Genomic DNA, 72,089 nt, shown 5'->3' with positions numbered 1-72,089 from the left:
CTGATAGACCGTAATAGAGTTATTGTCATGGAGCAGTCCGAGAATGGCAGTGTCATCAGAGTATTTAAAGTATGTGATGTTAGTGGGTGAGGGGCTAATACAGTCATTTGTGTACAGAGTGTAGAGGAAGGGGCTGAGGACACAGCCTTGAGGGGCCCCTGTGTTGGTGATGGCAGTTGATGAAAATGATGTACCTACTTTAACTGTTTGTGGTCTATTGCTCAGGAAGCTGTGAGTCCAGTGTATGAGAAGTGGGGGGATGTTGAGCTGATGCAGTTTCTTGATCATATGATGGCGTTGGATCGTGTTAAAGGCAGAACTAAAGTCAACAAAAAGAATAGTGGCAAAATTGTCCGAGGATGAATCCAGGTGTTGGAGAAGGGAGTGAAGGAGTCCATAATTACAACTCGTCGCGCTGCGACGTGTTGTGAGCTTGTAGATCGGCTATTTTCAGCATGCAACCAAGTGTAAAATTACATATGCTGGATCTCTTGTCCACTAGTCCTTTCCTAACATTTTAGTGTAGTTTTTATTTGTTGACGAAATTGTCCGTATATTTAGTCTTAGTAGTCATCATAGCTTAGTTTTCATTTAGTTTCCATTTAGGTTTCCTCCGTGAAAAAAGGTAGTCGGCGGAAAAAAGTCGTCATGGTTTCAGTCTACGAAATCAACACTGCTCCAAAGTGACTGACCTTTCCTTTCAGCGTCACAGTGTCCAGCCACACTCCACACTCCTCCTGGGAGGACTGGCAGGCTTTTCCTGAGGCCTTGGACGCCTTCTTCATGTTGTTCACCGTGCTGGGAACTGGACAGAAGAATCCATGATCAGACAACACACTTACACACACGCTGTCTTTACAGTTAGGTGCTTATTATGTGACTTTGTAGGTATTCATTATCAAAAGTCCTTCAATTGTCGTCCTGTGGGACGGGTGGCTCTGTTCTTGCTTCTTGTTGACGATGGAATATTTTTCGTGACATTATGACAAGCGATCGCGCTATTTTAAAGGCACACGTTCGTGATTCTCCAAAGGCTAGTGAAAAACACCGGCTGGGAGCGATGTTTCTTATCGATTACTTTGGTGATAAATGTGATCTTTAACTCTTGAGAGCGTAAACAATTAACCAAATGGACCTGTACGCTACGCTCGCAACAGTTAAGCTTCTCTCCCTGGTAGGGCATTCCACATTTTAGTGGCATAGGAGGAATTTAACACACGCCGCATCACAGTATTACGTTATACTGTAGGCCTACATTATACCCCCAGAAGAGAGAAGACTAGAATATATTCTCACATCACACCGACACCGTTGATATTATCCATTATGTTACCCAGCCTTATTAGTTAGGAAACTTCGTGAAATGTGTGGCAAAAACAATATTGCTTCACAAATGTGTTCATGAAGGTGTCTGTCTTAGGGGATTCACACTATGGTCCCGGGTGCGCACTCGGGACCACTTGGCAGATGTTGTGGTAGTGTGAATGATGCGTACCGTTCCAGGGAACGGATCGCCCAACCGTCCCCGGGACCGCATGGGGGGTGGGTCTCTGGACCGTTACAGTGTATTCAGATACGGATCGTTCCAATGTGAATGCATGCGTACCTAAAGAAGGAAGTGGACTGTTTTTTTTAAAGAACGTGACATAATCTCTAGTCGACGAGCCAAGCCTCAACAAAAAAAACACAGCCGCTGCACGACACGTAACACCAGCGCATTTCTCAACGCCGCCCGTCTCCTGTTGAATCTGCGTATACGCGCAGCACCGCAGTACACGCTGATCTTATTCTGCGGACTACACGTGGCTCTTGGGCTTTGATTGGCACAGTTTCCAAAGTAAAACAAAATAATAATAATAATGCTGAAGTAGAATCCATAGCAAACTAATACACTGGAGCACAGAACTGACTGACACAGTGAATAGCAGGCAGGCTGACAGTGAAGTAGTATAACGGCAAAAAGCCAAAGAGGCAATGCAATGCAGTGTGTCTGGATTTATTTGAGACAATGTCGCAGAGTTGATGGTCAGTGTCCGTGCGCGCCAGCCATCAAACAAACGTCTGGAGGATTAAAGTGTGTTATGCAAGTGTACCCGGGTGCGCTGTTGAATCTCGGGCAATGTGAATCATGGCCATCGGGGACCAGGCAACCGTATTCGGAAACGGTTCCAATGAAACGGATTCAGTCCGTCTCAGTGTGAATCACCTATCAACCATCACCTCTCAATTTGTTCCAACCCAACTCCCTTGGGAAACTTTGTGACAGCTGCTGAAAGTTGGGGTACCATTAACAACCATCCATCCATCCCTTCACCTATCCATCCATCCACCCATCCTCGGAGGATTTCAACTGCATCGTTCTGTGTGGGGTATGACAGGGTGCAGAGAGAGAGAGAGAGAGAGAGAGAGGACGTGTGGTAATGTAATGTAATGTCCTTCTATCTATGTCTCTCTTTCATGTGGAACTCTGTAAGCTACCTGGGTGTCTCTTGGCCTGTTCTGTCTTCTAAAAGGGACTCAATGCAAATGTCTCAATGCTTTTAAGAGTACCGGTAACTAACAAGTCTCGACCGCTCACCCATTTATCAAAATGTATGTTCACAAATAGTAGTGGCCTTTTAACCTCCCACCTACATCGTCCCCTTTCATCATAAGCGTCATTGTTTTACTCTGAGGAAGGTTCAATTTAACCTTTCTTACACTGTCAAGATGAACCATGAGGTGTTGCATTAATATGTTGCTTTTTGTATGTGTGTATGACGCCTGAGATTCGAACTCAGGACTCCCGCGTGAAAGTCAAACATCTTAACCACTATTAGCCACTATGTTCATTTCGCCTCAGGGTTTCCTCTGGGTGCCGTCTCTATTCATTTATACTCTAAGCTCAGGGTCTTTCAGTTACTCTGCTTTAAGTCATACAGTCCTTTATTACATTTGACCTGTAGAGACGTGATGCCATTAACGGTTACATTGTATTTCTGTCGTTGAACATCAGAATGACATTCCTGTTTGGCCTTTATAGGCTTCGTAAACACAAGGTGCACAGGGCAGATAGGACGTGGAAATAGCCCAACGATAATCTCTACAAGATCAAAACGTGTCACAATGTGACGGTGCGTTCTACTCCGGTACTACGGTGCGTAGATGTATTAGACAGAGAGAGAAAAGAAGAAGCGACACTCAGTCTGAGCTACACAGCCACCGAGAAGACAGCTAACACAATCTGTTAAACCAACGTATTCTGTAACAGAATGACGGATACCAGTCACGCGGAGACTCAGAAGGGATTAATTCTCGCAGCAGAAGCGGTCCTGAGCCTCGTCGTTCTCATCTGCTACGCCGACTCGTGGTACGGCTCGATCTTCATGCCCGCCGGCGCCATGATCTTCTCCGCCGGCCTTTTTGTGATCTTCACGACGAAGCTGGACCGGCGCTTCCTCGGAAGGGTCCACTGGCTCTGGATCGATCTCCTCCGCGTCGTTATCGACGGCGGGTACTACCTCATCTCCTCTCCCGTCATGCTGTACGACTTTGGTCGCGTGGACAGCGCCGGCCTCGCGGGCGCCATGTTCGGTCTGACCGCCAGCCTCGTGTACGCCTATGACACTTACGCCATCGTCCTGCAGCTGAGGAGCTCTCAACAGTTAAGCTTCTCTCCCTCTACCCCCCCCCCCCCCCCCCCCCCCCCACGACACGGTCGAGGCAGATGGGTTCTGACGTTCTGACGTTTCTTCCTAAAGGGGAGTTTTTCGTTACCATTGTCGCAATATTGCTTGCTCTGGGTGGAACTTTGTTGTGTCTCAAGTGTCTTGAGACAACTTGTTGTGATTTGACACTATAATAAAATTGAATTGAATTGAAGATTATGGTTAAACATCTGCATTACTGAATTTGCAAGAAGTCTACACAATTAGAGAATGTAGAAGAATTATCATTTGCCCCGTTATCTCTCCAGGCTATAGATAGTAGGCTACCACATCAACACAGCATGGAATTTGGAATTGTGGACAACACAACAACTTATTCAATGACTATATTCTAAGACTCAAGTATTGGCTCTGAGAGGCTAAATGTGATGAAATGGTGGTCCGTGGCTCAAATGCAGAATAAATAATGGACAATTGGCATGAAAAGGGTACAGCCACTGCTGTAAATAATTTAACAACCCCAGGTTTGTTTGAATTGATTGTCTCCTGATTGATTGAAGAATTTATTAACAGATTGGAGAAGATACAGTACATTTCAAGTACAACGCAATACACAACTTAACTGTGGACGACACGATAAAGCATTACACTTGTTTACGTTGCTACAACAGGGTCCACCATGTTAAAATTAATTCATCATAACATTTAGAGACGTACAAATATACACTTCTAAAAAAAAACAGGAAATCATCATAGAGGAGGTAAAAAGGGGTTAAAACATATGTAGGGGAAAGGGGGTGGGGGATTCAGATGGTATCCGGAGAACTCACCAATTTACCAACTCGCCTTATTATTTTTTTATTTAACCTTTATTTAACCAGTAAAATCACATTGAGACCATAGTCTCTTTTACAAGTGCGCACTGGCCAAGAGAAGAGGCAAATAAATAGGCAAAAAAATAGCTCTGCCAGTAACAACAAATACAGGACATGACAAGACAAACATATGACATCCGTAATACCAAAAACCTACTACCAGGTAGGCTCAGAGGGTCGTTCTTTTCCTAAATTTGTTCGTTTAACCGCGTTTGAGGATTTTGACATTTTTTTTTAGGTTAAATAAACCACTTACAGTTACAGTACGCAAGGTTTTGTTTTAGTTTGGAAACACAGTAGCCATGATTCATGACTCTCGTATTCATACGAGAGTCATGACGAAACTTCACCCTGGTTTTTGCGAACGCTACATTTACAAATAATTAAAAAATATATATAAACATTCGCATTTCAAATATAAAGTACTCACAAAGTGTCCCACGGGTGTTAGTTAGTAGCAGCGCCAGCGATTAGAATTTCTGCATCCCGCGTTGTTTAATAAAAAGCATTTTTATCCGAGGTGTTATTTTGCCATTGGCTTTCAACTACGCGCCCCTATCGGTCGGGAGGAGGGTGGCACTCGGTGTGTTCGATATAGGTACGCTGACCGCCCTGCCAATACAGACTAATAGGCGAGTGCGCTCCCGGTGTGCAACTGTGGATTTCCCAAAGGAACCCCGTTTGAAAAAAGTAGCCGGGGAGCTCGGACAAAAATGCTTTTTATTAAACAACGCGGGACGCAGCAATTCTAATCGCTGGCGCTGCTACTAACTAACACCCGTGGGACACTTTGTGAGTACTTTATATTTGAAATCTGAATGTTTATATATCACCCATTCTTGAGATAAGGGACAAAACTTTTTTCAAACTAGATTTTTTTTTTTTTTAAGATACATTCAAATCAAATAGATGTATTTGTAGACACAGGTCTCAACTACCAATCTTGAGAAGGAACAGGTTTTTCGCATAACATTTCTTTCTAAAATGGGACATTTATGCACTTAATACCTGATTCTTGTCAACTCCGTCAGACACACTAAAATCCCTTTTAATTGAATTTGATAATTTCAACAATAATATAAAGTCCTCAGTTATCTTATAATGGCTTTCAGTAATCAAGTTAAGTAATACAATTCTTTTAATATTGTTTTGTTCCAATATCACACTATTATGAAATATCCAATTTCTAAAATACGTCATTTCAACCTTTATTTTCAATATTATAACATGAAAACCATGTAAAAAAAAAAAAAAAAACATCATTACGTATCATTTCAGTTGGTGTTTCAATACATAAGCACAAAAGATTTAACATCGAATTTTCTATTTCTTTGGAAATGAACAAGAACATCACGGGACGAACGTCTGACGGAGTTGACGAACATCTGACGGAGTTGACAAGTTTAACTGATTTAGGTTCTAGACCACCTAGGATCTTGATTCTGGTGACTAATCCCACATTTTCAAGGATGAGGAATACAGTGGTACTATTTATATTGGCCCTGTGACCATGGCAGCCATTTTCAAAATGGCCGCCACCTGCTGTTATTTTACAATAACTCAAGTTCTACACCACCTAGGATCTTGATTCTGGTGACTAATCATACATTTTCAAGGATGTGGGATACATTGGTACTATTTAGATTTGTCCTGTGACCATGGTAGACATTTTTCAAAATGGCCACCAACTTTCTGTTATTTCCCAATAACTCAAGTTCTACACCACCTAGGATCTTGATTCTGGTGAGTAATCCTACATTTTCAAGGAGGAGGAATACAGTTGTACTATTTAGATTTATCCTGTGACAATGGCAGCCATTTTCAGAAATGGTGGACCTGCTATTATTTTACCAATTTAGTCAGGGAATATGATCAGAATAATGTTAAATCTGTGAATACATTTCTTACCAAGAATTTTTTCACCAATGTGTTTGTAAACGTGTCTACTAACATATCCCACATTGGTTTCTATTGAACATTTTTGACAGCTGCTGAAAGTTGGGTACCATACCAAGTGGCTATGGCCAAACTAGGGAGTCTATATGGCCAAACTAGGGGTCAAATCCCTTGGGCTAAATTCGGCCATATATCCACTTGCCCAAATGTGCTGACCTCATTTTGTGATGACGGCTATGGCCGTTTTCAGCCCAAGGAGTGTTCTTCGTGCATAGCTAATGTTTGGAATGCATTCAGAATCATGAAAACTCCCTAGTTTGACATGTCACATGCTACTTAAAGCATAATGAACATTTTGCCTTATATAGGTTGTTGATGGTACCCCAACTTTCAGCAGCTGTCAAAAGTTCCCCTAGGGTGGTTGAATATAAAGCAATGTGGGATATGTTAGTAGACACCCTTCCAAACACATTGGTGAAGAAAATTCTTGATAAGGAATGTATTACCAGATTGTATTAATATCCCCTGACTAACTCATCTTCTAGACCACCAAGACCCGACTTCACCAACAGAGACCCGATTGACAACTAAACAACAAGTTTGGACAGCCCCACCAATTAGTGTTACGGAAAATAGCAAGTGTCTACCCTAGGCCCAGAGGGAGACACAGAACTTAGATGCGGCTCACATGTTGCACGACTCCTCAACAAGCTGCCACCAGAGATGAGAGCTGAATTCTGCCGCACAATGCTCTGCGGCCCAGGAGCAACCAACACCATGTTGCAGTTCTCTGAGTGGTTGAAGCACGAGTCCTAGCCATATAGCCTGTGCAAAGGCAAACACCTTGAAGACCTGCTTGAGGTGAACAGTGAGCAGTGAACAGTGAGCGAAAGACTGAAGACAGAAGATCTGCCTTCAGGACTATCAGGCAGGATGTGCAGACACTGAAGGCATCAGTGTCGTTCTGTGTCCCCAGCATGTCAACCAAAGCAATGTTACCAAATCAAAGGAGCCTTCACCTCAAGTCACCTGGGGCTGGGTGAGAAATCGTATCCTGTATCTAGCCTCACAACTAAATACAGACACTTGGCCAGACTGCCGTTTGAAAGGGTTAAACCCTTCATCCTGATTGGGGAAGACCACCCCACCTAATCACACCAACCGAACAAGTGAGGTTGGGGCCTCCAGGTGGGCCAGCAGCCATCTGCACAAGACTGGGCTGGACCCTGCAGGAAAGCAATCTCCAGCCAAGACAATGTAAGTTGACTATAACAGAGCCCCAGAACACAGAGGTCATGAGAAGGATGGAGAAACACTGGCAGGAGGCCACCAAGATCAACGCCACACTGCAGTGGCCAGTGAAGTCAAACTGTGCATCTGTACCTGAAAGGGACAAGTCAAAGGCCAGAAAGCCCACCTCCTTTTAATGTCCTGTCAGTAGCAACTCAACCTGCACCTGAAATAAGCCCTGACCCCTCCCAGAGAAAGTTCATCCTTGAAAATGTAATGATTAGTCACCAGAATCAAGATCCTTGGTGGTCTAAAACTTGAGTTATTGGTAAAATAACAGCAGGTTGGTGGTCATTTTGAAAAACAATTGCTGCCATGGTCACAGGACAAATCTAAATAGTACCACTGTATTCCTCATCTTTTAAAATGTATTATTAGTCGCCAGAATCAACATCCTAGGTGGTCTAAAACTTGAGTTATTGTAAAATAACAGCAGGTGGCGGCCATTTTGAAAAACAATGGCTGCCATAGTCACAGGACAAATCTAAATAGTACCAATGTATCCCACATCCTTGAAAATGTATGATTAGTCACCAGAATCAAGATCCTAGATGGTGTAGAACTTGAGTTATTGTAAAATAACAGCAGGTGGCGGCCATTTTGAAATATGGCTGCCATGGTCACAGGGAAAATCTAAATTGTACCACTGTATCCCTCATCCTTGAAAATGTAGTCTTAGTCACCAGAATCAAGATCCTAGGTGGTCTAGAACTTGAGTTATTGTAAAATAACATCAGGTGGCTGCAATTTTGGAAAATGGCTGCCATGGTCACCACGAGACAAATCTGTGATGGCCCTATAGCCAAAAATGTTCCTTAAGGCATGCTCTAACTGTGTGCCAAATTAGAATACGTCCCATTATTCAAAAACTATAATTTTATTGTTTTAGGGACACTTTTGTCAACTCCGTCAGATACATGTCAACTCCGTCAGACACAAAACCTGACGGAGTTGACGTCTGACGGAGTTGACAAAATGTCATTTGTTTTCATCTTAACCCTCTGTAGTACAATGTAGCCATTTTGTTTTTGCTTCATTTGTTAGCTAAACCTAACCCTAAACTTTTATAATAAACATTATTTTGGAATTCTTAACAAAGATCATAATAATGTCCTGACGGAGTTGACATGTAAAAGCTGTGACCACCCTGATATCAACATTGTTTGTTTAAAATATCAAACAATTGACTGCTTGTCAGACCAGGTGCTCCACTGTTGCAACAAATACAAACGGGTCTTGGAAAAGGAGTCTTCAGGCTAAATCTGTCGACAATATTTTCTGATTAATTTAAGACTTTTAAAAAACCTGACGGAGTTGACGGGAGACGTGGGACACACATTTGATATGAGATATCTAATGGAAAATATAAATTAAAATTATTGTGTATATTGTTTGCTATGTTGTTGACAATCTACTTTAATTTAGTATGTATATTTATGTGATTGTGACAGTATTAGACACTTTTTTAGCAGTTTGAAATTATGACCACTTGCTGGGGACAGGCTAAATACAGGCGTTTTTGGGTACAGTGCCTGCTTTTAACTAATTCAGATGGCATATGAAAACAATTATAATGAAATTAATGGCATAATAATACACAACTGTATTACATTTAACTTTGCAAGTGCTTTTATTTTTATTAAATTAATTTATTTTTAACAATAATAAGGCTCTTATGTGTGGGACATGTTTTTTCCACTTTTGTCCCTCATCTCAAGAATGAGTGATATACGGAAATCTTGTAAATGCAGCGAGCGCAAAAAACAGGGCAAAGTTTCTGCATGACTGTCATGATAATCATCATGGCAGTCATGTTCCAGGGCTAGAAACACAGTTATAATGACATGAAACTCAACATCTAGTACCACTTTTGTAAATGTGGCTGTTGTTACTAGTCCTCACTAACGATAGCAAAGGTGTATTGGCTGATATAGCACTTTATTTAAAACATATTTACCTCCGTTTTGTTTTGAAAGATGTCTTATTTTAACATTACGTGTTCATGTTGTTCAGTTCGAGTCTCGCGCCAGGTCCGTTGTTGTCACTGTGTTACACCAACTTTAGTTGGTCTATCGAATTCCGTGACTCTCCTGAGGGGCTGCCCGCGGGACTGCCTGTATGGAAATTACTGTTTCACTCGGGAATTACACGAATTGTCCAAATCCTTTTAAATACATAATAGAACATGCCATCTATCTATCTATGGCTGTAGCATGGACGAAGTTGCGAGTAAAAGTAACTTTAGTTTGTCTTTATTTCCATACGGGCAGTCCGTGTGAGACTAGCATTCATGACGCCTACATTTCTGTACTACAAAACTACAAATATAAATACTTTACTTTAGCTATAAACTCCTTTTATAACTCTATGATAAACTCACCGAAAACAGAGGTGGTTTTAAGGAGCTGAAACCCAATTCTCCGCTGTGGGAAGACTCTGAAACCACCACCTTTTGTGTAAAATATAAAAATTTATTATATTTTACATCTATCCACTACTTACTAGACCAGTCGTGGTTCCCAAAGAGGGGGAAACCCAAACGTTTTTATTTCCAGGGAGCTAAATGATAATTAGGAACTAAATGGTTAATTCCGCGGAACTTAGACATGTACACAGTACACCAACCACGAAGGGACTCGAACCCTCAATCTTCTGATTCGAAGTCAGACGCCTTATCCATTAGGCCACGTGGTCCTCGCTAAGAAATGATGTAACTTGTTGTGCTATAGGTCAGTGGTTCTCGACCGGTGGTCCGGGGACCAACAAGTGGTCCTTGAGGGGGTTCCAAGGGGTCCCCAGCTAAATGATGGAGAGTTGGTAACCCTCTTGAGAGTGTAAAATGAAATCTTGAGGTTAACTTTAATTACTGGTACTCAAGAAAATTATTGTTAAACATCTGCATGCATTACTTAATTTACAAGAAGTCTATACGACTAGATAATGTAGAAGAATTGTTATTTTTGTGAACATTTGCCTCTCCTAACGTATAGCCTCGGAAACCCAGACGTTTTTATTTACTCCTAACGGTACCAACATCAATACAGCATGGAATTGTGGACAAAATATGTGGACAAAATAACGACAACTATACGTTTTGTGTCTGAGAGGCTAAATGTTATCAAATAGTGGTCCATATGGCTCAAATGCTGACTAAATAATGGACCTTGATATATGAAAAAGGTTGAAAACCTGGTGGTATATATGAACACTGAGCAACTACAAACACAGTGGTTCTCAAAGTGGGGTCCGGGGGACCCCAGGGGTCCTTGAGGGGGCTCAGGTTTAGGGGGGTTGGAATATGTTGTTGATTGTTAGTCAAAAGTGAATTTATTTAGCATCACAGTCAGTTTAACCACTTGAACCCCATAACATAGGGTTCAAATTGTGAGGGGAATAGGATTTGAAGCCTAAACATATGGTACCACAATGAAAACAATGTGTAAAGCCAAGATTGATTGAACATTTTATTCGCAGTTTGTGGAATGGGTACAGAATAAGACCAGAAAAAGCACTAAGACTTGTTTACATCAGGGTCCTCATTTTCAATTCATCAGAAGTTCAGAACATTTAAAGATGTAGCCTATAAATATACACTTCTATGCAAAAAAGTAAATCATCATTATACAGTTACAAAAAGGGAAAAAACACAGTAGCCTATATGGACAGTATATATGTTTTATTGCCCCCCCCCCCCCGGCTTTTTTTTACAGGTGCCAGTTTCACATTGCCCATAAGTGCACTTTGAGAGCGGTTTTGAAGGAGTCTAGGAATTCACATTTCTTAACGGCTGTTGGTAGGGCATTCCACATTTTAGTGGCATAGGAGGAATTTAACACATGCCGCATCACAGTATTACGTTATACTGTAGGCCTACATTATACCCCCAGAAGAGAGAAGACTAGAATATATTTTCACATCACACCGACACCGTTGATATTATCCATTATGTTACCCAGCCTTATTAGTTAGGAAACTTCGCGAAATGTGTGGCAAAAAAAAAAATTGCTTAAAGATAGTGTATATCTTTCTTCACAAATGTGTTCATGAAGGTGTCTGTCTACCATCACCTCTCAATTTGTTCCAACCCAACTCCCTTGGGAAACTTTGTGACAGCTGCTGAAAGTTGGGGTAGGCCTACCATTAACAACCATCCATCCATCCCTTCACCTATCCATCCATCCATCCATCCCTTCACCTATCCATCCATCCACCCATCCTCGGAGGATTTCAACTGCATCGTTCTGTGTGGGTATGACAGGGTGCAGAGAGAGAGAGAGAGAGCGAGAGAGAGGACGTGTGGTAATGTAATGTAATGTCCTTCTATCTATGTCTCTCTTTCATGTGGAACTCTGTAAGCTACCTGGGTGTCTCTTGGCCTGTTCTGTCTTCTAAAAGGGACTCATGTGTCAATGCTTTTACAAGTAACTAACAAGTCTCGACCGCTCACCCATTTATCAAAATGTATGTTCACAAATAGCAGTGGCCTTTTAACCTCCCACCTACATCGTCCCCTTTCATCATAAGCGTCATTGTTTTACTCTGAGGAAGGTTCGATTTAACCTTTCTTACACTGTCAAGATGAACCATGAGGTGTTGCATTAATATGTTGCTTTTTGTATGTGTGTATGACGCCTGAGATTCGAACTCAGGACTCCCGCGTGAAAGTCAAACATCTTAACCACTATTAGCCACTATGTCCATTTTGCCTCAGGGTTTCCTCTGGGTGCCGTCTCTATTCATTTATACTCTAAGCTCAGGGTCTTTCAGTTACTCTGCTATAAGTCATACAGTCCTTTATTACATTTGACCTGTAGAGACGTGATGCCATTAACGGTTACATTGTATTTCTGTCGTTGAACATCAGAATGACATTCCTGTTTGGCCTTTATAGGCTTCGTAAACACAAGGTGCACAGGGCAGATAGGACGTGGAAATAGCCCAACGATAATCTCTACAAGATCAAAACGTGTCATGATGTGACGGTGCGTTCTACTCCTGAACGGGGAAGTAGATGTATTAGACAGAGAGAGAAAAGAAGAAGCGACACTCAGTCTGAGCTACACAGCCACCGAGAAGACAGCTAACACAATCTGTTAAACTAACGTATTCTGTAACAGAATGATGGATACCATGCACACGGAGACTCAGAAGGGATTCATTCTCGCAGCAGAAGCGGTCCTGAGCCTCGTCGTTCTCATCTGCTACGCCGACTCGTGGTACGGCTCGATCTTCATGCCCGCCGGCGCCATGATCTTCTCCGCCGGCCTTTTTGTGATCTTCACGACGAAGCTGGACCGGCGCTTCCTCGGAAGGGTCCACTGGCTCTGGATCGATCTCCTCCGCGTCGTCGTCGACGGCGGGTACTACCTCATCTCCTCTCCCGTCATGCTGTACGACTTTGATCGCATGGACAGCGCCGGCCTCGCAGGCGCCATGTTCGGTCTGACCGCCAGCCTCGTGTACGCCTACGACACGTACGCCATCGTCCTGCAGCTGAGGAGTCGACGGAACGCAGCTGCCCGCGTTTAAACTCGGAACGCAGAGCGTATACACGAGCCAAAGGACACACGGCGTATCCTCGTCAAGAAGAAAACATTGAAAGACCGAATAAAGAGTCACCGGAGACAACTGTCACGCAGAGGGGAAGGTGGACATTAAAACAAACGTTCACCGGAGACAACTATCACGCAGAGGGGAAGGTGGACATTAAAACAAATGTTCACCGGAGACAACTATCACGCAGAGGGGAAGGTGGACATTAAAACAAACGTTCACCGGGGACAACTATCACGTTAGAGTAGAAGGTGGACAATAAAACAAACAGATCATAATAGCCACAGTTCTGGTCTCAAAAGAGGTCATGTCAGAAAGACCAGGATGCCGTAGCCAACAACATAGTAAAATACTCAGTGTTCATTTAACCAAAAGGAGCTCTGGGTATTGTACTGTGAATCATGCAGTGGAATGTGATGTACGTAACTCAGGATGTGGCCGAAGTCTTTTTGTCCTGCTATATGACTAAATCTTACTGTAAATTAGGATTAGGCTCTACAACGTTAATTGTTATACCTTTCAATCTGGGTTAGAATCTGTGTTCATTGTAGATGAACATGAATCTTACATTATGATCTTAAAGGCTTTCTTTTGTCCTATTGTTGTTTGTGTATTAGCAAATGTCCAAGGCATAGAATTTTTTCTAAAACATTATGAACTGTTCAATAAAAGTTTATTCAGTTTGTGTCTTCCATTGTTTGTTCTTTTTTTGATGATACAAGTGAAGACACGTTCATTCACCCTGCTTTGGATTTGTGCATTTTATTCCTACACAATCCTTTCACCATTTTCATTAAAAGCACCATGATATGAGGCTTGACTGTAACTACAACAAGCAAACTTAAATATAATTGTTATTTATTTATGTTATCCTGTCACTTTTGTGATCTGAAGTGGTGAAACAACTACTGTACCTTTGGTGTAATATAATTCCAGTGATGGAAGAAGTACTCTTACTCTTTCTTTTTTTTTTACTCGAGTAAAAGTAGCAATAGCTAGAAATAGTCTGTGTTGGCTCCAAGTAAAAGTTTGGTATTCAACATTTACTTGAGTAAAGTATTTGCATCAAAATGTACTTTAAAGTACAAAAGTAAAAGTACCAGGTGTCATCACCATGTTGGCTCATGTCCGTGGCAAAAGGACATACAAAATAGTGGACAATAACATTACAAGAAACACAAAGAGCTAGCCTTTACGGGTCCATTTGGTTCCATTTGTACACTCTCAGAGTTAAGGGGGTTCTTTGCAAAAAAAACATTTGAGAACCACTAGTACTAGTTTGACTCAATATGCCATACATATAGTGTCGTAGTAAATAAGTGTCATACATATTCTGAATAAAACCTGGATAATTGACATTCAGTAATTGCATTGTATGATCAAAATAAGAACAGTATAATGGTGTGTAAAAAATGAAATACAAACATTGCCACGGACAAAGGTTTGTCTGTGTACAGACATATCGATGACTCCTGAAAAGTACCGATTAGGCAGAAGGTCCCACTTCACAAGTTTTCAAATGTATAAAATTCCTTTGAAAAATATCGGATTTACAAGCTCAGAATGTGTCACTCTGTGACGCGTTGTGAGCTTGTAGATCGGCTATTTTCAAATGGCCTATAAGTGCAGTATACTATAGTATACTATAGTATTTCTTTAATAATAATCATATAGTAGGCCTAACTAAAGTTTTAAAATAATTATAATGGAGTGGAAAGTAGAATATGTGTCTCTGAGATGTAGTGGAGTAGAAGTAGAATATTGAAAATTGGAAATACTCAAAGTAAAAATAAATATCACACCTGTGTGAAGTGAGGGGCGCTCTTCGTTCATCGTACATCATCATGACGTGTTGATTTGCGCAGACATATTTGATGTTGACATTGTGTAGACGAAAATAGCCGATTTGCTCGTCTACATGTGACATAAATTCTCCATTCATTGCCAATGGCATTTAATGTTTGTGTTAGGACAAAAATCTACACTATAGCTGAATATAGGAGGGGCTAGCCTCCTGTTCATTTTAGATGTATGAATCTTACATTATAATCCTAAAGGCCTTTACAGTAGGCTGCTAATGTTGTTAATGTAATAGCAAATGTGACCCAGCCTGTCATTGGATTTTTTTTTTTTAGGGGTGCTACCCCCTACTATATACAGGTTTGCTTTTCCTTAGACAAACATTAAAAACGCCATTAACAATGGACAGAGTTTAATGTTTGTTTTGTCTGTTACGGTTACTGCGCAAATCGTCCTCGATGATAAGAGCACCACTCACTTCACACAGGTGTGATTTTTGTTTCTTCATGTCATATGAAAGCAGGGAATCATAGCTTAAAATTAACATAGCCTATTGTTTGTTCAGTTTTTCACCAGTTTTGAAGTTATGGCTTATAGAGTAAGTTGAGAAAACAGGCTTGAAAGGTTCTCTTCTGTGGACTCTAACACCTCTACACCTAGCTACATATGTTTAAGCATTTATTTTCATATTTATGTCAGCTCTGACATTTATTTCAGACATGCTCTAGTAAGTAAATAACTAATTTTGGTCAAAACAATGAATAAATAAACTCCTCTAGTGATGACAGGCTCTCAGTCTGATCACTTTAATGTCCAAGGCACAGAACATTTTCTAAAACATTGTGAACTGTTCAATAAAAAGTGTATTCAGTTCGTGTCTTTAATTGTTTGTTCTTTATTTGATGAGACAAGTGAAGACACTTTCGTAACATTCACCATGCTTTGGGATTTTTGTTTAACTTTTTCTTCCACCCAAAGTACCGTTTATGTTCACCATAAGATGTGCATCTTTGTATCTTTTGCATGTGCCCGTGTGAAAGCACAAAGCAGCATGACTGCGACTTAATTTTTTTTCCATCTGAGTTTTAGTTGAAGAAATAAACATTGTTGCTTTCCTTTCCATGTATGTAGACACCAAACTCCTTCAACCGGAATCTAGATGGATTTCTGAGGGGCGCTAGCCACTCCTATATGTCCAGCTTTTAGTGTGTGTGCTAACACAAGCTGTCCCAACACAAACATTAAATGCCATTGACAATGAATGGACAATTTTGAGTGTTCGTTTAAACACAAATATTGCGTAACACAGACATTGAAGACAAAGGTGAGTACGCAAATTGTGATTGGCCGAAATGAGATGATGTATGATGATGATGTACGATGTTAAGAGCGCCTCTCACTTCACACGGGTGTGATTTTTGAGTGGCGCTAGCCCCTCCTATGCTCAGCTATTAGTGCTTTATTTCCGCCCTACACAAACATTAAATTCCCATTGAGAACGAATGGAGAATATACGTCATAGTGTCTGAGCAAATCAGCATAGTGTCCGTCATGATGATGTACGATGATAAGAGCGCCCCTCACTTCACATGTGTGTGATTATTTTATTTACAGGTCTGTTAATCCGGGTGGCATGCATGAAGATCTCTCCTCCAGAAACCTACATTGAATAATATGTACTTTGATTAAAAAAAAAAATCCAAAATATTTCAAAGGTGAAAGGAGAATGTTAACACTAACAGAATGTTATGTAGGTAAACTTCATGATTTGTGTGTAAACTTGAATGCATCTTTAAAATGAGAAAAGAAAAAAGTGCATCTTTCTGTAATGTAACCTTTGTTGCCATGATGATGTTACGATTGCCTGGTCCCCGCTGGCTATATATGATTCACATTGGCCTTGGTTCTTCCGTATCCGAATACACTTCATTCAACTGTATTCAATGCTTTCACATTGCATCGATCCGTATCCGAGTACACTTCATTCAACTGTATTCAATGCTTTCACATTGCATCGATCCGTATCCGAGTACACTTCATTCAACTGTATTCAATGCTTTCACATTGCATCGATCCGTATCCGAGTACACTTCAATCAACTGTATTCAATGCTTTCACATTGCAGCGATCCGTATCCGAGTACACTTCAATCAACTATTCAATGCTTTCACATTGCAGCGATCCGTATCCGAGTACACTTCAATCAACTGTATTTCAATGCTTTCACATGGCATCGATCCGTATACGAGTACACTTCATTCAACTGTATTCAATGCTTTCACATTGCATCAATCCGTATCCGAGTACACTTCATTCAACTGTATTCAATGCTTTCACATTGCATCGATCCGTATCCGAGTACACTTCAATCAACTGTATTCAATGCTTTCACATTGCATCGATCCGTATACGAGTACACTTCATTCAACTGTATTCAATGCTTTCACATTGCAGCGATCCGTATCAGAGTACACTTCATTCAACTGTATTCAATGCTTTCCCATTGCATCGATCCATAACGAGTACACTTCATTCAACTGTATTCAATGCTTTCACATTGCATCGATCCGTATCCGAGTACACTTCAATCAACTGTATTCAATGCTTTCACATTGCATCGATCCGTATCCGAGTACACTTCATTCAACTGTATTCAATGCTTTCACATTGCAGCGATCCGTATCCGAGTACACTTCAATCAACTATTCAATGCTTTCACATTGCATCGATCCGTATCCGAGTACACTTCAATCAACTGTATTCAATGCTTTCACATTGCAGCGATCCGTATCCGAGTACACTTCAATCAACTATTCAATGCTTTCACATTGCAGCGATCCGTATCCGAGTACACTTCAATCAACTGTATTTCAATGCTTTCACATTGCATCAATCCGTATCCGAGTACACTTCAATCAACTATTCAATGCTTTCACATTGCAGCGATCCGTATCCGAGTACACTTCAATCAACTGTATTTCAATGCTTTCACATTGCATCAATCCGTATCCGAGTACACTTCATTCAACTGTATTCAATGCTTTCACATTGCATCGATCCGTATCCGAGTACACTTCAATCATCTGTATTCAATGCTTTCACATTGCAGCGATCCGTATCCGAGTACACTTCATTCAACTGTATTCAATGCTTTCACATTGCAGCGATCCGTATCAGAGTACACTTCATTCAACTGTATTCAATGCTTTCACATTGCATCGATCCATAACGAGTACACTTCATTCAACTGTATTCAATGCTTTCACGATTGCATCGATCCGTATCCGAGTACACTTCATTCAACTGTATTCAATGCTTTCACATTGCATCGATCCGTATCCGAGTACACTTCATTCAACTGTATTCACTATTCAATGCTTTCACATTGCATCGATCCGTATCCGAGTACACTTCATTCAACTGTATTCACTATTCAATGCTTTCACATTGCATCGATCCGTATACGAGTACACTTCATTCAACTGTATTCAATGCTTTCACATTGCATCGATCCGTATCCGAGTACACTTCAATCAACTGTATTCAATGCTTCCACATTGCAGCGATCCGTATCAGAGTACACTTCATTCAACTGTATTCAATGCTTTCACATTGCATCGATCCGTATCCGAGTACACTTCATTCAACTGTATTCAATGCTTTCACATTGCATCGATCCGTATCCGAGTACACTTCAATCAACTGTATTCAATGCTTCCACATTGCAGCGATCCGTATCAGAGTACACTTCATTCAACTGTATTCAATGCTTCCACATTGCAGCGATCCGTATCAGAGTACACTTCATTCAACTGTATTCAATGCTTTCACATTGCAGCGATCCGTATCAGAGTAGGCTACACTTCAATCAGTCCCGTGACTACCTCCATGCGGTCCCGGGAACGGTTGGGTGATCAGCTCCGGGGAACGGTATAACGCAGCATTCACGTCATACTGGAAGGCAGCATTCAGGAGAATTGCTTTTTTCCCCCTGAAGTCTCCTGAACTCGAACACGGCGTTTTGCGTTGAACTAATTCGTTTCGAAATCCATGTCGCACACCACATCTAGTAGATAAAGACTGCTGGGTTGCGCCCCGAAAATAGCTGATCTACAAGCTCTCAACGCGTCGCAGCGTGAGGCATTGTGAGCTTGTAGATCTGCTATTTTCTCTATTTTTATCTAAAAGTTCCCTCTTACGGGATTTCAGCCCCTGTCAACACTCTGCATGTCCCTGCCAAGAGTCACGCGGTCACACTTACCTCTACGCCTTCTCTATTCACTTTCCAAATATGGGCATAATCCATCCACTGCTGTGCTCGAATATGGAGATTGACATCGGAGAAACTGCGGCACCAAATATGGACGTTTACGTCACGGGCAACATCACGTCTACATCACGGCAAAATTGTGTAAAAGGATCGGAAAGCTTTTTGTCGCTTAGATAACGCGTCTAGAGACATACCCCGCCGAAGATACAGTACAGTTTGTAAAGAATTCTTCTGAAGTAAAAACCCCCTTTGCGACGGACATGGCTGACATAATAGCGGACGAGCCCGACGCCGGCCTCCGGGAGAAGCTGATTGGCTACGTGAAGACCCAGAAGGGCTTTGTCCTCGCCGCCGAGATGGCCCTGAGCCTCGTCGTCCTCGCCTGCTACCTCTCGTCGCCGCACTGGCTCCTCTTCGGCGTGCCCGGCGTCCTGGCGGCGACGACTGCCGTCTTCTTCCGTGTCTTCCTGACGGGCCTGGACAAGCAGCAGCAGCACGTCCACGGCGCCCCCCACTGGCCGTCGGCCGACCTGTGCCGCGGCGCCACGGGCAGCGTGCTCTACCTCGTCACGTCCGCCGCCGTGGTGTTCCAGGGGGACGGCGCGGCCAGCGGAGCGTTCGGCCTGATCGCCGGAGTCCTGTTCGCCTACGACGCCGCCAGCACCTACCTGACCCTGAAGAGCGCCGGCCTGCAGCAGAACTACAATTACAACTTGGGCATTTAAGATCATCGGTGGTTCGTTCTCAAACTTTTTTCCAAAAGGAGGGACCCCTAAATGGACATCTATTAGGCCTGTGGCAGACCCCACTTTGGGAGCCATACATCCATCCATCCATCTTCAACCGCTTATCCGTAGTCGGGTCGTGGGGGCAAGCAGCTCCACCAGAGATCTCCAGACATTCCTCTCCAGACAAACATGACTTTCTCCTGGGGGATCCCGAGGCGTTCCAAGGCCAGTGAGTCGATGTAATCCCTCCGATCTGCGCCTTGGTCCGCCCCGGGGTCTCCTCCCAGTGGGATGCACGCATCGAGGACCTCCCTGAGGAGATGCTTGAGAGACATCCTATAACCAGATGCCCGAACCACCTAAGCTGGACCCTTCCAGGCGAAGAGGCAGCGACTCTACTCCGAGTCTCTCCCGCGTGACTGAACTCTCTAAGGGAGATGTCTGTCAGCCACCCGCCGGAGAACTCATTTCGGCCGCTTGTATACTCGTGACCTTATTCTTCCGGTCATGACCCACACTTCATGACCATATAGGTGAGAGTATAGAACAAACCACTGATTTAGAGTCATCCCTGACGACATAAGTAAGCCTTGCCGAGTCATGAGGCCAACAGGGGCAGGAGCCTATCACCTGTTTCTGTAGCGTGACATATAGTCAACAGCTGACAGGGCAAATGGCCACATACTGAAAACAGAGTGCAAAGAAAACAATACTTGACTAAGGACTTCTTAACGTCTTTTTTTATGATATCCCATTTCCATTTCAAATCGAGCTGGATAAATATAAGCGACTGTGTTTAGTGGCTCAATAGCTCTTCCCCATGACCGCGCATCTAAAATATGAATGCTTCTAAAGACTCTTATAGCGAGTGATTAATCCGATCAGCGCGACCACCTTCACCTTCACCTGTTTTGGTGAGACTAGGAGGCACTCTTCTTCTACAGCCAAATAGAATGGTGGTGAACGGTGGCGGTCGCTGAACTATTTAAAGGTATATTCAGTGATTTCACTCAAAAAACCTCATCAGGATAGAGAGTCAAAAACGAAACCAAATGTTTTTTGACCCCCAGGGGTTAACTGGGGACAGGGAGGAACTCCTTATATGGTCAGCACACTCTATAGTAGGGAGGATTATCACAACAAAACAAAAAAAATTGAATTAAGTGAAATCACTGAATATACCTTTAAAGATGGACTACCATGAGTGGAGTGGAGTGCCCCCCCCCCCCCCAAGACATGATCATCAGGTACTATGATTATACTAGCAGGGAGATTTTTTGTTCAAAACAAGTGTACAGAAAGTGTTAAAATTATGTTTTTATGTGGCCACACCTAACCAGTTCATTAAGTATAATGGCTTTCACCTTAGCACTGCCTTAGCACCACCTACCTGAACCTCTCCCACAGCTGTTGCATGATAATTGAGGAGGGGTTAGAGCACTAAAGAGGTGTGTTTTCGATTGGGCCTTTTGACTCAAAGGCTTTCAGCTTTCAGGAAAAAACTAAAAATACAAAGGGAAGACATATTTGAATATTATAACCACTCCTGGGGGTCTATGTTAACTCCATACCAAACACCTGGGGGTCTATTAGAGTAATGTTAACTCCATAGACACATACAAAACACATGGAGGTCTATTAGAGTAATGTTAACTCCATTGACGCATGCATACAAAACACCTGAGGGTCTATTAGAGTAATGTTAAATCCATAGACACATATAATAGATAAAAATAAATTATATCTATTTGGTAATGATAATTTAGAAAGGACTGTATAATCTATACCTTCAATAACCCAGCCGGAGACCAAATACCGTGTGTATTTACCTTAAAAATGAGTGAGTAGCCCTTTAAATTTTAAATGACAGTCACTGTACCAAAAAATAGAAAGATACCTTAAAAAAGATTTGGAGACAGATGAAATAAAGTTCTGAGAAAAGTTTAAGGTTTTAACAATTATTTTTTGTTGGTATAAAGTCAATTTACATAGAGAATGTGCTACATGGTTCAGATGATAGTATTTACATTCATAATAATTTAGAGTATTCAAATGGTTCCTAAATGGATCCGAACTGAACTGAACCCCCTCTTCACAGTATTGTTCCAGGCTAAATACTGCTGATCACGTCAGATTTGTTGATATAAAGTTAATTGGCTGGAGATGATTCATGTCCGCAATGTCAGATGACAAGACCAGGGTTGGCGGTCTCTCATTAGTCCAATGCATTGATGATGAGGATGGCGTAGCGACGTAGAGTTCATCTTCCTTGGTTCAGTCATTGATGGCCATAGACCGGGAAAGCACAGAGGCTGGCGTTGTAATGGTAGCCTGTGGATAACTTTCCCTGCACTGTGAACTTTCGGCAGAGAAAAACACTCCCTGACTCCCAGTGAGCAGCTTTTCTCGCTAGGCCAAGGTCAAGTACATGTAGTAGACCTCTCATTGCGAGTTAACTTGACTGGGGAAAACCTAATAGAGACAGTTTGACGTCTGAACAAGATATTAAATGGGACAGATGAAAACATATTTTAGGGGGGGGGGGCTTATACAGTTGTGTCCTTCACTTGGAAAGGAGCCAGCTAGGTGGTTCGGGCATCTAGACTACATGCCTCCCGAGGCCTCTAGGGAGGTCCTCGCTGCACGCCCCACTGGGAAGAGAGGAGACTCGCCCTGGCAGACCAGTTAAGGACCAGATGGAGTGATTACATCTCCACACTGGCCGGGGGACGCCTCGGGATCCCCACAGGAGGACGTTATACTAACGTCGCTCCGGAAAGGGAAGTCTGCATGGAACTCTCTGGAACTGTTACTCCTGCGACTCCAATTCACCTATAGCTAAGCCCCGCCCTCTCACACTTAGACACTCCCACTTGGATACTGACCACCAGCCGGGCTTATTCATTCCAATGTAAATATGGATTTTACACATTGAATACTGGTTCCTTTTTGGAACAAGCTAGACCTTCAAAATCCCTTCCAAATCCATAAACAAGGCCTGCCATATGCACTGGAAAGGGTTATGTGCGTGACATATCTTAAAAAAAAAAAAAAAAAAACATTATCATAGGAAAACTATTGGTGGAGAGGTTTGTAGAACCCATGTTATGCTTAGGATTGGACCATAGCAGTTTGGTGAGAGGCTTTGCTATAGGTCAAGGTTGTGGACGACGTCCGGAAGCCAAGGCCAAAAGAGCATTTGGGGAGTTTTTGAAGACTGAGATGTGCCAACGCCTTTCTGTATCATTTGGAAAAGGTTTGAGTGAGCGTAATGCCAGGAGGAAAAGCGTCGAGGAGGGGGAGCTGCGGGATGACCCGAGGCACTTGGATAAGACGCTATAGACCAGCTGGTTTCTCAAAACAGTGGGTCGTGACCCATATGTGTGGCGCGGAGACATTTTTTATAGGTCCCTTTCTTTCATCACACTCACACTCTTATCCTCCTGGTGGAGACCTGTGCCCAGAAGGGAACTTTTTCTAGTTTCTCTTGTGACCACCACGCTCTGACTTATGGTGCGTTATCCGTTCAAATCAGCATTCTGTAATAAAGGTGATGAGTCGCACACACACCAAGACTGCATTTTAGTTTTTATTATTTATAACGAATGAGAGACGTTTCGGTTATCCAGCCCTTCATCAGTATCGTCATGTATGTTTTGTCAAATCTACAAAGTAGTAGTAACTAACCACAGTTTTAACAATTGTAGTGGAGGAATTGAAAATGGCCCTGGAAAATACTCCTCCAACTACTCCAATTTAAAGACTTTTAAGACCTTATAAATACCTGGGTCATTCCTACTATTCGGTGCCATTTCAGATTTTTTGTTTTATTATTTTCTGAAAGAAGACTGCATGTTCAGCTATCAGCTGTTTGTCCAGCTTAATGCATTATTCAAAATTGCCCATGTAAATATCAATTGACACTAGGGGTCGTACACACACACACACACACAAAGAAATTAATAATATAAAAAGGGTCAAACGCTGTCCCAGTTCAAATATGATTAATTTGGGGGGGTCCCCAGTTCAAATATGATTATTTTGGGGGGTCCCCAGTTCAAATATGATTATTTTGGGGGGTCCCCAGTTCAAGCATGATTATTTTGGGGGGTCCCCACTCCCCAGTAGTTCAAATATGATTGGGGGTCCCCAGCTAAAATACAATTATCTTGGGAGGCCCCCATAATTCCAAATCCAATATGATTATTTTGGGACGTTGTGGCCTGAAAAGGTTGAGGAGAACCACTGCTTTAAAAAAAACTTTCCCTTTTCGGAGCTCCGTTTGTTTGTTTTTAAAACATTTTTCCCCCATCTGCTGTCTGTGGTCACTGGTCACATAATTCCATAGGGTCACAAATGTCAACGTGACGTCCTGATTGTGGTGGCTCCCTTACCGCCGGGATTTCATCACGTTTATAGTGTGGAAAAGAAAAAGAAATCTCCAGAAGTGAAAATTAATATAAATTACACACAGACAGTATTTCACTCTTCGAGAGAGTGTTACATTCGTCGTAAAAAATAAAAATAACAATAACAGTATTATTGTTGTTTATTTTTTAATCGGGCATGTTGTGGACATCTACTACCCTGCTGACGTCAACCGGGGTCCTTGCGTGAAGCAGGGTGTGTTTACATTGTTCACTTCTCTAAACTGTGGGTGAGTTGAGTGAATTCATGTCTGTCTGTATGATTTAGACTCACATAAACCTATTCATACTATGTTAACATGTAATGCAGCGTTCATGTGTGTGGTGATGACACGTCATACTGCATTTAACATGTAGTGTTTGTGTGTTGTTGCTCATACTAGCGAATCAATTCCACAGGAAATGCTAGCGAGCTAGCAATGCTAAAGTAGCTGGTTTAACTAGCCATGGTTCACTTGATTATTTGTCATGTTTCAGGGCTATGGTTTAACAGGATTTAGCGTGTGTGTGTGTGTGTGTGTGTGTGTGTGTGAGAGAGAGACTAACGATGTGAATCCCGATTTTCCTCCACAACAATAATTGAGAAGACGATTCTCTATCTCATTACTACGTTCAAAATGTGTGATGATGAATTGAACAAGGTGGACCCTCTTGTAAACAAGACATGGTGTCGTCCACTCACAGTTAACAGTTTTTGTATTGAGTTGTGCTTGAAATCTACTGTAATTCTGCAAATTGTTAATAAATCAATCAATCACCTGGAGCCATAACTACTGTGGCTTTAAACAGACATCAAAATGCTCGACTTAAACCTCTCTTAAAGTCTCTCACTTAGCAAAATGAGTAACTAAAATGAATTGGACAGCCTTGCTCAAATATAGACATGAGATTGTATAAGTGTCTGAATCTTTTTCTGATTAATTGTGCAGCACTTTATTTTTATCCAGTCGCAAACGACTCTTAGATGTCTATCTGGAATTGCAACAAAAACAAAAGGCCTTTGAAGTCAAAGTTAAGTTAAACAACGTTTAATCTTGACTTCTTTCTATCTGCAAATGTTTAGTTTCATAAAAATCCACCGTAGAGCAGTGTTTCCTGCAGGAAAAAGCTTTGGCATGGTGCTGGGCGCGGGGGGGGGGGGGGGGGGGGCTTCTGGTGCGCGGCCAGAGGCCGCGCGTCAACATTTTTTATGAATCGGGGCACACTGGGGAGGCACTCAGGGGGACACTGGGGAGGCACTGAGGGGACACTGGGGAGACAGTGGGGAGGCACTCGGGAGGCACTGGGGAGACACTGCGGAGGCACTGGGGAGGCACTCAGGGGGGCACTGGGGAGACACTGGGGAGGCACTCAAGGAGGCACTGGGGAGGCACTGGGGAGGCACTCAGGGGGACACTGGGGAGGTACTCAGGGGACACTGGGGAGGTACTGAGGAGCCACTGGGCACTGGGCAGACACTGGGGAGGCACTTGGCGGACACTGGGGAGGCACTGGGCAGACACTGCAGGGCACACACTGGGGAGGCACTGGGGAGGTTTTTTTTTTTTTTGCAGCTTGGCATGGCGCGATTTATTTCAAGCATGGCGCAGCGCCATGCCAACAACATTGTGCAGGAAACCCTGTAGAGTAGACATGTTATGAGCTACTTTCTGTCAAGAAAGTCTGTGCAGCAGGTGATCTTAACCCATTTAGGCCTACGGCCGATTCTAAAAACGTGTTCTAAAGCCTGACCTAAGTTTTCTGAAAAACTTCAATTATGTATATAGCAGCATCATTTTTTTAATTTTTTTTAATACTGTACATACTGTACAGAACCCAAATATGGGTTCCCGGCCTGAGGGGGTAAGACACCAAAAGGGGTTCCCGCCCAGAATAAGTTGGAGTTTGGAACTATTAAGTGGTATAAATGTCAATCGGATGTATTGTATAATATCATTTTGCATCTTTGTGACATTCTCCCCTTCCTCCCTAATACACACAGGAACGGTTTTGACATAATTAATAAATAATGTTGGAAGTATTCACATTTTCCCCTTACGCACAAGATAATGATGATCATTATCAGGCGATCATGAAAAAAACTAATCCGTGATCGGTCCCAAAAAACCTGGTGAGAGCATCTAATAGAAGATCCTGTGTAGACTGAGCTCATCAACTTCATTTTGTGACTATGTATAGTATGTTGTGTCTCTTTTTGTCTCAGGCTGCACATGATACACGATATCTGCAATAATCTATGTATTTCATATACAACACATTAGGGGCGCGTTAGGAAATGCGCACCGGGACTGTGGTCAGTTCGTTGAGTGTGGTGGGCGGTGACGCCACAGAGTGCGTTCAGTGTGCCTAATTTACGAACGACCACAGCTGTGACGCATTCACACAAATCACACCGGACAACCCCAGCTTCAGGGTAGGGTCGCTCAGTGCGGGCACTCGGCACACCCGGTGCGCCGCTCACTGGATTTTCGAACGACAACGAACCGAGTGCACTGAATAAACGAACGACAAGAGAGCACACCAGTGCGTTCAGGGCGCATTTCCGAACGCGCCCTACAATAGCCGTAACTTGAAAAAAATAGGCAAAAATCTGGACTCGTGCATGTATTTATTCCACATTCTTACACAATTTCCTCTCACTAAAATCTCCCGTGCAATTTAAATGAACAAATAACAATGGCCTCTTTTGTCTCGATACTTTATAAGTTAAACTGTTGTCTTTCTCTCTCTCTCTCTCTCTCTCTCTCTCTCTCTCTCTCTCTCTGTCATTACTTCTAGTTAAACCTGAATATTCTTCACATCAACCCCGTGATACAGTGCCGGACGCCATGTTCCATGGAATACCAGTGACCGGAGGCATAGGAGGAGGTAGATACTTGAATAACAATGCTGCTAACACCAAAATGGGTTCCCGCCCAAAATGGGTTAAATATCACGGCATGTCATGTGAATTCAATACTTAACCCATTTAGACCTGAGGCTGATTAAAAATAAATAAATAAAAGTCTTCTACATCCTAAAGGCTTTCTGCAAAACATGTCGGTGGTGCTCAACCTTTTTCATGTCAAGGACCCCCAGAATTATTCCCAAAAAGAAAAGCAAAGATTTGAGTTAAAATAATGTTCGCTCTAAAATAATATATATTCAAAGATTTGTGCCACATTTTCACGATTTTTCAAAAAATAGCAGATCTACAAGCTCGTAGCTATGAGCTTGTAGATCTGCTATTTTTCAATAGCTAAAGTATAACATAATGCTTAAAAAAACACCAAAAGGGGTTCCCGTCCTTAAATATCAGTGCATATTCATAAAACATGCTGAGGTAAATGAATGTCCCTGCTTTTTCTACAGCCCCGGCCAACAAGCCAGAGTTGTATGAGGTACGTGCTTACTTACACTGGCCGTTTGTTTGTTCTCATGTTTTTGTTATTGTTTAAAAAAAAAAAAATACCACAAGGTATTAAAATGTAATTTAGATTTGATATTTGGATTTTCTTAGTACGTATGTTGTGTGGAGTTAGACCGAATACCAAACGACTCGCCCCTTTACCAACTCGCCCCTGCGAAATGTTTTAAATGTAGTTAACAGTTAATTTAGTAATGCCCTCCCTCTATGAAATCTGAAATGATCTTGTATACAGATTTATTTGATTTTATAGTAGTCGATCTCTATACTCTGTAAAATCAAGAAAGAACAACATGACACAGAGACGGTGACTGCTTAATTAAGTTAATTCTAGCAGTTAATTTCGTTTTATTAAACACATTTATTCCATGTAGCCCATGTTTTGTAATTATGTAATTATGTTTTGCTATTATGCCCGTGGATATACAGAGTGAACTTAACAATGATACATATATATGATAATACCTTTTATATAATCACCAACATGAATTATGTGTGTTCTTTACAGCTAGTGGGGAGTAGTGGGGCGAGATGGAAAAGGGGCGACCGTACCCGTTACCGTTCGACTGATGCTAGGTTCTTAGTTTACCTGTGATCCTAGTTTACTGAGGCACAACGCTCTGTAAACTTTTTGTTTGGTGATGTGATATCTGTGTGGTGCAAAATGTCATTCATAACCAGTTGAATAAGTTGAGTTTGGTGATACGTGGGTGGTGCAAAATATAATTCATAACCAGCTCAATAAGTTGAGTTTGGTGATACGTGTGTGGTGCAAAATATAATTCATAACCAGCTCAAGCAGTAAGTATCTTGAGGACGGGGAAATACTTAATTCTCTGTCATGTTAAGTTTCCTCTGCTTAAGTTTCCTTAGATCGATATTCCACTATTTTTATGTTTTGATGTATTGCCATGTTTTTTGTTCTCGCTTACTGTAAATCACTGTTGATTAAGAGCATCTGCTAAATTGCATGCCTAAATTGTAAATTGTTGTCACTTTTCAGGAGGTGAAATTGTACAAAAACGCAAGAGAACGAGAAAAGTAAGTGTCTGCCTGTAATGGCCATGCTAATAATGACCATGCTAATATGTATTATTATATAATATGAATGCTTTTAGAAGCCAGCAGTGACTCAAGGTGTGTGTGTGTTTGTTTAAGGTATGACAACATGGCTGAGCTGTTCGCTGTGGTCAAAACCCTGCAAGCGCTGGAGAAGGCTTACATCAAGGACTGTGTCACGCCCACTGAGTGAGTTCTGTGTGTGTGTGTGTGTGTGTGTGTGTGTGTGTGTTTGTGTGCGCGACAGAGGCGTATGTATTGCATGTACACCCAAACTTTTATTTTATTTTTATTTTTTACTTTTTTTTATTTAACCAGGGAAGACTTGACAGACAGCATGCTCTCTTTTGCAAGGACGCCCTGACTACAACATGATCACAAAACGAATAAATAAAACACTATTTTAAATAAAGGGCAATATAGTGAACAATATTTAAAGAAAATCACACTCGTGTGAAGTGGAGTGCCTTTGATTAGTTGATATCTGTTGATTGGGGACCCCCACCCCAATTCAGATGTACACTACACACTAGTGCTGCACGATTCTTGCTCGAATGTGAATTTCAATTTTTCAGGCAGTATATTAATAATAATGAGTTGTTTCTTAACCCATTACGGGCGGGAACCCCTTTTGGTGTTAGCATTATGTTATGCTTTAGCTATTGAAATATAGCAGACCTACAAGCTCGTAGCGCGCCACTCGGTGGCGTGCTACGAGCTTGTAGAATGTAGATCTACTATTTAGCTTTTTCAGAAAACTGTCAGGATGTAGAAGACATTTTTAGAATCTGATCTCGGGTCAAAATGGGTACACGGCAGAATATTAATAATAATGTATTGTTTCTTAAAGGTACACGGCAGTATATTAATAATAATGTGTTGTTTCTTAAAGGTACAGGGCAGTATATTAATAATAATGTCTTGTTTCTTAACCCATTCTGAACGGGCACCCATTTTGGTGTTAGCATCATGTTATGCTTTAGCTATTGAAAAATAGCAGATCTACAAGCTCATATCGCGCCACCGAGTGGCGCGATACGAGCTTGTAGGTCTGCTATTTTTGAAAAATCGAAGAGCGACTGACATTTTTAGAATCTGATCTCAGGTCAGAATGGGTTCATCAGGACCAGTGTGTGTCCGGCGGAAACCTCGTATGAATCTGATCTCAGGTCAGAATGGGTTAAAGGTACACGGCGGTATATTAATAATAATGTCTTGTTTCTTAAAGGTACACGGCGGTATATTAATAATAATGTGTTGTTTCTTAAAGGTACACGGCAGTATATTAATAATAATGAGTTGTTTCTTAAAGGTACACGGCGGTATATTAATAATAATGAGTTGTTTCTTAAAGGTACACGGCGGTATATTAATAATAATGTGTTGTTTCTTAAAGGTACACGGCGGTATATTAATAATAATGAGTTGTTTCTTAAAGGTACAGGGCAGTATATTAATAATAATGTGTTGTTTCTTAAAGGTACAGGGCAGTATATTAATAATAATGTGTTGTTTCTTAAAGGTACACGGCGGTATATTCATAATAATGAGTTGTTTCTTAAAGGTACACGGCGGTATATTAATAATAATGAGTTGTTTCTTAAAGGTACACGGCGGTATATTCATAATAATGAGTTGTTTCTTAAAGGTACACAGCGGTATATTCATAATAATGAGTTGTTTCTTAAAGGTACACGGCGGTATATTAATAATAATGAGTTGTTTCTTAAAGGTACACGGCGGTATATTAATAATAATGAGTTGTTTCTTAAAGGTACACGGCGGTATATTAATAATAATGAGTTGTTTCTTAAAGGTACACGGCGGTATATTCATAATAATGAGTTGTTTCTTAAAGGTACACGGCGGTATATTCATAATAATGTGTTGTTTCTTAAAGGTACACGGCGGCGTGCTCCAGACTGCTGGTCCAGTACAAGGCAGCGTTCAAACAGGTCCAAGGCTCCGACGTCGGCTCCATCGACGACTTCTGCAGGAAGTACAGGGTAGGGCATTCACTTCTAGTCATTTTTACTAGTTGACTAGTCGACTAGTTGTTTAACTAACTATTATGTAAAAAAAAAAAAACTTTTTTTATTTTTGGAAATAAATATTTGTAGATATAATATAATAGGCTCACCTCAACACATCTCTGTTTTTACTAAAACTACAACATGACGTCACTGAGCCGCGGTGGTAAGAGACTCACTGCTCACCCCAACACATCTCTCTGTTTTTACTAAAACTACAACATGAAGTCACTGAGCTGCGGTGGTAAGAGACTCACCGCTCACCCAAACACATCTCTGTTTTTACTAAAACTACAACATGACGTCACTGAGCCGTGGTGGTAAGAGACTCACCGCTCACCCAAAACACATCTCTCTGTTTTTACTAAAACACAGATACATCACTGAGGATGCGTCCCAGGTGCATCCATGCAATGTATTTATTTTTAGTCACCTAAAACTGGTGGGCTTATTTAAAGTTGATGCGTGATGCTCAATAATATCACTGTCTGTCTCCCAGCTGGACTGCCCACTAGCCATGGAGAGGATTAAGGAGGATCGACCAATAACCATCAAGGATGACAAGGGCAACCTGAACCGCTGCATCGCGGACATTGTGTCGGTACGTGTTTCCTGTGTCACTGTACAGACTCCTGTGTCACTGTACAGGCTCCTGTGTCGCTGTACAGGCTCCTGAGTCACTGTACAGGCTCCTGAGTCACTGTACAAGACTCCTGTGTCACTGTAGAGACGCCTGTGCCACACTCCTGAGTCACTGTACACTGTACAGACTCCTGTGTCACCGTACAGACTCCTGAGTCACCATACAGACTCCAGAGTCACTGTACAGACTCCTGTGTCACTGTACAGATTCCTGTGTCACTGAGTTTACATTGCCAAAGCATACATATATAACATAATACAACGTTACGTATACAGAGAACATGAATCTCTCTCTCTCTCTCTCTCTCTCTCTCTCTCTCTCTCTCCCCCCCCTGCAGCTCTTCATCACTGTGATGGACAAGCTCAGACTAGAGATCCGGGCCATGGATGAGGTGGGTACCCATACCCTAGGACAGGGGTGGGCAACTTTGACGATGTAGAGCAGTGTTTCCCAACCTGTGTGCACTTTAGTGTGCCGTTTGAAATGGCCAGGTGTGCCGTTTGATTTGAACAGAAGTAGCCTTGGTACCCAGGCTTTTATTTTCGTTGAAAACAAGTAACTCCGACCCTCCACTGCAGGGCTCAGTGGGCTGCCATGCTGTCCGGTTTTACAATTTGCATCATTGTTGCCCATCCCCACCAGTCTAACGACCCTCCATAGAAATGCTAATGTATGGCTTTGTTTGCATGAGGAGATCACCTACTCGTCTGGCATGTACTGTATCAAAGAAACACTGCTTGCCTCTGTGCATTCCTAACCTCGCGTCACCAGGCTTTCAGTGCGTTCCTGCTGGTGAGCTCACACGTGCAGTTGAAACGATGCAAAACGCGCTGTGAGTTGATCATGTGGAGCCTGCTTTTAGCTGATGTTGATCTTTAAAGCTGACCTACAAGCCCACACTGTGTTGCAAAAGCGGCTGTGGTGGGCTTACAAATCGCCGGGGCAGAGCTACTGCATAACAGTAACGGCAGACGAGACGACATTCACGACAGAGAAGCAGATTAGCCGTGCCGCCCGGGTCCTTCATGTGTCACGTTTGCTGTCATATCGTAAATTCATAATTATATAAGTTTCAAGTGAACTTTATGGAAACTTTAGGGAGAAGTCTTTCTTGCTTGGCTGCGGTGAACAAACACGTGTGATTCAGCGTGTCACAGACAGCAGTTCTTAACTTTCTGTGTGTGCACTGACTGCACAGCATTCACTCAAACTTTGTTGATCATGCGTGACATGATGAAAGCGTTTGTGTTCACATTGGTAGGTCAGGAAATAAAATATATTAATATTAAAAATATATGAGTTAAATACATAAAACTAGCCATCTTGTGTAGAGCAAATATTTTGTTCTGGTCTAATTACATTGTAGCAGCTGTGTGTGTGTGTGTGTGTGTGTGTGTGTGTGTGTGTGTGTGTGTGTGTGTGTGTGTGTGTGTGTGTGTGTGTGTGTGTGTGTGTGTGTGTGTGTGTGTGTGTGTGTGTGTGTGTGTGTGTGTGTGTGTGTGTGTGTGTGGCCCTACACACACCGTCTGCGAAGGCCGCGCGTCAAAACAGCGCGTTCACGCCTCGCCTGACGCTCCAATACGCCACCGTTCTATTTTCCAGGTGTTGCGCATCCGGTGTGTGCTGGGCTTCAGTGTGTGTGTGTGTGGAAAAGTGTATGTATGTATATTGTCATATCATATATATATATATATTGCCCCCCCCGCGCATCTAGGTGTGCCCTGGGATTTTGTGGCTATGAAAAGTGTGCCCTGGCAGAAAAAAGATGGGAAAACACTGATGTAGGGGGCCACTATATTTCCACACTCACTCCAGAGCCACATTGCATATTACTGTCGTAGCATTTTTTTTTGCTATAGCCTATTTGAATGTAAATCTTGATTTGCAATTTTTGAATTGTTATCCTGAAAAGTTAAAATTTTGCCTTTTAATTGAAATTGAAAATAATGTTAACATTATGAACTAAATTCAAATACATTGGACACAAAAAGGACTAATTGTAATACTAGTCATGAAGCTGCCAATATAGGCTGAAGTAATTAACGCAGGTCATGTTTGGAATTGTAACAGCTGAAACCAATAATATATTATCAGTATTCTGATATTAACCTGCGGGCAGCATTATGTGAAGGTAGGGGCCGCAGTTGCCCATGTATGCCCTAGGACTAGGTGGGGTTGGTAAACTGACAGGACACCACCCTTACCCTAGGGCAGTGGTTCCAACTCCCCCCTGTCAGGTGATAAGAAGCGGCCGGCTCACTCCTCATGCATGGAAGGAAGGATGAGCTCAGTTCAGGGCTCTCCCCAGGTTGGCAGAGAGAGAGAGAGTATGCCCATGATTACAGCTTAGGCGATTAGCACCGGGTGAAACAAATGGGTTACAAAATCGTGGCCCTGAAGGTGTGATATTTGCTGTATAAACGGTTTAGTTCACCTCTTTGTGTGTCTGTCTGTCCGTCCGTCCATCCCTCCCTCCAGATCCAACCAGACCTCAGGGAGCTGATGGAGACCATGAACAGGATGAGCAACATGCCTCCAGACTCTGAGGCCAAGGACAAGGTCAGCCTCTGGTGAGTCAATGTCATAAAGAACTGTTTAGAACATGAGGCCAAGGCAGTGTTGTTTTCGTCGACTACCTTTTTTCACTGACGAAAACTAAAGAAATGTAAGCTAGTATGATGACTAAAACTAAGAGTAAATATACTGTCGATTTTGTCAACAAATAAAAAGTAGACTAAAATGTTAGGAAGGGACTAGTGGACAAGAGATCCAGTATAAGTAAAAGACACAAGTCATTTTAAACTTGGTTGTGTGTTGAAAATAGCAGATCTACAAGCTCACAACGTGTTGCAGCGCGACGCGTTGTGAGCTTGTAGATCGGCTATTTTCAGCAAGTGTAAAATCAGCCATTACGACGGCATCAAGGCCCGCCAAAACACATTTTAGTCGACTAAATCAGAGGTTCCCAACCACAAGGGGAATTTCATGTTTTCCCGTCGTATAAAAATCCATTTGAAAACGCTGAGAAAAGAGAGAGGACAAACACCAGACCTGATGGCCGTTGCGAGTAGAGCTCAATCACTCATTGGAATGCAAATGCTTGCCTTTCAGGCTTCCTTTGTATCCTACTCGTCTCTTTAAAAACGCTTCTGATTGTGCAGCGGGAGGCGGACGGGTGACGGGGACACACCACACGGCGGTGAAAAGTTGACTCGTCCGTTCACTGACTGATTTATAAACGACTTCGAGTCAGTGTTACTTCCATGTTGCGTAGCACTGTCCAATCCTTGGTATCTTTACCGTTCATGTATGCTCTGCGGGCAGCAGCAGCTGTAGGCTATTTTGTCATGATCGCGCTAATGAAACCAAGACGGTACAGGATTATTATTTCATGTCAAAACGAAAAGATGATGTTATCCAGGTAAAGTAGTGGCCTAATGCCTAATGTGTCACTCTGCATGTTTAACTAAGTTTTCCACATTTATGAAAAAGACATAAGCCTAACCCTTTTTTTTTTATCATTTTATACTATCATTGTTGATAATGATATAACGCCATTTAGGTCAATGATATATAACAATAATAGGCATATAGCAGCAGGTAGCCTATTTAAGGGCCAGTCAACTGTCTTCCATGAGAACGTTAGATTTTGGTACGATGACGCACTTGCCAAACACAACACTGGGCCAAGGACAAGCCTCTGGTGAGTCAACAAAGTGAACTATTTCACTCCTAATCATCCCCCCCGGTCCTTTGTCCTGTAGGTTGAAACTCTAACCTCTCTGGCTGTCCTCTCTCCTGATAGGTGGACCTCTAACCTCTCTGGCTGTCCTCTCTCTCCTGATAGGTTGACCACGCTGAGCAGCATGTCGGCCTCAGACGAGCTGGACGACTCCCAAGTGAGACAGATGCTGTTCGACCTGGAGTCTGCTTACAACGCCTTCAACCGCTTCCTACACTCCTCCTAGACCTGGTCCTACCCCCCCCCCCCCCCCCCCCCCACACACACACACACACACACACACACTCAATATTTAGAACACTTTCCTGGGGGTCTTTATGTGGTTTTAGATATTTTAGATTTTTATCAGTGAACCCAGTGTCTCTGATGTCATGGACACTGGGCTCACTTCCTGGACTACATGTTGTCTCGGTAAGACAGCCCTCCCCCCTATGCACAAGGAGGAGCAGTGCACCAAAGCATTGTGGGAATTGTAGTCCAGGAAGGAAGTGAGCCCAGTGTCCATGACACCAAAGACAATGGGCTCACTGGTGAAATCCAAAATATACCCCCAGAAAAGTTTTCTAAAATGTAGTTTTTTGCAAAAAGGGTGAAGTGTCCCTTCAACCTGGTCCCACCCAACCCAATCCTCCCTCCATGCATCTGTCCATGTGACTCTTTGCCTTGTGACATCATCGGACGTCCTGTGCAGACCTCAGCGTTCCTGTCAAACGCAGACGCAGGTCTACAAATGGAACACTTCCACTTGTACCGCCGTCTGCGTTTTAAAACGGAACACTCAGGACTTCACGGCATGTTTCGGTAATGGGGAACACCGTGCTTTTGTTTGGTTTATGCGTCGTCTCGGTGTGTTTGTGGCGCTGTCGGGAATATCGGTAGGATTTACGTCGGGCTGACGTTAACGCCCATCTGAAGTCGGAACAACATTTATTATAATTTTTCACGTGAGTAATCGTCGGTATATTATTAACAGAAGCTATAGAGGGGATCAATCTTTTGACGCAGTGGTTTTAAGGATAGCCAGGGCGCACTTTTTATTTTGAACGCTCGCTCGCTCGCACTGAGGCGTCTGCGAGGTTATACCGGTATAACGTTTCTAATTTAGTTTCTATACTTGGTTTTTGTGTACATTGTTGTGCGTCTCACACTGCTTAGGGATTATTCTTTACTCTGATTCTTCTTTAGATGTGAGGAACATGGAAGCGAGGTGTTTTCAGTCCTCGCTAGTTAAGGACATTTAAAAAAGAAGCCTTTGTTGTTGTTATTGTTCTTCTGAAAGATGGGAGACGGTGTGCTCGTTGGCGAGGGGAAGCGGTCGTACCATGGAGCATAGAGTTAGGGTTTAGGACGGAGCACACCATATTTATTATTTAGAACGTATCACTGTAAATAATTCAACTTTTAATTGAAAAAGAAAGCATGTAAAACCTTTTTAGCAATAAAATAATTCAAAATAATGTCTGCTAAAGACGATTTGTGTTATGTTTGAGTAGTATAACGTGTGTGTAATGAGACCTGTCCATTCAAACTAGAGGGAAAATGATGTATTTAGCAAATATCGCAAATATCGAGTGAAAATTGCTTGGTCTTAATCCTATCATGAGGACTTATGATGCATCTTTAAAAAAAAAAAAGAAGAAAAAAAAAGGTCCATATAGGCCTATGGGCATTGCCAGACCTTTTAAAGGGCGAGGTCGCTTCTCACCCTCAGGGCGTCTTACTGGTGTTACATAACTGACTGTTATTTTTATATAGACATACATTTTTGTAAAGGTTTTTGGTGAAATGATTAAGAAATGTAATTTAGTTTAGTTTTGAATCAGGTTTTTTTTCTTTCTGAAAACTTAAAAAATGACTCAGGCCATTAGTAGAAGGCGACAATATCGTACTATGATATTTGATCTATATGAGTAGTGGCATAATGTCTTTTACAGATCAGGAGATGGTGTTGTACCGTTATGTGTCCATAGATGGCAGTATAGCACCATTCACAGACAGCCTGGCCTCTACTCACTATGCCTGTGGATCCCAAACTGTGGCTCAGGACCCCCAAGGCGGGTCACCAGACGATTATCTTATTAATGTGCAACATTGTTTACTCAACAGTAAACAAACCAACATAAAATATAAGTATAATAAAAACCAAAATGTCAAATATGTTGTAAGAAAAGAGGCATAGGCCTATAGGCTACGTTGTGAAAATAGAAATATTTTCAGCTATTAAATGTAGGCTAATGACTACAATTCCAAATGCTTCTGGGGGTGAGGTTCCCCAGTTCAAATAGGATTATTTTGTGGGTTTTTTGGGAACCCGCTTGCACTATGCTACTACTACAATGCATATTTCATGATGCTTGTAGTGTACAGTCAGCAATGTAACTGTTGTTTTTGGCAGCAAATTTCTATTTTAGTTTACGGCAGTCATATAGTCTTTGGAATGAAGTTTTAGTCACCTGGAATGTTTTAGTGTTAGTCTGGTTTTATTCAACTAAATATCATGCGATTTTAGTCGACTAAATCCACAGTTGATTTAGTCGACAGAAATGTGTTTTGGCGGGCCTTGATGCCGTCGTAATGGCTGAATTTTACACTTTAAAAAAAAATTCAGCACGCAACCAAGTGTAAAATGACTTATAGGCTACTGGATCTCTTTTCCACTAGTCCGTAACATTTTAGTCTAGTTTTTATTTGTTGACGAAATTGTCAATTGTCTTAGTTTTAGTCATCAGCTTAGTTTCCATTTATAGTTTTCCTCAGTGAAAAAACGTAGTCGACGAACATTTTTTGTCTTCGTTTTAGTCGACGAAATCAACACTGCAATGTAACCATACTGCCATAGAGATATCATATACCCTATATCTATGAATGTAAGTATAACTACGGATTCTACTATTTATTTTTCCAATGAGAGCAAATGTTGATGGGGTTTATAGAGAAAATGATGTTGATGTTTCTGTCTGTTAACTACAGTGGCGGTGGACGATTTGTGAGACGTTTTGATCAATTCCACAATGTAGAGAGAACTAAAAGTCATATATTCAAAATGTACACAAGCAGTGGCGTGCACAGATAGACACTAGGGGCAATGTGCTCTTAAAAAAAAAGAAAAAATTGTAGTGTGCAGGACCATCAAATCTTGATAAAAAAAACTCTTCTACTATATTATTTAGGCCCCCACAATCTAAAGCTATGTTTCTATGTCAGTGGTTCTTCGATTAAAGAAAAATAGCAGACCTACAAGCTTGTAGCGCGCCACTCGGTGGCGCGCTATGAGCTTGTAGATCTGCTATTTTTCAATAGCTTTAAAGCACCAAAATGGGTTCCCGCCCCAAAATGCGCTGCACAAGGTGCCCTTTTTTTCACTTGAGCACCTGCCCCTCTAAATGTCTGTGCATGCAACTGTACACAAGTAAAAGTACAAAGGTATTGCTGCAAGTTTCTTAAATCTACAAAGTATACATACCTAAAGTCAATAAATCAGTACAGCACTTGAGTGTAGGCCTACTTGATTGATTGATTGAATACTTTAACAGTTTGCAAAAAATCACAGTAGGCCTACAAGGTGCATTTAAAACCCCTGTTTGTTTATTTGGAATTGCAATAGATGATGATGAATCCCCTTAATTTAGTTGCAGCAACTCGTTTCCATTGGGGTCCTGCATGTTCAATTCATCGAAACACTTTTCACCCACTGGTTAGTTTCAAAGTTAAACCGTCCATCATTTATAGCTGGTGGTGACCCTCTGGGGGGCCCGCGGGCCACACGTTGACAACAATCCACACTGGAGCTATAATAGAAATGGAGGAATGGACGCATGTCTCTTTAAGTTTGTGTGTGTGTGTGTGTGTGTGTGTGTGTGTGTGTGTGTGTGTGTGTGTGTGTGTGTGTGTGTGTGTGTGTGTGTGCACGCGCGCGTGCCCGTGCCAGTGCCACTGTATGCAGCAGCAGCGCCTCGGTCTCCCAGACGACCAGCATGTTTAGTTACTCACTACTCACTTGTGTGTCTGTCTGTGTACATGTTTAACATTACCAACCACAGACAGTATAGTTTAGTAGTTACCGGTGCTCTGACTGGACTTTATACTTTTATAAGCCGTTGAAAACAAACTACTGGATATTGATTCAATTCTGATCTCTGATCTGTCCCAACTTGAAGACGCAAGCAGGAGGAAGGAATGGATCGCCAGATATAAAACTATAAGAAAAGAAAACATTGGCTACATCGTGAGCTTAATGTTGAATCCATTGTTCTTTTGCCGGTGTTGTTGTTGCCAAACAACACTCTGAAAACACCTGCACTGAGAAGGAGGAGGAAGAGGACAGCTTTCTTTAAAAAACAAATCAGATTTATTTATCTGCATGACGATGCGTGTAAACTGTAAATGACCACCTCGATCCAGCCCTCGCCGAGAGAGAAAGACAGACAGACAGAATCAAAGAAAGATGAGCAACAAAACGTTCTCCGTGTCTGAGGTGGAGGAACACATCTCCCTGAAATATGACATCAAGAGGAGGCTGGGGAAAGGGGTAAGTGTAGTGTATAGTCTGAGACTGAGAGTGGAACAAATTAAACAATTCAATGAAATAATCCTCAACTGTGTGTGTGTGTGTGTGTGTGTGTGTGTGTGTGTGTGTGTGTGTGTGTGTGTGTGTGTGTGTGTGTGTGTGTGTGTGTGTCTGCGTCCAACTGTGCACGCGCGCGACTGCGCCCAGCTTGGGTAAACATGCACTTTAGCTGCTGTATAGCTGCTGCTGTTGTTGCAGTGTCTGTCTGGACTGGAGAGATTCAACAGAACAAGCAAACACACTTTGTGTCCATTTAGTGACAGACAGCTGCATGGGCTCTCTCTCTCTCTCTCTCTGTGTGTGTGTGTGTGTGTGTGTGTGTGTGTGTCAGTCAGCTGCATGGGCTCTGCAAGCTTTTTGACATGAACTAAGTCCCATAAAGCAGTGGTTCCCAAACTATTTAGTGTCAAGGACCCCCAAAATTACCCTAATTAGGCCGCAGACCCCCCCATTTGAAAATACATGTATGCAGGGACCCCCATAAGAGAAAACCTTTACGGCTCTAGCCTCTAGTGGATCTCAACCCGTTTAATTTCAAGGATCCCGGCCCCAGTTTGACATACATTAGTCTAGGGACCCCCCATTTAAAACTGTTTAGTAGCCAAAAACGTCAAGACGTCTAATTGCCTATTATGTAATGGATGGGCGTCAAGACGTCTCTCCCTTGGGAATTCAATTTTTTATTTTTTATTTTAATTCTTAAAAAAAATATATATATATTTTTTCATCCATATTCTGAAAATTCCTCTAATCTGGTGTACAGGTGATGACATGCACATTACAAGCATAATATAATTACAAATTATTTATTTCTTTATAATGGGAGAATTGGCACTCAGTGCCACCTGGAAAGAGTTTTGGGCATATCTCTATCTCTGGGACCCCACTTTATATTGTAAAATCAAAGTTAATTTAACTCAACTTGGATTTGCATTTGTACACTCAGAGTTACAGATCCATAAAGGGTCCTATCATTTAGCTGGGGACCCTCTGAAACTACCCCAAGAACCCCTGGAGATCCACGGACCCCACTTTGGGAACCACTGTGTGTTTTTTCTATCTTCTTGATAGTCTGTCAGTGTGCCATGTAAACATAAAGTACACAACCACATCCAAATTATATGTCCAAATATACACTTTGATTGTCCAAAGGCATATTTAACAATGTCTTCTTTTGAAATATTTCCTTTCACATCAGGGTGTGATTTGATTGATTGATTGAATACTTTATTAACAGTTTGCAGAAAAAAGCACAGGAATGTACAGTTCAGTACAAGGTCTGCTAAGATGATTCAAAACCCAAGAAAGCACTATGTATGGCTTAATTGTTTCCATTGGTGCGCGTCGTCATACTCAATTCATCGTTAAGTTATGATTGCTGATGATCATTATACTGTAGATTCAGAGCAATAACATCACCTATCATCTCTCAGACTCCCAGATCCCCCCAGTCAGGAGTTAAAATGGATGTGGAATTATGTGTGCATGCTGGATGGAATTACAGATATGAAGGGACGGTTCAATTGCCTATAAACATTTAAAATAAGATACAAATCATCACACCTTTACGCTGTGTCAGTGATCACCCTCCCCTGTGACAGTGTTGACACCCAATGCCTTTATAAGGTTGCCTACCCCACAACTTGTGGGAACTCAGATCAGCCTATACCCCTGATTTAGTCAGGGTTCCTGGTAATTTATACAGACCTTTACAAGGCCTTGACTCTGAACAGTATACAAATGGAACCAAAGGACTCTCCCAGGTCTATTTAGTTCCATTTGTATACTGTTCAGAGTCAAGTGGGGTCCTCCAGAGATTAAAATAGGGTGCATTTTGCATCCCAAAACGCAGTTTATAGTTAAGGGACGCAATAAAACAACGACCTCTGCATCCACGTGACGCACTACTGTACTGTACTGTTTTTTTTTATTCTAGTTTATTTTGCTAGCTTTAGTTATAATAATCATTTTTTCTTCTGTTTTCTACATTAATATAACCATATAAAATTAAATGGGAGTTAAATGCTGCAATTTGTAAAAACTCATTACATTGAAAGCCTATTTACATCACTGGGTCCTCCTTTCCTTGTCAAATTAAACAGTTGAGAACCACTGCATTGTATTGACCCAAGTGTTCACCCTTTCCCCTCGTTCTTACGATGCATTCCTTGAGTGAACACCCAAAGTTACACACAAGAGCTTTATGTAACGTAATACTTTTATCTGAGGACTAGCGGGAGCTTAACTGGACTGCTGCACAGGGCCATAATCCAAGGGTTATTCATGAATTACTGTTGTATTGCATGTATATTGATAGCCCTGCTTGCACTGGAGTCCTACTAACACCAGGCTATATAAATGGACTGCATTTATGTAGCGCTTTTCTCCGAAGCGCTTTCTTTGCATTACAATGTACTTCAACGACGTTCACACATTCACACGCCGATGGTATAGATGAAACCATGCCAAGGCACCACCGACCTGCTCGTCGGTAACAGTTGGGGATTTAGTTCAATTCTGATGAATTGAAAATGGTGGACCCTGTTGTAAACAAGTGTAATGCTTTATCATGGTCCTGCAGTAAACAGTTTTTGCATTGAGTCGTGCTTTCGATTGGAATGTATACCTATTCTGCATACTTTAGGCTTCAATTGTTTCCATTGTGTGTATTCAATTCAGAATCAGAATAACTTTATTTGTCATTTTCCCATGTACTTTGCATACAAAAGAACATGAAATACAGTTTCCCCTCAGTTATTGGCGGTGCAACATGAAACATAGAGAACTATTTAAAAACATATAAGCTAAAAACTTACCAACACCACGCACAGCCTATGAATACATAAAGTGGCATGGTGCTGTCCTTTAAAAAAAAAAAAAATTACCAGCACAGTTTTATAAAAGTGCTGTTAATCAATAATGTATTAAATTTATTGTCGAAAGTGGTCAGCACTTTAGTTATGATTGTGCGATGTCACTATCCTTTTCATCACGATTGCTGTTCAGCTTTCTCTTGGTGTCACCAGCTTGTTCTTACAGATAACAGGCATGGGGCATACATTATAGTAGCTATAATTGCCGCCTCTCTTCTCCAGCCTGCATTCTTGACGATGGGGGTTGTTTAATGTCAGATTATCTGCGGAGATGACAACAGTGTGTAAAGCAGGTGGCCGGCTGGAACTATGCTGTTATCTCACCTTACCCACAGGCCAGGCCCAGAGGAACGTTATCTCAATTTACCCCCAGGCCCAGGGGAGCTTTCCCATTACACAGCTGTCAGACCTGCTTTCTGCTGGATGTAGCTCAGCTAATATGCTCATATGCTGCATAGCTTTCTGCTGGATGTACAGTAGCATACAGTAGCTAAAGCGTGCTCATAACTAGAAGGAAGTACAGTTGGCTGTTGAACCAACGCCCTGCTTTTCAGCTCTGGTTTTTTATAAAGCTGCAGAACAGCAGTGTTGTCCTCGTTGTATATAGAAGAACAGAAGTGTTTTACACTTGCTGAAAATAGCCGATCTACAAGCTTGAGCTTGTAGATCTGCTATTTTAGAGGGGGGGGGAGCTACAAGCTCATTGTGAGCTTGTAGATCAAATATGGAAGGATTGTGAGCAGTTGAGACAAATAGAGCGGACGTATATACGCACATGGAGAGGCAGACAGTTGATGGAATCTGTCTGACGTCAGATTCCAGATATCTGACGTCAGATTTCTCAATAAAGAAAGTATTTTTGTACCTGTGGTGACATCATCGGCAGTTGAGACAAATAAGTCAGAGTCAGAATAAGTCCATGATTTGCCCTGACCCCTTATATTATCCATGATGTATATATACATTATGGATAATAATTAGTATGGACATAAAATGATCATGCTTACTTTATTTTATTATTTTTTTACAAATCGAACATTGGCTTTACTACAGTTAGTTCTCCCAACTCTCCTTCTCTCTGCCTTACAGGGTCTTTATCATCAGTTAGTTTATAACGAGTTTAGTAACTAAACTAACTAGAGATAAAACATGACTTTATCATCAGTTAGTTTATAACGAGTTTAGTAACTAAACTAACTAGAGATAAAACATGACTTTATCATCAGTTAGTTTATAACGAGTTTAGTAACTAAACTAACTAGAGATAAAACATGACTTTATCATCAGTTAGTTTATAACGAGTTTAGTAACTAAACTAACTAGAGATAAAACATGACTTTATCATCAGTTAGTTTATAATGAGTTTAGTAACTAAACTAACTAGAGATGGAATAACAAACTTTAGTTCTTCCATCTCTCCTGTCTCTCTCACCATCTGATCAAACTAACTGCTTCCCAAGCACTTAATCTCTCTATACCTAGTAAACTAATACTAAGGTGACCGGGGTTGGCTTGGCTACACATAAAATCTCTCCGGGGCGAGAATAGCCGTGGGCTTGTAGATCAGCTATTTTTGTCAACCCCACCCCCAGGATGGGGCAGGATACTCAAGTTCAAGTTCAAGGTTCCCTTAATTCTGTCTCCCATGGGAGAAGCTGTTGTTGGAGCCAGGGAGGGACTAAGAACTGCATTGCAAGACGAGACAGAGGACAATATTACATAAAACAAGGACAAAATGCACGTTTGTGTCGAAGTGTCCTTGAGCAAGACTCTGAACCCCTAATAGCTCCTGTGTGTGTGTGTGTGTGTGTGTGTGTGTGTGTGTGTGTGTGTGTGTGTGTGTGTGTGTGTGTGTGTGTGTGTGTGTGTGTGTGTGTGTGTGTGTGTGTGTGTGTAATGCACAAACTATGTAAAGCTGTATGAAAGTGTGTGCGAATGGATGAATGCAATGCACAATCTATGTAAAGCGTTTTGGATAAAAGCACTATATAAATGCACCATTTACCATTTACACTGCGCTGTTGCTGTGTTGAAATGTGAGACATATCCTCTCATAATGGCCATGCTTAACAAAAGCTATACCTTTCCAGTATACAGTAACCCTACACGTGTTGCTTGAAAGATCTTGAGGCCTTCCCTCATCCTCACTTTTCTGATATGAACTATCAGTGGCGTGCGTGCACAGACATTTAGAGGGGCAGGTGCTCAAGTGAAAAAAGGGCACCTTGTGCAGCGCGTGGAACCGGCCGGTTGCCTTAACCCATTCTGGGCGGGAACCCCTGTTGGTGTTTCAAGCATTATGTTATACTTTAGCTATTGAAAAATAACAGCTCTACAAGCGCGCTACAAGCTTGTGGGTCTGCTATTTTTGAAAAATCGTGAAAATGTGGCCCACATCTTTGAAAATATATTTACAATTACAATTTAGGCATTTAGCAGACGCTCTTAATCCAGAGCGACTTACATTTAGGCAAGAACAAAAAGCATGGGAATACATCACATATACATGCATTTATCATGAAACATGCGTAAGCTAAGAACGTAACTACTATAACATATCTACATAATCTCAATAAAAGCTCTCGTAGCCTGTAGCTTTTATTGAGAAAAATCGGTTTGAGGGAAAAGGAAGTTGCCGCTTGTTGTTCCTGCCTGTCGACTACAAAACAATACTACAACATGATGTAACAATATCATCCGCTCCCGACAGGATCATATACCCTAAATGAAATGGTGCCCAGGTTAATTTTAGTTTAGTCATAGTCTTTGGAATGAAAGTGGAATCAAACTTTTAGTTTTAGTCATATTTTAGTCACCTGGAATGTTTTAGTGTTTAGTCTAGTTTTAGTCCACTAAATGTCATGAGATTTTAGTCGACTAAATCTACAGTTCATTTAGTTGACTAAAATGTATTTTGGCGGGCCTTGATGCCGTCGTAATGGCTCATTTTACAGCATGCAACCAAGTGTAAAATGACATTTTTCGCCTTAGTACTTGTCAACAAAAACAACACTGGAGGAGACTTGACATGGTGTTGTGTTGTGTGTATTGTGCGTGCCTGCGTGCGTGCGTGCGTGCGTGCGTGCGTGTCACAGGCCTATGGCATCGTGTGGAAGGCGGTGGACAGACAGACTGGAGAGATCGTGGCCGTAAAGAAGATCTTCGACGCCTTCAGGAACCGGACAGACGCGCAGGTGATAATAATTAATTAATTGATTAATACATCATTATAGTGTAAACTAGATTAACCCATTTTTTTTGTAGGTCTGCTATTTTTGAAAAATCGTGAAAATGTGGCACAAATCTTTGAATATACTGTATATTCTTTCAGAGCGAATGTTTTTAACTCAAATCTTTGAATATATATTCTTTTTAACTAAAATCTTTGCTTCTGAGGGGTTCATTCATTCAAGTTTTATTTATTCTCGAAATTACACTGAGTAATTAAACTCATTTTCAGTGTCGTTGAGTATTACAATCACAAAAAAACCCATCACAATACATCATCAGGAAAAGGAAAACAAAAGGTATACATGTGAATTACATATAGTAGAGTACAAATAGAAGCTAAGACAAATTTCAAAACGATCTAAAAACTGTTACATATTGTGGGGACAAATTTCAAAACGATCTAAAAACTGTTACATATTGTTACATATATGCTCTCCAAGTTCAGAGTTAACTTTTGGTACCTTGAATTTGGGGAAATGACTTGATCTGGTGTGGTCGTGTTCAAAGTCCCATTTCAGAAATGATTTTACTGTATGCTGGTAGCTAATATTCTATTGTCTTTCAGAGGACATTCAGTATGTTACTGTATACTGGTAGCTAATATTCTATTGTCTTTCAGAGGACATTCAGTATGTTACTGTATACTGGTAGCTAACATTCTATTGTCTTTCAGAGGACATTCAGTATGTTACTGTATGCTGGTAGCTAACATTCTATTGTCTTTCAGAGGACATTCAGTATGTTACTGTATGCTGGTAGCTAATATTCTATTGTCTTTCAGAGGACATTCAGTATGTTGCTATATGCTGGTAGCTAATATTCTATTGTCTTTCAGAGGACATTCAGTATGTTACTGTATGCATGGTAGCTAACATTCTATCGTATTCTCTTTCAGAGGACATTCAGAGAAATCATGTTCCTTCAGGTGAGAATAAAGTGTCTTTGTTTTGAGCGTTTGTTTTGGGTGTTTTCAGCGGAGGCAGGCATGCTGTTTAGTTGACCTAAAGATCTCTTTGCGATTACCTACAATACCGAAATCCTCAGTGTGAATGTAACTCTGAGGGCGTACAATTTTGCTTATTCAAGATTTCAGCGTATACAGTAAAGTCAAAGTCATACGATTTGTCACACGCGTTTCCGCAGTGAAATTTGTTCTCCGCATTTGACCCATCTCTTGGAGCGGTGAGCTGCAGCCGTGCCGCGCTCGGGAATCATTTGATTAGTAGACTTGACCCCCCAATCCAACCCTTTGATGCTGAGTGCCAAGCAGGGAGGCATTGGGTCCCATTTTTACAGTCTTTGGTATGACCCGGCCGGGGATCGAACCCCCGACCTCCCAGTTTCAGGGCGGACACTCTAACCACAAGGCCACTGTCTGGTGGTTAATCATATGCTGACATATAAAATGTCATATGACCACTATATGCAAAAATGTGTGGTAATATATACTGTATATATATTTTTTAAGAAACAGGAAAGTGACACTGACAATTACAAACAGCATATCCTGAATCAAGTTTTGAAACAAAACCAACAAGACAAATACACGGCGACAAAACAAGACAATACATAACATGGCATATGGCCACCCCTCAAACTGTCAGGGTAAGAAAAGTAACGCACATCCTCCATTAATTTGGTGCCGAGCCAAAACTGTAGAAACGGTGAAACAATGAAAAGAAAGCAGGGGCTCGCAACTCACTTTATGATGCTCCAAACTTTATTTAGCGACAGGCAGGCAAAAAATATGACGTTTCGACCTTACAGTCTTTGTCAAGTATACCCTCAAAGCAGGACATATACTGGATGTAGCATTGCACCCACACACATAGTTCCTCATGATACATATACTAAAACAACCCAGCTGCGTCGGAGACGTCATGTTGTAGTTTTCGGTGGTCACCTTATCACCTATAAAACTGGACCATGAACAGGCCTTCTAAGTGGAGCGTTTTGAGTAACACACATATCCTATTGTGCAGCTTCAGCCATAACATTTCCCCATGCAGGACGTTAAGTTTGCAGAGTTCATGTGCTCTATGAGTAATGTTGACATTACAACAATTTACAGTTAAACTGCTTAGTGATTATAGCCTTGTGTTGTGTCCACAGTGATGTCCACAGGGAAAACATTCCCAGTAACACAGCGGCTTTCTTCTTGTTTCCTTGTGACCACATTAACCACATGAACACTCTCAGACCCCTTTTCCACCGGTTGGTTCCCAATGGGAACCGGGTTCAGTTAGTCAGTTAGTGTGGTTCTTAGTCCATGAGCCAGAGCTCCAAAATTGGAACGTTAATTATGAATTGAGTGGGCAAAACCATACCTGTATTAGATTGTTATCACCATGAAACCTAACAAGTTGATTACTTAGTTACACAGAATATTTGTTTTATTTTTAAAATATGCAAATGAGGCACTATATAGTACAATATGCAAAGAATAGAAAATATGAAAAAGCTACTACTGTGGAATTACTTATATTGATCCTATAAACAATTTAATATAGGTATAATATAGGTAATATAATATATAAATATATATAGGTAATATAAGCAACTACTTAGTTTTAACCATGTATAGCCTACAGTATAAGCCAATGAGTTTCCTTTCTCTACTGCACTTATTTATCTCTTAATCATTTTTGTACAGTTCTAATTGGGCGAAAAAACTGTGAAAAAAGCCTGTCTGCCGATATATTTAGGTGAGCTGCTGGAGTCACAAAAGTTTAGAAATGAAAAAATAAATAAAAAATCACACCGTGTGAACTGAGTGGTGCAACTCCCCTCTCCCCCTGCCTCTATCTCTCTCTCTCTCTCTCTCTCTCTCTCTCTCTCTCTCTCTCTCTCTCTCTCTCTCTGTAATTAGCAGGCGACAGTGCAACACTATCTCTCTCTCTCTCTATTTCTGGCACAACAGCGCCACTTTTACCCCTACTGGTACTCATAGTCACATAGGTGAAGACGGACATTGCTGTTCCTTAAAGTGGTTGCACCGCTCAATAAAGGGAGGCTCCGCACACTTAAATCAAGTATTTAATTTTTATTTATTTTTTATTATTACAATTGCTTTCGGTCTATTGACCACCTTCAGGCGTTGTGTGAATATAAATAAAACTAGATGTCGAATGGCTTTTGGTAAGGCATTCCACTTCCTGACGGAAGCACACAGTCACAGTAGTCACACAGTAGCCCACTGTTGGCTCTCTGCTAATCACACACACGCACGCACACACACACACACTCTGACCATTATGTCACTTATCCAAAACCATGCCCACTGTGTGAATACAAAACTTCAGTCTGTCTGTCTGTCTGTGCGTGCTCGCACATTATTTTGTGTGTGTGTGTGTGGGTGGCTGGGTGCATTGCGTGCGCTCGCGCTCTGTGTTCATGCGCTAATAATGGTCCAAATGGTGTTTTTTTACAGGAGTTTGGGAATCATGCCAACATCGTTAAGCTTCTAAACGTCATCAGAGCACAGAACGACAAGGACATCTATCTGGTGTTTGAATACATGGGTGAGTTCTGTTAGGACTATCCTCCTCCCAGTGTTGTTTTCGTCGACTAAAACTATGACGAAAAATGTTAAACTGAAAATGTTGTCAACAAATAAAAACTAGACAAAAATGTTAGGAAGGGACAAGAGATCCACTATAAGTCATTTTACAATTAGTTATGCTGAAAATGGTCTATTTTCAGCAAGTGTAAAAACAGTCACTACGACGGCATCAAGGCCCGCCAAAATACATTTTAGTCGACTAAATCAACTGTAGATTTAGTCGACTAGAATCTTATGATATTTAGTCGACTAGAACTAGACAAAACTAAAACATTCCAGGTGACTAAAATGTGACTCAAACTAAATGAAAACTATTTAAGAGACTATGACTAAAACTAAAATAAAAATTTGCTGCCAAAAACAACACTGCCTCCTATATGAATACGTGGGTGAGTTCTGTAGGATTGCACGTCGAAACAGCTGTTTTACAAAACACACACTTTTACACGTCGTCTCAAAGTGGGCGTCGGAATGGGACCCTCATATTCCTCACCGATCTGTAACTCGGTACGGTTTGAGGGGTTCCTTGAAATACGCAAAGAAATACAAGTTTGAGAACCGCGCTGGCCTACGCACAGTACGAGCCGAGACCAATATGATGGCGGAACCACTCCATCTCGCTGTGTGCATGTTGACATACAGTACATAGAAAGACGAAGGGCACATGACAGCGCACATTGAGCCCTGTGTTATTTCACCGTGGTCATTATGAGATCACAGAGGATGCCAGGTTTACTCAGTAGTATAGTAGTAGTGTGTCACGCACGCACGCACACACACACACACACACGCACGGTTTTTCCTCCTGGGCTGTTGCTGCTGCTGAGTATACATTTTGGAATCTGGGCCAGTGTCCCCACGCACGCCACTTACCCTACACACACACACACACACACACACACACGCGCGCGCACACACAGACAGACACACACACACACACACGCATGCGCAGTTGCGCACACACACTCTCGTCCTCTCGTCGTCCTACAAGAATAGCGAGCGCCAGCTAAATATATCGTGATTACATCTATGTCGGCTCAGCTCTATAAAACATTGCACTCTTTCGGCGCTTCCCATATAGTTTGCATGTGTCTCGTATAAAAGTCGCATTATTCTTATCCATAATTTCTCGTGTGTGTTTTTTTTGGACCACCAGACAGACACACACCTGCATGCTATGCTATTAAAGGTATATTCAGTGATTTCACTCAAAACACCTTAGGTTTCGTTTTTGGCTGTGGGACCCAGCCTTTCGTCCAATCAGGATAGAGAGTCAAAAACGAAACCTAAGGTTTTTTGACCCCCAGGGGTTAACTGGGGACAGGGAGGAACTCCTTATATGGCCAACACACTCTATAGTAGGGAGGATTATCACAACAAAACAAAAAAATAAGTGATATTTGAATTAAGTGAAATCACTGAATATACCTTTAAATAAATGTTCCATAATTTCTCGTGTGTGTTTTTTTTTGGACCACCAGACAGACACACACCTGCATGCTATGCTATTAAAGAAATGTTCCATAATTTCTCGTGTGTGTTTTTTTGGACCACCAGACAGACACACACCTGCATGCTATGCTATTAAATAAATGTTCCATAATTTCTCGTGTGTGTTTTTTTTTGACCACCAGACACGGACCTTCACTCGGTCATAAAGAAAGGGAACCTGCTGAGGGACGTCCATAAGCGCTACGTCATGTACCAGCTGCTGAAAGCCACCAAATACCTGCACTCTGGGAACGTCATACACAGAGACCAAAAGGTACTGCAGTACTAGTACACCAAATACCTGCACTCTGGGAACGTCATACACAGAGACCAAAAGGTACTGCAGTACTAGTACACCAAATACCTGCACTCTGGGAACGTCATACACACAGACCACAAGGTACAGCAGTACTAGTACACCAAATACCTGCACTCTGGGAACGCCATACACACAGACTACAAGGTACCGCAGTACTAGTACACCAAATACCTGCACTCTGGGAACGCCATACACAGAGACCACAAGGTACTGCCGCCCTAGACTGGAACTCACCTATGCTTTCTATGGCATAGGCACAAGCTAGACACAGCTGCTGGACATGAGACTAATTAATCAGAGCGACAGAGAGAGAGAGAGAGAAGTGTGTGTGTGTGTGTGTGTGTGTGTGTCCATTTAACTTAATTAAGGCTGCAGACGATCAGAAATGAGCAGAGAGTGAGCAACGTTAGTGCTACTGTATGCCGAATTGAAGTGGACTCGGCCCCAGACTCTTTTATTCCTCCCTGGAAATAAAAACGTCTGGGTTTCCGAGGCTATACTGCAGTACTAAGTACAGTGTCATACGCAGAGAACACAAGGTACTGAAGTACTAGTATTTAGTACGCAGACAGTCTCTCTACGTCGTCCTCAGACGAGCCCTCCATCGGCGTCTCCAGTCATCTCGGTTCTCCATACATCTGGCCAGCTCATTTGTGCTTTCTGCACCAGCATCTTTCTTTAGTACGTCCATGTAGGTAGGTGTGAGACGTCCTCTCGATCGATGCCCGTGTGTTGGTTCCAAGTTCCAACAGTACAAGCTTTTTGGCCGGGAGTTCTCGGTGTCTGACTGTAGTGAGGCAATTCGTGACCATATTTGACTGAGGGACTTCCATTCATGTCATGTTAAAGCAGGGCTAACGTTCTCACGGAAGACAGTTGACTGGCCCTTAAATAGGCCACCCGCTGCTATATTATTATTATATCACATGTTATATCATTGATCTAAATGGCGTTATATCAACAAAGTATAATTATTTATTTTAACCCATTCTGACCTGAGATCAGATTCATACGAGGTTTCCGCCGGACACACACTGGTCTGATGAACCCATTCTGACCTGAGATCAGATTCTAAAAAAATGTCAGTCGTTCTTCGATTTTTCAAAAATAGCAGACCTACAAGCTCGTATCGCGCCACTCGGTGGCGCGATATGAGCTTGTAGATCTGCTATTTTTCAATAGCTAAAGCATAACATGATGCCAACACCAAAATGGGTGCCCGGTCAGAATGGGTTAAGGTTAGGCTTATGTCTTTTTCAGAAATTACTTTGGACATATGTGGAAAACTTTAGTTAAACATTCAGAGTGACGCACACATTACTTTACCTGGGTAACATCATCTTCTGATACTTGAATGTTTTGACGTGAAATAATAATCCTGTACCATGATGTGAGGGTACCACTACCTACCCTAGGGGACATGGGGAGAACATGCAAACTCCACACAGAAAGGCCCTTTCGCCGAACCCACCACCCTCTGTTTTACATTTCTGACTAATAAAGTATTCGATCAATCGATACAAAAACTTAAATGTCCCAAAACGTCTCCTCCCCTTCCCCCCAGCCCTCCAACGTCCTGCTGGACACGGACTGTTGTGTGAAGCTGTGTGACTTCGGCCTGGCCCGCTCACTGTCCCAGGTGGCCGAGGACAGCGGGAACCCTCCGCTGACCGAGTACGTGGCCACGCGCTGGTACCGAGCTCCAGAGATCCTCCTGGGATCCACAAGGTGCTTATTTTACCCATTACGCGTCTGTGTCACCCTATAGCTTTAAACACCACTTTAACCATTCTTTTTAACTTTCGAAAAATAGCAGATCTACAAGCTCTATGAGCTTGTGGATCTGTTTTCTAACTCACATATTTGCTTCTAGCGGGTCCCTGGAACAACATATTTTCAGATGGCGGCCAATTACATGTCATTTTTGGGGTCCTTGGATATGAAATAGTTTGAGAACCACTGATGTAGAAACGTGAGGTTTTTCAGAAAACGGTCAGGATTTAGAAGGCATTTTGTAGAATGTGGTCTCAGGTCTCAGGTGGTACCTCCAACACACTGGTAGATCAACAACACATTAAACCTGTGGTTTTCAACCATTTTCATGTCAAGGTCCATTATTTATATTCAGCATTTTAAGCCACGGACCACCATTTGATGACATTTAGCCTCTCTGACTTAAAACTTTTAATATTTTGTTGTCACTGATCAAGATTGTGTCCACAACTCCGTGCTGTATTGATGTTGGTACCATTAGGAGAGATAGCAGGCAAACGTTGATAAAAAAAAAACTATCCTTCTACATTCTCTCTTAAATGTCTAGACTTCTTGTAAATTATGTAATGTAGATGTTTAACAATAACTTAACTCTTGAGAGTGTAAAACGTTTCATGTTTATGCTCTCAAGACCACCTGGAACCCCCTCAAGGACCACTGGTGGTCCCCAGGCCACTGGTTGAGAACCACTGCATTAAACCATTTAGACCTGAAACCAGATTCTACAAAATGTCTACTAAATCAGTTTCTCAAATCAGGTTCTCAAACGATGAGACCCCAACGATGATATGTAATAGGCCGCCGACCCCCCATCTGAAAATATGTTGTTCCAAAGATCCTCCCGGAAGCAAATATATATTCAAAGATTTGCGCCACGAGCTTGTAGATCTGCTATTTTTCAATAGCTAAAGTATAACATAATGCTTAAAAACACCAAAAGGGGTTCCCGTCCTGAATGGGTTTAATATTTGGTTAAAACTAAAAACTATATTCTGATAGTACTAAACTGTACCATTTACAAGTGAAAAGGCGCGTGAAATTCAGCTACAGTCTCAAGAATACCACGTTAAAGGCTCAGTGTCAAGAGTAATCTATGTTAAAACTAAGTTCCTTAAATAACTATAATCTCTACAACTACCTAAAGTGCAAATAGCTCAAGTGCAAGATGCCAATACATTAGCCACAGACACGTGGCCATTATAGTCCGGGCCGTGCAGTGTTCAGTGTGTGTTCATATAAGTCTGATGGATGCCAAAAAAAAGGATGTACTTTATGTGCGGCTTGCAAGGCTGAGAAACCGGTTGCCTAGGCCGCTACCGCTTCCTTCATTGCCATCCCCAGTTCATGCTTTCTGATGCATGTGTCCCTAGCGATGACATCAGGGAACGATTTCTACCTCTGGTCTGCTTTGAGGCAGGACTCCAGAGAAGAAGGGAAGATATTATACAGTATAACCTCATTGTCAGCTCTGTAGCAGTGGCCGGCAAACTGTGTTCTTCTGGATCAGACTAGTGAAGAAACACAGGGAAGGTTGCCATATGTTAGAGAAGTCGATGGGTGCCTTTGGTTACTAACTATGCCATGTGGGCGTGTGCGTGTGCGTGTGTGCGTGTGCGTGTGTGCGTGTGTGTGTGTGTGTGTGTGTGTGTGCGTGCATGCGTGCGTGCATGTGTTTGCGTGCGTGCGTGCGTGTGTTTGCGTGTGTGTGTGAAGGTATACCAAGGGTGTGGACATGTGGAGCATTGGGTGCATTCTGGGAGAGATGCTGTTGGGCAAGGCACTGTTCCCTGGAACCTCAACCATCAACCAGATAGAGAAGATCATGAGTGCCATACCCCATCCCCGCCCGGAGGGTGAGACACACACACACACACACACACACACACACATCTCCCCGCAAATCACGTGTCACCAGTGAAATGCATGTTGGGACGGATACAGGGGGGGATTTGTTTACCCGTGTGGGTCTGTTGCGCAGAAAAGTGTGTCCCAGTATTAATCTATCACATTACCCACACTGAACATAATTTGCGGTTCATATATTCAGAACGGGTAAGGACTAGTATAAATTAATTTGATTACCATGCAAGCGAATAGTATACACAAAGATGTTATAATACATAGCCGTTAACCCATTCTGACCTGAGATCAGATTCATACGAGGTGTCCGCCGGACACACACTGGTCTGATGAACCCATTCTGACCTGAGATCAGATTAAAAAAAATGTCAGTCGTTCTTCGATTTTTCAAAAATAGCAGACCTACAAGCTCGCGCTATGAGCTTGTAGATCTGCTATTTTTAAATAGCTAAAGCATAACATGATGCCAACACCAAAATGGGTGCCCGGTCAGAATGGGTTAATAATCACACTTGTGTGAAGTGAGGGGCACTCTTATCATCACACATCATCATTCATCACATTCCGTGATCAGCCAATCAAGTCATCACAAAAGTCATTCCCGGCCAATCACTTTTCTCACTTTTATCCTCAATATGTACTTTGCTCAGCCAATGAAATCGTCGCTATGGGGTGATCAGCCAATCAAATCATCGTGTTTGTGTTTACACAAACAGACAAAGCTGTGGCGTAGGAGGGGTCAAAAATAAGAAAAAAAACGTAAAGAGAAGATTAAAGAAACAGATAAACTTGGCAATAGTACGTTTAAAAACCACTTCAGCAGATTGAAAAAGAAAACAAAGTTGGCAACAGTCGAGCTGAAAGCACTTGAGCAGATAAAACGGTTGGCACTAGTACAGACTATCCACTTTAAGACGCAATGTGCATAATATGGCAGGATTGCAGCCTATAGTGCCCTATATTGCACATGACATGTCCCTAAAGAATATTTAATCTGCCACTTGAATTACCCCTTATTGCTAAACTATTTTTTGACATTTTCTTTACTGTTTTAAAACATTTTAAAATATTTACAATAGCCGGTCAACAAGCTCACAACGGTCAACGTTAGTTGAACAACTTTTAAATGTTTTAAAATAGTAAACAAATCCCAATTCGTTTTGGGATAAGGGGTAATCGGTGAACACAAGATAGGGCCCTAAAGCCTACAAGCAGGGGTGCCCACACTTTTTTGACTTGAGAGCTACTTTCAAAATGAGTAGCTCAACAAGATCTACCAACCGAAAACATTATAATACCATTGCTGAAAATGGCTTTGGAATAGCGGCGCTGGCATTACATGTAAGACATATTATACAATGGGGAATGGGAAGGGAAATAAATTGAATAATTGGTAGAGATTTTGTACTTTGTAATTCTACCGACATTTGTGCACAGCAACACTCTTGAAAACAAAGTATTGTTGTGGGTTTGAGCTGACAGGCTTTTTTTTATGTCAATGAATCAAGTCAACTTAATTCAAGTGGCAGATGAAATATTCTTTAGGGACATGTCATGTGATCTACCTGCACAGCCTTTGTGATCTACTGGTAGATCGCAATCTACCGTTTGGGCACCCCTTGGCCTACAGTATGTGATTATGTCATTCATACACGTTGCACCAAGGCAGTGAAAAGAGCAGATCTACAAGCTCACAGCGCATCACAAAATGTGAGCTTGTAGATCGCAGCAGGCATTATGACTATATGTTTGGGGTATTTAGAAGTTTCAATATGTTTTACTTTATACTCCACTACATCTCTGAGGAAAATATTGTACTTTTACGCCACATACTAGTATTTGAAAACTTTAGTCACTAGTTTTTTTTTTTTTTATTACAATTTGTATTTACTAAACTTACATTACCCACGTATAAGCTCCATATTTCGTCAATCTGCAATCTCTTGTGAATTTGTAGATTTTCTATTTTCAGACATTTTACTTTACTTACTTTTGCTACTTCATGTACATTTTTATGCCAAAAAACGTCTCTCTCTCTCTCTCTCTCCCAGACATCGTGGCCATCAGGTCAGAGTACGGTGCGTCTGTCATCCAGAGAACTATGATGAAGTAAGACTCTCTCTCTGTCTCTGTCTCTCTCTGTCTCCCTCTCTCTCTCTGTCTCCCTATCTCCCTCTCTCTGTGTCTCTGTCTCTCTCTGTCTCTCTCTCTCTCTCTCCCCCTGTGTCTTTGTGTGTCTCTTTCTCTCTCAATTCAATTCAATTCAAAGGAGCTTTATTGGCATGAGAAAACATACGTTTACATTGCCAAAGTGAACAGTAAACAGAGCTCTCTCTCTCTCTCTCTCTCTCTCTCTCTCTCTCTCTCTCTCTCTCTCTCTCTCTCTCCCCCCCCCCCCCCCCCCCCCAGGCCTCAGGTACCATTAAAGGACCTGGTCCATCCATCAGTACCTCCTGAAGCAGTGGACCTGCTGATTGGCCTGCTGGTGTTCAACCCTGACAAGAGACTGACCGCCCAGCAGGCCCTGGAGCACCCCTATGTAGCCAGGTAGCTCCTCCCCTCTCCCTGCTGCCCCCCCATTGTAGCCAGGTAGCTCCTCCCCTCTCCCTGGAGCACCCCTATGTACCCAGGTAGCTCTTCCCCTTTCACTGTAGCTCCTCCCCCTCTCCCTGCTGCACCCCTATGTAGCCAGGTAGCTCCTCCCCTTTCACTGTAGCTCCTCCCCCTCCCCCTCTCCCTGCTCTCCTCTCCTCTCATATTGTAGTTTGAGTGTATGTCAGTCAGTCCTGCTGTACTTGTCTTACTGTGTGTGTGTGTGTGTGTGTGTGTGTGTGTGTGTGCGTGTGCGCGTGTTCAGGTTCCATAACCCGTCCAGAGAGCCGTCTCTCCACTATGAAGTGGTTCTGCCTGTCGATGACGACGTTCAGCTGTCTGTGGCTCACTACCGCAACAAGCTGTATGAGGTACCTGTCTATAACAACCTGTCTGTGTAAGAGAAGATTTGTTGAGGTTTATCAAAGTTTTTGTGTCCACCTTTGAGTGCCATTGACAATGAATGGCCAGTTTTGAGTGTTTGTGTGAACACAAACACTGATGACAAAAGTGAGGACGCAAATTGTGATTGGCCGGAATGAGATGATGTATGATTATAAGAGAGAGATTTTTCAGAAATAGAAAATCACGCTGTGAGCTTGTAGAAAAAAAGAAAACGGTTTAAACTGTTCCTCATTTTGCTGGGTGACTGCCTGGAACCTGGAAAGCACTTTATGAATATGAACCAATGCTGCCAACCCAATATCAAGGTTCATTATTCATTTTTGAGCCACGGACCACCCAAAACTTCAAATGTTGTTGTTGTTGTTGTTGTTGTTGCTGAATAAGATTGTGTCCACAGCTCCATGCTGTATTGATGTTGGTACCATTAGGAGAGATAACAGGCAAACGTTGATAAAACGTTGGTAAATTAAGCAATGCAGATATGTAACAATATTGAACAATAAATGAACTCTCGTCAAATGAAACGCTCTTAAGAGGTAATCTAATGAGGGTCCATTTGGTTACCAACTCTCCATCATTTAGTTGGGGACCGACCTGGAACCCCCTCAAGGACCACCAGACCCCACTTTATGAACCAATGCACTAAATGCATCCGTCTCTTCTGTTTCTGGGGGGGGCGGGGACAGATGATCCTTGAGAAGAGAGCCAATCAGAGGATCCAGCGGGGACTGCCGGCCAGCCCGCCTCGGGCGGGGGGGTCGGCTAGGGACAGCGGTGACATCACAGGAAGTGACCCGCTCGCTGCAGGGCACGGGAAGGACGGCGCAGGAAGTGACCCGCTCGCTGCAGGGCACGGGAAGGATGGCGCAGGAAGTGACCCGCTCGCTGCAGGGCACGGGAAGGGAGACGGGAATGAGGAAGTGCTGCCGGAGGACACCAAACCTGCCGTCCTGGTGAACAACTCCTCCTCCTCCCAGAAGAAGAAGAGCAGTCCGACATCTAGTCCAGTCCACGGGAGACTCACCTTTAACCCCATCACACACTCCCCAAGTACGCACTACAACCCCATCACACACTCCCCAAGTACGCACTACCTACAACCTCATCACACACTCCCCAAGTACACACTACCTACAACCTCATCACACACTCCCCAAGTACGCACTACCTACAACCTCATCACACACTCCCCAAGTACGCACTACAACCCCATCACACACTCCCCAAGTACGCACTACAACCCCATCACACACTCCCCAAGTACGCACTACCTACAACCCCATCACACACTCCCCAAGTACGCACTACAACCCCATCACACACTCCCCAAGTACGCACTACAACCCCATCACACACTCCCCAAGTACACACTACCTACAACCCCATCACACACTCCCCAAGTACGCACTACAACCCCATCACACACTCCCCAAGTACGCACTACAACCCCATCACACACTCCCCAAGTACACACTACCTACAACCCCATCACACACTCCCCAAGTACGCACTACAACCCCATCACACACTCCCCAAGTACGCACTACAACCTCATCACACACTCCCCAAGTACGCACTACCTACAACCCCATCACACACTCCCCAAGTACGCACTACAACCCCATCACACACTCCCCAAGTACGCACTACCTACAACCCCATCACACACTCCCCAAGTACGCACTACAACCTCATCACACACTCCCCAAGTACACACTACCTACAACCCCATCACACACTCCCCAAGTACACACTACCTACAACCTCATCACACACTCCCCAAGTACACACTACCTACAACCTCATCACACACTCCCCAAGTACACACTACCTACAACCTCATCACACACTCCCCAAGTACACACTACCTACAACCTCATCACACACTCCCCAAGTACACACTACCTACAACCTCATCACACACTCCCCAAGTACACACTACCTACAACCTCATCACACACTCCCCAAGTACACACTACCTACAACCCCATCACACACTCCCCAAGTACACACTACCTACAACCAGGACTCTGAGGTTTTTTTATGCAAATAGATAGATAGATAGATAGATAGATAGATAGATAGATAGATAGATAGATAGATAGATAGATAGATAGATAATCAATCGCACACGCTTGATGCTGAGTGAGGGTTGTTTTGGTAGAATCCGTCCACTCCATGTGCGTGCGCACGTGCCTTTGCGTGCACGGCCGCACGCTGTTTCACCCACGTTTGGTTAAAAGTTATATCGAGCGATGTTTGAACATTAAACTTTCCAAATAACTTTAGCATTCAACGTGTCGGGGTCCAAGCAACTCTCTTTGCTATCATGCTATACCTGCTGCGTTTGCTCCGCTGCTGACAGGGAAGAGAACTGAGCACGTGACCGCGGTGCACGTGACACTCTCTCTATGAAAACACACACTTCACTTACAGCTCTCCTAATCTGTCCTCTGGTGTTTTCATTTTAAATGTCAGATGGTTTTGCCAAGACCAACTATCGGTATGGCACAGCGGGCCGCAAGCCAGCACAGCACACCAGCAACGGCACTACATCGCCAGGAGATGGCGCCAACGGTAATATAGTAAGTAACTCTGGGATCCAATCATCAAACCCATTGACTTTGATTTGATTTGATTTGATTTGATTTTTGATTGATTGATTATTTACTGTTTATTACATTAATTTATCTATATATTTTTTATGTTCTCATCTTAATTAAACTTGTTTGTCACTCCCAATATGTTATAATTACTTGCGCAAGCAGAGCGTGCGAGTATTGTGACGAATGCACGTGTATATGCTAAATAAAGATTGGACTGTAATCTGAAAGTTTCAGATTACACATAAATGCACATAAAGAAGCCAGCCGACCACAGTTTAGTACTTTCAACTTACAACTTTACAACCCAACCAATATTGAAACATATCGTAATTACGTCACCATTGACAACCAGTTATAACCCGGCTTTAGTATTTAATTTCAATGTTTTACAGAGAGATTTGAAAATTCGTAGCGGTCGACAGTACTTGTGCGCTCGTAGGCACTCGACAGAGTGCAGCTCTAGTTTATTTTGTCTGAATAGGCTTTATGTGCAGTCAGCAGCCATACTGAGAAGAAATCGGGCCGCTGGAATCACTCTGCTACACCAGCGGTGGGTCCCTCATGGTTGCTTTAGGACTTCCAAATGGTCACTTAAGGCCTATTATAGGTGATAAGCCCCGTTAATATAAACAGAGATATGTTTGGGTGAGTCTCTTACCACTGCGGCTCAGTGACGTAATTTTGTAGTTTTAGTAAAAACAGAGAGATGGGTTTGGGTGAGCAGTGAGTCTCTTACCACCGCGGCTCAGTGACGTCATGTTGTAGTTTTAGTAAAAACATAAAGATGTGTTTGCGTGAGTCTCTTACCACCACGGCTCAGTGACATCATGTTTTAGTTTTAGTAAAAACAGAGATGTGTTTGCGTGAGTCTCTTACCACCGCGGCTCAGTGACGTCATGTTGTAGTTTTAGTAAAAACAGAGAGATGTGTTTGCGTGAGTCTCTTACCACCGCGGCTCAGTGAAGTCATGTTGTAGTTTTAGTAAAAACAGAGAGATGTGTTTGGGTGAGTCTCTTACCACCGCGGCTCAGTGACATCACGGCTCAGTGATTTTCGGCGGTCAACCTTTCACCTAAAACTGGAGTATGAATAGGCCTTTACAGGTGTGTAACTCTTCTTGAGAGTGTACAACTGGAACCAAATGGACCCGTAAGGGCCCACACCTGGTGAAGGAAGAGGCCCAGGTTCCTTTCAAATATGGCTGCTGTGCATCGATCCTATTCCCTTCCCACTCTAAAGTGTCTCTCTCTCTCTCTGTCCAGTCCATGGGTCAGATCGTGCAGAGGGGGCGCTCGGCCCCCGTGGCCCGGACCACCAGCTCCTTCTCCCTGACCCAGAGCCAGGCCCAGAACAACCCTCTGGTCCGCAGGGACGAGCCGTCGGCGTGCGCTGCCGGCATGATGTGTGTGACCTCCGCACGCCTGGTCAGTGTCTAAAAGCTCCTTCAGAACAAAGTTACACAACGTGCTTCAGAACAGGATAACATTTTACACTCACGTTTAGCTCATTTTGGGGCGGGAACCTCTTTTGGTGTTTTTAAGCATTATGTTATGCTTTAGCTATTGAAAAATAGCAGATCTACAAGCTCATAGCGCGGTACCGCGCTACGGGCTTGTAGGTCTGCTATTTTGAAAGAAATCTTGAATATATGGCTCAAATCTTTCAATGTATATTCTTTCAGAGCGAACGTTTTTAACTCAAATATTTGCTTCTGAGAGGTTCCTGGAACAACATATTTTCAGATGGGGGTCGGCGGCCAAATACATACGTTTTTGGGGTCCTTGACATGAAATATTGAGCACCACTGATATAGAAACGAAGGTATTTCAGGATCATCATGATTTTGATAAACATGTCCTGGATTTCACCACAGTGAAACGCTCACGTTTAAAACAAGCCCTGGCTTTCACCAGAGTGACGCTCACGTCAACGTTTAAACATTTGGTTTTAGCTGGACATGAACGATCAACTGGCAGCTGCTGCCTAAAACCTGGCGCTGTCCCGTCATGCCACGAAACTAGCTCACAAGGCAGAGCTGCTACTTTCACTGGCCAGGCGAGCATCGGCCATGACCAAATGACTAAATTAAGCTTTTACGCCTAGGATATATATATTTTAAGTTTGCCTATAGACACGTTCAGAAACGGTTCTCATGGTCGCAGCTAACGTATTTCCTGTAGGCAGAGGACACACCTGCATGGCTGCGGTGTAAACAGGCACCTCTTCTACTACAGTGAATGGAAAAGTGACTTGTGTTCGTCGGCTCAAACGTTACTCTTTTACCTGCTTTTTACTATTACACTATTAAACTTTACAAAGATGCACAGAACAGCAACTAGTACAGCAGCCTTGTGTTCATACAACAGAAAGATTGAGTATTGGGTAAGACTGACTGCTTCGTCTCAACCATTACTCTATGGCTCTGGTCTCAGCGACCGCGGTGTGTTCTTTGAAGTTGAACGTTATCACTACTGTTGGAGCAGCCATAAACTACACAGGTTCATCCTGATGTTCTGGGGCATCTTTGTAAAGTTAGTTTTAGTAAAAAGCAGGTAAAAGAAACTAACGTTTGAGGCAGACTAACATCAGTCACTCTACCGTTCACTGTAGTAGAAGATCTGCCTCTTTACAGGGAATACGTTAGTGTTGACAGGCTGAGTGTACCAGAAAAATCTGTCCCCCTATCGCAGGTTCAATTTCGGTCGGTCACTCCTTCTGTCTGTTGTAGTACAGTGAAACTGAGTTGAGTTGAATTTCCGAGGCCCCCCTACAGGCTCGCCTGTAAGGCCTGGGAAATGTACTGTACTGCTGAGTGAGAGAGCACCACTCCCCCCCCCCCCCACCTCCTCTATGCGGCATAGAGAGTGGAGCAGCCCCTTTTTTTATGGCGAGACCCAGGAAAAGTGGCAAGAGCTCTTCAGCGGCTCGCCTGAGGAGACTACTTGCCTTTTCCGTGCCGGGGATCCTGTAGTTTTCTGATTCACAGTGACCACTGATCACCAGAATGCACCAAAATACACATGCAGAAATATGACAACAGAAATAGGGAATGCAATGGGGCAGAACATGGGAAACATCTAAGTATATGTGTATCATTGCAATATGGGGTATCATGTTGTTATCATAATCAGTATGCAGCTACCATTATATTTGATGCAGTTACCATGCTGCGACCATGAGACCCGTTTCTGAACGTGTCTACCACCAGGTACCACTTCCAAACTAGGGACAGGTTATGTGGTTACTGTCTTATAGCAGTACTTTTGTCTACCTGAACCTTTATGAGAAGAATGTTTTAGAATGCATTGCAAAAGTAATGCTTCCCCTGAATAAAGTAGTAGCCAGTACTTTTAGTAGTATTTCTAATTTCCAATACTTTTACTTCTACTCCACTACATCTCAGAGCCAAAATTATTATTTGAAAACTTTAGTTACTAGTTACTTTATTACTTTATTTTAATTTTGATTAGAAAACATACATTTACCACTTCAACCCTATATACATTCCGGCCATTTGAAAATAGCCGATCTACAAGCTCACAATGCGTCGCAATTGTGAGTTTGTAGATCTGCTATTTTCAATAGATTTTGTACACATTTTGAACTTGTGAAAATGGCACATTCTGCACAATGAGTACTTTTACTTTACTAAGTACATTTTGATGCCGATACTTTTGTACTTTTACTCAAGTACATTTTCAATTACGTACTTTTACTTGTAATGAAGTACTTCTAAATTTCAGCATTGGTACTTTTACTTATGGTGTTATTTTTTGATTTGACAAAATAGCCGAACTACGAGTTCCCAACACGTCGGGTATGCGACGCGTTCTGAGCTTGTAGATCTGCTATTTGTACGAGTACGGCGCTGTCCCACGGCAAAATATAAATCACACTTTAACCCATTCTGTACGGGAACCCCTTTTGGTGTTTTAAGCATTCGGTTATACTTTAGCTATTGGAAAATAGCAGATCTACAAGCTCATATTTTTTTAAATGTGGTGCAAATCTTTGAATATATTCTTTCAGAGCGACCGTTTTTAACACAAATCTTTGCTTCTGGGGGACACATTTTTAAATGGGTTTTGGCGGCCAATTACATATATTTTTGGGGGTCCTTGACATGAAAATGTTTGAGAACCACTGACATAGAAACATAGGTGTTTCTCAGAAAACTGTCATTTGTAGAATCGTGCGCAAGTCTAAATGGGTTAATCTGACACTTTCCCTCTGGATAAGATAAGTATTAAAAAATATATATATTAAACTTTATCTCGTTCTTGTTTCATCGTACTGCTCTTCTTCCCCTATACTTCCTAGAACCAGCGCTCCCACGCTCAGGTGCGCGAGGAGCGGCCGCCGCTGCGCTTCAGTAAGAAGGTGTTCCAGAGCAACTCCAACGTGTCGACCTCCGGAGACCCAAGAGCTAAAATGGGCAGCTACTCCCAGGCCTACGGGACCATCAACAAGACACAGCTGGACAACCTACTGAGACCCTCGAGCTGAGGCTACTCCCAGGCCTATGGGACCATCTTAATTTTTTTCTTTAAAGGTTTTATGACATTAATTACACCCAAAAAACCTGAACTTTGGACAAAAAAACAGTGGATTTTCTGTGGTCTGAAGTTTTCTTTGGGGTTTGGAGCTACTTTTGAGCTACAATGAAAACAGGCAACACAGTGAATCTGCTGGCAAATCCCATTGACATATATGGGATTTGCAGTAAGTGATGTCACTTACTGCCGGCAAATCAGAGCACCTGTTTGAGCCAGAAAACCCCAGATCACAGAAAATCTACTGAATGTTAAAAGTTCATGTTTTTTGGGTGCAATTGAGATTAGAAAACCTAAAAAAAATAAGAACAATTCCAAAACCTTTTTTTTAATGTCACAATCCCTTTAAATCTTTATCCTACGATTTTTGCAACCCATTTTTTCACCCAGTGTCAATTATCTAATGTAAATCCTGGGCGCTACACTTCCTCTGCCAACCTGGGGGCGGGGGGGGGGGGGGGACGGCGGACTGACCTCATGCTTCCTTCTATGCATGAGGAGTCCAAGTTGCTTCTTTTCACCTGACAGGGGGGGGGAGTTTCCCCGGCCAGACGTAGCGCGTGGACGGAACACGTTATTCCGACCAGTTCCTTTCCCCTCCATCAGGCGCCCCGGATGGCCAGGGGGAGGTAGTTTTAGAGACCAGGATTACTGCATGTTTTTTGTGAGGGTACCTACCCTAGGGGGGGTCCGTGTCAATATGCCGACGGTCCATTGGTCCGATCGACAACCTACCTCAAACCCTCACCCTAACCCTAACCTCCCCCGGGGCAGACACCTAAACCTAATTCATACTCCTATTTTAGAGCCGAATAAAAGTACCGGGTAAGGGTACCGTCCTAAAGTCGGCTCTTCGGTGCTACTGAAAATTTCTGACGAGCCGAAATCATTTCGGCACTACAGCGCCGAAACAGCGGTAAAATAGGACTATGAATCGGCCCTAACCCCAACCCTCTCCCGACCCCCAGCGCACCTCGGACCAATGCTCCTTCGGAGCAATGGTCCGTCGGATCATAGGGTGCTTCCCCCCTAGGGGACACGGGGAGAACATGCAAACTCCACACAGAAGGGCCCTTTCGCCAACCCCGCCTCGGGTATGGGCACTGATGGAGGAAAGAACGCACCCTCAGCGCCCTCAGTGCCCACAGCGTCCCCAGCGGGAATCGAACCCGGGACCTTCTAGCTGTGAGACGACAGCGCTACCGACTGTGCCACCGTGCCCCCCTCCTACGGGACCATCAACAAGACAACCTACTGCGCGGTCGCCCCTGACACCAGGTTCATGATCCGGGCAGGAGCGGATGATATCTATGTCGTAGCATTGTACTTTATTTAGCGTCGTCTGTATACCGTTGGAAATTATTTTTTTATTGGGTAGGTCCTAAAATGTTGATTGTGACCCCCCCCCCCCCCCCCCATGTTGATTAGGTGATGTAAAACAAACGGTGCCAACACAGACATTAAACGCCATTAACAATACGGAGACAATATGACGTAATGAGGCACATTATGACGTACATTTTCCCTTCATTGTCAATGGCGTTTACAAAACAGACATTGAACTGAAGACAAACATTAAACCTGTGTATAGGGTGACACAACGTGACACAACGCCGTGAGCTTGTAGCTCTGCTATTATTCAGAAGCCAGCGTATGTCTGAATTAGGGATGTCAGGGGTTAACCGGCTAACCGGTTAGCCGACCGTTAAGAAACATCCGAATATTCTTATCAGCTTTAACGGTTAATTTGCATAATAATAAATGCGTGTTCTGATCTTAAATCCCTTTATTTTAGATCGTTTTTAGTAATAGTACAACATAAACATTACAGAGACTGTAGTTGTCACTGTACAATACTTTAAAACAGTTGTCATGTTGCACACATGCCTAAAATTTCTCTTATTTGCGCCGACCAGCTTGTCACACTCCAGGCTGCATGAACAGCGCTCGGGCTCTGTTTTCTGCCCCCTCAATGTCCCAAAGTTCTCTGTTGTACTTCAATGGCTAGTTGGCTACAAGCCTACAACGGTAGCTTTGCGGTAGTCAAAATGTAAGCGAGTGACAGGCTGACAGCGAGACGAGATTAACACATGTCGACAGTATCAATGCAGAGACCTACATTATTAAATCCATTATTGGCCATTTGGCCTGGAGGGAGAGCGTTTACAGCCGCTGCCGCTTCCTCCTCAACCTCCTCCTCCTATCCATCTCCCGAGTCCCACACTGGCACGGCTTACGGCTATCAAGTTAGCCATGTGCTATCGCTGTTTGAGGGTTTTCTCGTCAGCGAAAAGTCAACAAACAGAACACGGTGACATGCATGCTGATCTTCCTTAATAATAAAAGGCTTAGCCCATGCGTCCAGTGGCTTTATAGGTATAGGCTGCTCAGATTTGGACTGGATTTATTTATGTTTTGGACTAGAACCGGCGGACCTCTGTACTAGACGCTCAGATGCAGGCATCATGCAGATGCGATGCGTTGTTTATTTTATCCAGTGTGGATACGCAGGTGTCCCTGCAGATTACCTAACTGACTGAAACTCTTGTCACACTGTTTACAGTGGTAGGGTTTTTCTACAGTGTGGATACGCAGGTGTGTCTTAAGACTATCTAACCTACTGAAACTCTTGTCACACTGTTTACAGTGGTATGGTTTTTCTCCCGTGTGGAGACGCAGGTGTGTCTTAAGACTAGGTAAGTGACTGAAACTCTTGTCACACTGTTTACAGTGGTAGGGTTGTTCTCCAGTGTGGATACGCAGGTGTGTCTTAAGACTATCTAACATACTGAAACTCTTGTCACACTGTTTACAGTGGTATGGTTTTTCTCCAGTGTGGATATGCAGGTGTTTCTGCAGATTACCTAAATGATTGAAACTCTTGTCACACTGTTTACAGTGGTATGGTTTTTCTCCCGTGTGGAGACGCAGGTGTGTCTTAAGACTATCTAAGTGACTGAAACTCTTGTCACACTGTTTACAGTGGTATGGTTTTTCTCCAGTGTGGATACGCATGTGTGTCTTAAGACTATCTAACCTACTGAAACTCTTGTCACACTGTTTACAGTGGTATGGTTTTTCTCCAGTGTGGAGACGCAGGTGTTCCTGCAGATTACCTAACTGACTGAAACTCTTGTCACACTGTTTACAGTGGTATGGTTTTTCTCCTGTGTGGAGACGCAAGTGTGTCTTAAGACTATCTAACCTACTGAAACTCTTGTCACACTGTTTACATATGTGGGGTTTCTTTCCTGCATTGTAACTCGGCTGATTTGTCTTTACGTCTCCCGCCAGAGCAACATTCTTGGTAAACTGTTGATGACTGTTAGATTTAGGCTCATCTGTGTCTCTTGGTTTCTGGCTGGTTGCAGAGCAGTTTATTTGCCAACAGGCGGCTGAATGGATATGTTCGTTCCTCGGCGTTTGGCAGTAGAGGTCGTTGTGGCTCCTGCTCTTCACGTGTTGATGGAGGAAGGTGCCGGCATATGGACACTCGGAACAGAAGACCTGAGTACTCTGGACATGTTGGGACTCACTCCTTCCTTCCATCATCAAATGTAGCTATAAAGTGGACTGTGATGAGAATTGGAGTTCTTGGTTCCTCTGTTGGGGTCGGGACAATAAGTCTTTTGTACTGTATGCCTCTCCCTCTTCTACGTTTCTCTCTTCACTCACTGTCCCGGGAAAGTCCTTCAGGATATATGGCTCTATACCTCGCATCGGGTTGAGTGAAAGAAGACAATTCACATAATATTTATGCTGACCAGGAGCTGCAGGTCTGATGTCACACACAACATAAACCGTTGTCATGCAAGCCCTGCAGATTATGCACGGGCCGTCCATTTTTTTGCGACTTCCCGCCCTACACTGTGACATCACCACTATGACATCATCACCTTTCACCATGATGTCAGAGATCCACATATAGGAGCCTAGCCTGGCTAATAAGCCAGACCGAATCAGCCGTTGGCTCACTCACGGAATCCTGGCTTTTTTTTATTAGGACAAAACCGCCCATATTTTTCAGTTCACTAATCATAATAATGATATTAATAATAGTAATAGCTGCAAGCAGACCTTCCGTCTCCCCCACTTCCCACTCTCCCCCGTCATCTGCACGCCGGCATGCACATACAGGGCATTGGGTCAAATTTGCACTTTGCAACACTTTACCTAATTTCTCCTTTCATTGTCAATGGCAAATATTGAGTCGACGTGTGGGGACAAAAGCTGTATATAATGATGAATTGAAAACGGTGGACCCTCTTGTAGACAAGTGTAATGCTTTATGGTGTCGTCTACTCACAGTTAACAGTCTTTGTATTGAGTTGTGCTTGAATGTAATTCTGCAAACTGTTAATAAATAATTCAATCAATCAATCAATATGCTGCATGGGGACCTCCTGGAAGCCCCTCAAAAGATGCCCGGACCTCACTCTGCTCACTTTGGGTGTAACAGCTTGTTGTGTATAGGGCTATTTGAATCGTTAATTAAACCTGATGCAATGCCTTGCTGGCGAGTGAAGAAGAGACCTTTATGAATATGAATTAATATAGGTCTCTTCTATGCAAGAGTATAGCGTATGCCTATGCAATAAGAGAGATCGCTGGCGTGCGGAAATCGCCTTTGCGTTTGTGTAAATGGTCACGCCCCCCTCCTAGTAGGGGATAAAGTACAGTTTTGGACCGCGACGGAGGGACGTGCAGAGAGTGTTAAGAGAGGAAGGGGCTGAAATCTCATAAAGAAGGCACTTTTGGACAAAAAGAGCTTGTAGATTTTAATGTTTGGGAATTTAATGTTTGTGTAGGACAAAGATCTACACCATAGCTTGCGCCACTCAAAAGCCCATCTGTTTATTGTAAGTTTTCCTCATACAAAAGCATTGATAAAAAAATCAAAGAACACAGGATTAACGGATAAACCATCTATTTTTATTATTATTATTATTATTATTAAATGCCACAGTAGAGTAGGACATTCATTTTGTAATTTTCCAAAACACTTAAATATGGATGAATATGTGGTTTCTGTTTTTGTAGGACTTGGACTTCATGTCACTGAGAGAATGCAATACGTAACATGTGATGCTAAAGTGGTTTGTTGTTCTGTTTAGTGGTGGTGAAGTATTAATACTCCAAACCACAGCCTCCAATCATCAGCTATGCTAAAGTTAAAATATGTTGTGTTATATCTTGATTTCCTGCAATAACAAAATGTGTAAATATTTTTTTTTAATAATTGTTACTTAAATTTAAAATGATGCAAACTTATGTCTGTGTTAATTTATTGTTTAATAAAATTCTACACTCACTCAGTAATGATTCCATATTTAAATTAATCATAGGCTTATACAATTACACAATCTACAAGCTATACAATACTATATCTACTAGGCTATATCTACAATTATATATGACAAATATATAAAATGTTCTCCCTTGTGTTAGTGCCTGTCTATACTAGTGTCTCATGGTCTATTTGACTGAGAGCATGCCATCGTCCAAAGGGACAAAAACTGAATTTATTTATATTTTATCCAAAATGAGTTAATAGCACAGGCAGACTTCACATATTAGAGCATGTCTGAAATAAATAGCAGAGCTGAAATCGTCATGTAAATGAAATAAAGGCTTAAACATGTAGCTATAGGTGAACAGAAGTGAACCTTTCAAGCATGTTTTCTCAACTCGCTGTTTTCTGCAAGACATTACTCTAGTCTAAGCCATATCTCCAAAACGTGTGGGTCAAACTGAACAACCAATATGTCAAATTGAAGCGATGATTCCCTGCTTTCATATGACATGAAAGAACGAAAATGTAACAATCCAATGGCAGTCCCTCAGTCAAATGGCTATATCTTTCGTATAACTAAACCACATTTTGACAGCCAAACAACTTCCACTGGATGCACGTTAAACATGTCATACCAGAAGTATACAGCAGAGGGAGTAAGTCCCATTTATTTATTTATATTTATATTTATATTACAGATTCATGGTTAGTAGCTTGACACTATGCTTGACACTCATTAAAAAGCTGTGGTTCTCAAACCTTATCACGTCAAGTCAAGGACCCCCCTCATTAGCCTAATGGACCCCCAGTTAGGGTCCGTTTGGTTCCATTTGTACACTCTCCAAGAGTTACAGAACCATAAGGGCCCATTTGGTTCCCAACTATCATTTAACTGGGGACCCCCTGGAACTTTCTCAAGGACCCCTGGGGGTCCCCGGACCTCACTTTGGGAACCACTGCATTAATGGACATTCAGCATCAATATTAACAGCATCTAAGAAGCTCACACAGGCTTTTCCTTTGGTCTTTGGGCACCATTTATTACACCATTGCATTCATTTAAACACAATAGCTTCAATCACTTTGTCCTGAATGGAAAGTCGTAGACATTGAGGAATTATGTGAGCGTGTATATAGTATGTATATAGTTTATAGTTTATTATTGAATATAAAAGCACCTTTTAAAACAAGCCAGGCGGAGCCCGATATTGTCAAAGCGACACATTGTGTGTGAAGCGAGGCCAGTCTGTCTGTGTGTATAGTGCTTTGTAGGTGAAAATATTTAAAAAATCAATTCTACTGTAGAATTAGAGACAGGTAATCAATGTAGGTATCGGTTATAGGAGTCCAACATGGGAGGTTGGGGGTAAACAGTATTTCTATGGATTTGTATAGGCATAGTGTTGTTTTTGGAAAGCAAATTTCAATTTTAGTTTAGTCATGGTCTTTGAAATTAAACTTAATTTAGTTTTAGTCATATTTTAGTCATCTGAAATGTTTTAGTGTTAGTCTAGTTTTAGTCGACTAAATGTCATATGATTTTAGTCGACTAAATCTACGGTTACTCATTACGACGGTACCGTCGTACACTCAATTAC

At 42.3% G+C, this 72,089-nt stretch overlaps 5 protein-coding genes and 1 long non-coding RNA gene across 7 annotated transcripts in view; 5 read left to right on the top strand and 1 right to left on the bottom strand.

Annotated features, from left to right (window-relative positions):
• Nucleotides 1–9,732, bottom strand: part of aunip (aurora kinase A and ninein interacting protein) — a gene marked incomplete at its 3' end in the record, with an annotated part of 14,283 nt that extends 4,551 nt beyond the window's left edge. Inside the window, exons 1-2 of the mRNA XM_083768411.1 lie at nucleotides 9,666–9,732; nucleotides 693–805 (exon numbers count right to left, since the gene is read on the bottom strand). Of these exons, the coding sequence (XP_083624537.1) occupies nucleotides 693–785 (93 nt within the window). The 5' untranslated portion in view covers nucleotides 786–805; nucleotides 9,666–9,732. The remainder of the gene's footprint in view (nucleotides 1–692; nucleotides 806–9,665) is intronic.
• LOC310861029 (proteolipid protein 2-like) lies at nucleotides 3,252–3,962 on the top strand (the record flags this gene model as incomplete). Its single annotated transcript, XM_083768287.1, has 2 exons — nucleotides 3,252–3,643; nucleotides 3,956–3,962. 2 exons carry the CDS (start codon nucleotides 3,252–3,254, stop codon nucleotides 3,960–3,962), a joined length of 399 nt encoding a protein of 132 aa, XP_083624413.1.
• A 3,051-nt stretch (nucleotides 9,733–12,783) lies between the features above and the next one.
• On the top strand, nucleotides 12,784–13,332 carry LOC310861902 (proteolipid protein 2-like). Its single transcript, XM_083769638.1, has one exon. The coding sequence runs from the start codon at nucleotides 12,827–12,829 to the stop codon at nucleotides 13,235–13,237; it is 411 nt and encodes a 136-aa protein (XP_083625764.1). The 5' UTR covers nucleotides 12,784–12,826; the 3' UTR covers nucleotides 13,238–13,332.
• A 99-nt stretch (nucleotides 13,333–13,431) lies between these two features.
• LOC310865606 lies at nucleotides 13,432–13,950 on the top strand. The gene is made up of 2 exons (XR_014569839.1): nucleotides 13,432–13,477; nucleotides 13,706–13,950. It is a non-coding gene; the product is annotated as an uncharacterized lncRNA (long non-coding RNA).
• A 10,703-nt stretch (nucleotides 13,951–24,653) lies between these two features.
• vps28 (VPS28 subunit of ESCRT-I) lies at nucleotides 24,654–36,823 on the top strand. 2 transcript variants are annotated; one of them, XM_083789684.1, is made up of 10 exons: nucleotides 24,654–24,716; nucleotides 27,265–27,354; nucleotides 27,838–27,866; nucleotides 28,896–28,933; nucleotides 29,051–29,140; nucleotides 30,852–30,957; nucleotides 31,481–31,582; nucleotides 31,962–32,015; nucleotides 34,103–34,194; nucleotides 35,472–36,823. In XM_083789684.1, the coding sequence occupies exons 2-10, from the start codon at nucleotides 27,315–27,317 to the stop codon at nucleotides 35,590–35,592; spliced, it is 672 nt and encodes a 223-aa protein (XP_083645810.1). In that variant the 5' UTR covers nucleotides 24,654–24,716; nucleotides 27,265–27,314; the 3' UTR covers nucleotides 35,593–36,823. The 2 variants fall into 2 exon arrangements, with proteins under 2 accessions (XP_083645810.1, XP_083645811.1); XM_083789685.1 differs by having other exon boundaries at nucleotides 24,694–24,712.
• Nucleotides 36,824–39,499: 2,676 nt separating this feature from the next.
• On the top strand, nucleotides 39,500–65,180 carry mapk15 (mitogen-activated protein kinase 15). The gene is made up of 14 exons (XM_083768166.1): nucleotides 39,500–39,894; nucleotides 45,902–46,000; nucleotides 46,933–46,962; nucleotides 49,468–49,558; nucleotides 51,234–51,364; nucleotides 52,974–53,137; nucleotides 54,896–55,035; nucleotides 57,094–57,151; nucleotides 57,452–57,589; nucleotides 57,900–58,005; nucleotides 58,726–59,089; nucleotides 60,518–60,624; nucleotides 61,908–62,069; nucleotides 64,966–65,180. Exons 1-14 carry the CDS (start codon nucleotides 39,811–39,813, stop codon nucleotides 65,149–65,151), a joined length of 1,860 nt encoding a protein of 619 aa, XP_083624292.1. The 5' UTR covers nucleotides 39,500–39,810; the 3' UTR covers nucleotides 65,152–65,180.
• The last annotated feature ends 6,909 nt before the right edge of the window (nucleotides 65,181–72,089 follow it).

The sequence above is a fragment of the Protomyctophum parallelum genome (genome assembly GCF_964188405.1).
Source record: "Protomyctophum parallelum genome assembly, chromosome: 1".
NCBI lineage: Eukaryota > Metazoa > Chordata > Actinopteri > Myctophiformes > Myctophidae > Protomyctophum > Protomyctophum parallelum.
The sequence above is the reverse complement of the archived record's forward strand: the minus strand, read 5'-3'. Positions and strand labels throughout refer to the sequence as shown.

What these genes read in the sequence shown, in the direction of transcription:
- LOC310861902 (XM_083769638.1), top strand. Translation starts at nt 12,827, where the DNA reads ATGATGGATACCATGCACACGGAGACTCAGAAGGGATTCATTCTCGCA.
- vps28 (XM_083789684.1), top strand. Translation starts at nt 27,315, where the DNA reads ATGTTCCATGGAATACCAGTGACCGGAGGCATAGGAGGAG. An exon ending in GCATCGCGGACATTGTGTCG is followed by an intron (nt 31,583 to 31,961) that starts GTACGTGTTTCC and finishes CCCCCCCTGCAG; the next exon opens with CTCTTCATCACTGTGATGGA. An exon ending in AAGGACAAGGTCAGCCTCTG is followed by an intron (nt 34,195 to 35,471) that starts GTGAGTCAATGT and finishes CTCTCCTGATAG; the next exon opens with GTTGACCACGCTGAGCAGCA.
- mapk15 (XM_083768166.1), top strand. Translation starts at nt 39,811, where the DNA reads ATGAGCAACAAAACGTTCTCCGTGTCTGAGGTGGAGGAACACATCTCC. An exon ending in ATCCTCCTGGGATCCACAAG is followed by an intron (nt 53,138 to 54,895) that starts GTGCTTATTTTA and finishes GTGTGTGTGAAG; the next exon opens with GTATACCAAGGGTGTGGACA. An exon ending in CCCCATCACACACTCCCCAA is followed by an intron (nt 59,090 to 60,517) that starts GTACGCACTACA and finishes TTTAAATGTCAG; the next exon opens with ATGGTTTTGCCAAGACCAAC.